At 36.5% G+C, this 72,089-nt stretch overlaps 4 protein-coding genes and 1 long non-coding RNA gene across 8 annotated transcripts; 2 read left to right on the top strand and 3 right to left on the bottom strand.

Moving 5' to 3' along the window:
- The first annotated feature begins 13,992 nt into the window (after positions 1-13,992).
- Positions 13,993-16,745, top strand: LOC140888731 (protein FAR1-RELATED SEQUENCE 5-like). Its single transcript, XM_073296430.1, has 4 exons — positions 13,993-16,222; positions 16,301-16,479; positions 16,576-16,650; positions 16,725-16,745. The coding sequence occupies exons 1-4, from the start codon at positions 13,993-13,995 to the stop codon at positions 16,743-16,745; spliced, it is 2,505 nt and encodes an 834-aa protein (XP_073152531.1).
- An 8,352-nt stretch (positions 16,746-25,097) lies between these two features.
- On the bottom strand, positions 25,098-26,672 carry LOC140889156 (aspartic proteinase PCS1-like). The gene has a single exon (XM_073296864.1). The coding sequence runs from the start codon at positions 26,545-26,547 to the stop codon at positions 25,189-25,191; it is 1,359 nt and encodes a 452-aa protein (XP_073152965.1). The 5' UTR covers positions 26,548-26,672; the 3' UTR covers positions 25,098-25,188.
- A 4,397-nt stretch (positions 26,673-31,069) lies between these two features.
- On the bottom strand, positions 31,070-40,394 carry LOC140886643 (nicastrin). 4 transcript variants are annotated; one of them, XM_073293334.1, is made up of 16 exons: positions 40,139-40,394; positions 39,383-39,502; positions 39,185-39,299; positions 38,368-38,450; positions 38,215-38,291; positions 37,561-37,638; positions 36,989-37,060; positions 36,806-36,879; positions 35,081-35,213; positions 34,897-34,968; positions 34,513-34,632; positions 33,726-33,797; positions 33,435-33,542; positions 32,600-32,684; positions 32,069-32,501; positions 31,070-31,625 (listed from the first exon to the last, which is right to left on the bottom strand). In XM_073293334.1, exons 1-16 carry the CDS (start codon positions 40,206-40,208, stop codon positions 31,361-31,363), a joined length of 1,977 nt encoding a protein of 658 aa, XP_073149435.1. In that variant the 5' UTR covers positions 40,209-40,394; the 3' UTR covers positions 31,070-31,360. The 4 variants fall into 4 exon arrangements, with proteins under 4 accessions (XP_073149435.1, XP_073149433.1, XP_073149436.1 ...); XM_073293332.1 differs by having other exon boundaries at positions 33,399-33,542; positions 40,139-40,393; XM_073293335.1 differs by having other exon boundaries at positions 33,435-33,539; positions 40,139-40,393.
- Positions 40,395-45,589: 5,195 nt separating this feature from the next.
- Positions 45,590-60,664, top strand: LOC140891800 (uncharacterized). The gene is made up of 3 exons (XR_012152610.1): positions 45,590-48,503; positions 59,844-60,201; positions 60,385-60,664. It is a non-coding gene; the product is annotated as an uncharacterized lncRNA (long non-coding RNA).
- A 1,830-nt stretch (positions 60,665-62,494) lies between these two features.
- On the bottom strand, positions 62,495-63,007 carry LOC140888730 (ethylene-responsive transcription factor 1B-like). The gene has a single exon (XM_073296429.1). The coding sequence runs from the start codon at positions 63,005-63,007 to the stop codon at positions 62,495-62,497; it is 513 nt and encodes a 170-aa protein (XP_073152530.1).
- Positions 63,008-72,089: the final 9,082 nt, after the last annotated feature.

Below are 72,089 nucleotides of genomic sequence, written 5' to 3'. Positions count from 1 at the left end.
GCACCATGACCCATTTTCTGAACCCCCTCGCCCAGCCCCTTTTAGCCATCAAAACCGACCCCTTAATCAAACCTAGGGACCCTAAGGAACCCTCTAACCAACAGCCATGCACGCACAAGCAAGAAGAAACGTGAGCATGACAATCAAAACACACAACAAGTCACAAACTCCATGAAAGCCGAAACATTTTTCTGAAAATCTTGAAAGTTTTCGATGCATACACAATACACACACTATAATATCTGATAGGTACGAAAAATAGGGAAGAAATCATGCCTTGCACCGAAGTTTGAAGAGAAAAAGGCGCGTGGAACGATTCCGGGACGACGGGGCGACGACAACTTGCTTTGGACCTTCAAAAAACGTGGCTATGGAGTCTTCCTTGGCTGTTGGATCGACGAAGAAGATGATGGAGATGGGGGTGAGGCGGCTGATGGAGAGTTTGGGCGTAGGGTTGGGTAGTTTTAGGATTAAAAATATTAAATATAATTACACTACATAATTTACTTAATTAATATACCAAAATATATAATTTAAAACTCCACTTAAAAGATTTAAATCTGATACTAAATCATAAATCCCGAAATATATAATTAAGGGAATTTTAAAAATACTAAAAAGTCATTATTTTGGCTTATTTTGAATAAAAACGGACTCCTAAAATTATATAAAATTAAATACTAAAAATATTGAGGTAATAAAACTCAAAATAATATTTTTGGGCTCTTAAAAGGCTCATGAAATAAATTGGGTAAAAAGTTGTCATCTCGTCCGTCCACGGTTCCGTCAACGCGATAAAATAATTCAAATACCAATAATTCATAAAAATCACTAATTATGGGTTAAATGCTTAAAAATCAATTAAATCATGCACAAATAATTCACATAAATATTTAACCCATAAATCTAAAATTTTAAATAAATAAATTCCCTAATTATGCATGCGAATTTACGTATTAAAAATACCGGGTGTTACAGATTCACATCCATGGAAAGCAAGAATAAGGTATGCAAGCTTCAGAGATCAATTTATGGTCTCAAACAGGCATCAAGAAGTTGGACCCAGAAATTTGATGAAACAATAAAGTATTTTGGTTTCATCAAGAACCCGGAGGAACAATGTGTGTACAAGAAAGTAGTTAAGGATGCTGTGACATTCTTAGTACTTCATGTTGATGACATTCTACTCATTGGGAATGATGTAGGGATGTTGCAGTCAACAAAGATATGGTTATCAGGTAGATTCTCGATGAAGAATTTGGGTGAGGCGTCCTATATTCTAGGAATACAGATCTATAGAGATAGATCTAAGAAAATGATAGGACTCACTCAAGCAACCTACATCAACACCATATTGAAAAGGTTTTATATGGATGAGTCCAAGAGAGGATACCTATGTGTCATGGAGTTTCTCTATCCAAGTCTATGTCTCCCAAGACTGACGTAGAGATAGAGAAAATGACACACATACCATATGCATCAGCCATAGGTAGTATCATGTATGAGATGATATCTACCAGACCGGATGTAGCTTTTGCTCTGAGTGTCACGAGCAGATATCAGGCCAATCCCGGTCAAATGCATTGGAAAGCTGTGAAGGATATTCTAAAGTACTTGAGAAGGACTAAGAATATATTCATGGTTTATGGAGGAAGAGAATTGAAATTGGAAGGCTATACCGACTCTAGCTTCCAAAGTGACGTGGATGACTCGAAGTCAACCTCTGGATTTGTATTCATGCTCAATGGCGGTGCTGTCTCTTGGAAGAGTTCCAAGCAGGACACCACAACGCCACTGAGGCAGAATACATTGCAGCATCAGCTGCTGCTAAAGAGGCCGTTTGGATGAGGAATTTTGTCCAAGAGTTGGGCGTAATTCCTGAAGCTGTTGGTCCAGTCCCGATGTACTGTGACAACACTGGTGCCATTGCTCAGGCAAAGGAACCAAGGTCTCATCAAAGATCCAAACACATACTGAAGAAATACCACATTAAACGAGTCAAAGTACAGTACTAGCATATAGAGTCTCAATAATGTTTCAAGTAGTAAGGACTAATGGTGTACAACCAAAACCGCGGACTTATCCACTCAAATAATAATAACCACTTGGAAAGTCCGAATAGGGTAGTTCGATCATTCATCATATGAATATCCATTTACATGCTTTGAACATCTCCATGTTCATTATCAATGAAACGTGGTACTTGGCATCACAAATGCTAGTCTCAATCTCGAGCGATCCTTATCCTTATTAGCGGACGGCTCAATTGACTAGGAACTGTTTAGAATATACAGTGACCATAAGATGTGTTTCATAATAGTGATCTCTCTTTATTCACTATCTCATCTTACTTACACTATAGTATATTCAAGGTCTTTATCAAAACAACAATAGTATATCACAATATTACAATATGAAGAAAGATAAAGAAAATGCTATTAATGAATGTAAATTATATTAAACAAAGATTGTTTATACATAGAGTCATAAAAGCCCTTAGCCACAAGTTGGCTAACCGGGCACCCACTCTTTCAATCTCCCACTTGCCCTAAAGTTAACTAGTCATACTACGTAATCTCATTGCTTCGCGATGTTTGTCAAACAATGGTCCTGGCAAGGGCTTAGTAAGTGGATCAGCGATATTTGTCAAACAATGGTTCTGGCAATGAAGACTGTTCTTTTAGTGTGCAGGCTACCACTTCTGAAATTTTTCTGAAAACAAGGGTAATCAAGTGTGTAAGTCTCAAATGCTTTTTGAAAATCTATGGTGTTGTTGATGATGTTGGCAACATGAGAGGCAACACTACACTTGTCAACATATTATTTGCTTGTGATTGCATTCTTACTTTATGTTACATTCTGTTTAGGCATAAAATAGGTCATGCATATGCATTTTTGTTAATAGGGTTCTGTTTTTTGGGTAAGGTTCTAAATAGACGAATTTTGATGATTTATCATATTTACTAAAAATTGAATTTTTGTGATTGCCTTTTGTTTCAGTGGAGTTAGGCTGATGTGGAGGTAATTCTGGAAGATTTGGGCTGAAATATTTATCTCGGATTATTGCCTTATTTATGGAATTTTATCTCTTAAATCTCGGATTTTAAAATTTTGGCCGTTTAGGAAAGTTACTGTTGTAACTTGAGGGAGATCAGGGATCAGGGCAATTAAGAGTTTGTTAGAGGGAAAATGTTACCGTTTTGTGATAGGATTCTTATATATTTGGTTTTCTTTTTAATCGGGTGTTATCATTTTTCTAATTTTTTCATTAGCCGATTGAGTTTTCTGCAAACCCTACCCTTCTCTCACTTTCAAATTTTATTGCAATGGCAGGCCATGATCCTCAAGACATTCGAAGCGAGATGGGCCATAAAGAACCCGATGTTGCCGCCAGTGTTGCAACACCGGAGAACCCAATTTCCACCCCTTCTCTGACGATCGTTCCAGTACCTATGGAACCCGTTCCTCTTGTTGTTCTCATGCTTGGAGAACCAGGGAACGCGATTGATTTGGAGAATCCTCCTGATTTCTCCATTTTGAAAATAGGGTTAATCTTCCTCCACCGATGGCTCGCCGATCAAAAAGGCAGGCAGGTTACAACCCTGATTTCACCCAGTCTAAAAGGTTTTACAAGGGTCCTCGCATCTCCATGGCTGAAGAAGATCGCAGCTCCGGTGACGATTCTGATGATGCTAACTACGAATTTGTGGCGAGGAAGAAACCCTCTGGTTCTGCTACTGTCTCTGCCTCCGCTCCGATCATTGAATCTGCTTCTGAAAGCGATATTCAAACTCTTCTGATGGTGTTCCTCCTAAGGACACTCCTGCAGCTACTGTTCCCCAAGAAAGTGCTGCTTCTGATGAAGATGCCACTCTGGCACAAATTTTGGAAAGCCTGAAGCAAGGAAAGGCTTCCTCATATGTTCCTCCCTCTGCTCATCTCTCCGATGATGAGCCTGATGCTGAGATGATGGAGGAGTTTGCTGCAAGCAAAGCCCATCAAGCTAATGATCTTTCTTCCTCTTCTTCTTCTGCCGACTCTGATGCTGACTCTTCTGATAAGAGTGCTGATATTGGAGATGAAGAAGACTCTGAAGATATTTCCAGCATGGATGCTGATGAAGAGCCTTTAGAGACAGAGGATGTTTCTGCTACTGATACCAGTGTTGTTGTTGGTGTCGTCAACACCACGGACAACACTGTTGATGAGGACTATGACATGGATGCTGCTCATTCTCTCATATTTTACTCTGGTGATGCTGTTTCCCTTTGGCCTCTTTTCACTCACAGAGGTCTACTGGATGAGAGGAACATTGATGTACTCTCATATGATAGGTACGATTTGATTGATTTTTTGAAGCTTAGACAGTTCTATTCTACTGTGGTAGCCGTGATACCCTATTGTAAGAGGGTGATTCTGGAATTCTATGCCAACCTGACTGCTAGCATTGAAGATCCAGAATCTGCAAAATATGGCTTGGTGTATCTAAGGGGTCGGCTGTTCGAATTCACTCCAGCCGTGATAAACTCTCTCTATTCCACCCCAGACGTTGATGAAGACAATCCTCCAGAAATCAATGAAGTGATTACTGTTCTCACTGGTGGTATGGTCAAACAATTCTCTGACCATTTTTCTACTGCTAAGCTCACCTTTTTTTATTCTGTGCTGCATAAGATAGCTGTGAGGAATTGGACTCCTTCATCCAACTCAACAGTTATCACAAGACCACAGGCTGTCATTTTGTATGCCATTGGGAATGAGAGTCCCTTCAATTTTGAGAAGATGGTATTCAAGACAGTGCTCCAGTTTGCTGATGGAGGACTCGAGTCTACTAAGCTGTCTTTTCCATCTTTGATCTACGGCATTTTTGAATCTCAGGCTTTCATCCGTAATATTACGGAAGATCTCACTGATCAACCTGAGATTTTGAAGTTAGCAGCTGGACTTCTCAAGGGAAATCGAGTTCTGGATTTGCCCTGGACTGCTACTCCTACTCCTTCTGCTGAAGCTGCTGGTGTTGCCCCTGATGTTTCCAACACGGGTGACAACACTGAAGAAACAGTGTCTACTCCTACTACCCTGAAATTCACCACTGCCACTATTCAGCTGCTGATGACTCGTGCTAAAGAGAAAATTGCGCAAACACAGGAAGATATTGCGTTCTACAACATGATCTTGGCTGATTGTCGGAGACAACTTGCCATTTCTGGCCAAACAGGGGGAGATAATAGTGCACAAGCTGAAGCTGGTCCATCTGGGACTAAAGATGATGAGGATGAAGCTACTGATCAAGAGAGATCCGATAGTGATCAAATTTAGATTTTGCTTCTTCTCTCATCTTTGCTTATTTGTTTCATTTTGATTATAATATAATTGTTTTTTGTTCGTTCTAGTTATGTGCTTTAAGTGCTCTTACATGCTTTAACTAAACTAACATCTTCTACCCCACTTATGCTCTAATATATGAATTAAAGAATTTCATGTGTTATTGTCCATGTTATCCACCGTGTTACGACACGAGGGACAACACTTCAGGGGGAGACTTTAAAATTCAGGGGGAGAAGATTTTTAAACTCAGGGGTAGTTTATGATTATTTCATACTTATGCAATATTTTGTCCAAAAAGCAAAAAGGGGAAGATTGAAAGGAATTTTATTCCTTGATATTTTTGGCCCTTAATTAATTAGATATTATAAGATTTTATTTTCTAGACAAGATAAAATATATGGTAGATATCCTATATATATCGATTATGTTAAAGATATATTTGTCAAGTTTAAATCATGTCTTGATAAGGTGATTATTTGATATAATATAATTCGATATTATTAAGATTTGATTTGCAAGATTTGATAGAGTTTATTTCCTACTAAAAGATAGTTGCTTATTCTTGTAGGACCCTCTATCTAAGGAAATCTTTAAGATTTGAAAGCTAATCTATAAAAGGGGATTTCACGCACAAGATGAGAAGAAGGTTCAGACGATAATACACTACGCATACTCTGAAGAATTCTGTTGAAGAATTTGAAGAACTCTGAAGCAAGGTTTGCAACCATCGCAAGGTTTGCAACCATCGTTGTTGCATGTCCCCGTGTTGCCGTTCGTGTTGAAGACATCAGAGACAACACTGTGGGAACAGTGTTGTTGAAGATCTTTTCTGTCTCTTCAATTTAGGCTACGGGAGTTGCATCCAATTTCTTTTATACTCTGTTGTATTTTAGGATGCAAGTTTGATTTCTCAACTTGTTGAGAAATTTAGGATTTAATGACTTTTCGTAAAATTACTAGGATTGCTTTGTAAGACTGATCTTACGTTTACTAGTAATATTTAGCCCTAAGGCACTCGCACGAGTTTTCATACTCGTGCAAAATTATTTACTTGTGTTTTATTTACGATTTAAATTTTCGCTGCACTGTGTTGTCTGTGGTGTTACAATACAAAGGACAACACTGTCTATTTTACATAACTAACCACGTACACCATTTTTCACATTATTTAACCAATTTTATATCTGGCTGTTCGAATGTCTTGTAATGATATGTTTAATATTGGTGACACGATCTCTAAGTCATGGAGAAGAAACATTGGTTATAAAGAAAAAAAAAATATTTTTTAATAATTGTATTACCAACCATGCGGGCGCGTGCTGGCTGCCTCAACTTGCCATTCATCATTATGTATTTTTGGGGACCGAAACAATAATTTCATACATAATTAGGCTAGGGACGGGAATGAAACGGGTCGGGTTTCCATCCCCGTTCCCGAATTCAAATCTGATTCTCTTACCCACCCTAATTTCTATTAATTTTTATCGAGGATTCCTGATACCCATCCGTGGGATCAAGTCCCATACCCATATCCAAAAATATATATATATTTATATATATTATAAATAAATTTTATTATAATATATATATATATGAATTAGTAAATTTTATTATAATATATATATATGAATTAGTAAATTTTATTATATAAAAATATAAAAATTATTATTCAATTTTAAAATATCTAAAATATTTTGTGCCAATTTTTATTATAATATTAACTTTTAAAAATAAAAAAATATTTTAAATACAAAATATTTTTATAAATCAAAATTAATATTTTAAAGACAATAATATGTATCAAAAATTTATTAAGATTATATATTGTTTCTAAATTTATCAAAATAAATAATATAAGTATATATATTATATATATATATATTTAAACTAATATAAATACTTTATATGTGTACGTAATATGAATGAGATTCAAATAATATTTTTATGTTATAAAAAACTACGCTATCATAAACGAATGTATTGTATATAATGTATAAAATATATATAAACGAAATAATAATAATACTTTTAATTTTAATTTTTTAATAATATTTTAGATTTAATAAAATTTGATAATTAAAATATTTGTATTATTATTATTATTATTATCTATTACTATTAATAAAGCAAGAGCATGTTAAAGAAACCAACTTTTGGTATTTTCAAATGAACTTTCAAAAATAACCCCATATAATAAATAACTATACTATTTAAAAATTTCAATTTATTTTCATTCAAATCTCCCATCATTTCATATAGGGATGTAAACGAGTCGAGCCGAACTTTTGAATGTTCAAGCTCGATTCATTTATAAACGAGTCGAGCCCGAGCTTATTAACGAATATATTCATGGCTCACGAGCTTATCCGAGCTTTTATGGAGCCTAAACGAGCTTAATATATTTAAATTATAAATTTAAATATTCATTAAATTAATTAAAAACTAAATTATATATTTGAAAAAATATAATAATATTATTAAAATTTGTAATTTTATTCTAATAAATTAATTTTTATATATTTTTTAATATTTTTCATAAGTAAAGTGTAAATTTATAAATTAAATATCAATACTATTATTTTTTCGTCTAAGAGATGACTTACGAGCTTGTTAACGAGCCTGTTAACGAGCCTGTTCACGAGCTAACGAGCCGAATATTGTAAAGCTCGAGCTTGGTTCGTTTGTCTTAACGAGTCTCATTAAACGAGCTCGAACGAGCTTTTAACGAACCGAGACCCGAACTGTTCGCGAACTGTTCGTCTCATTTACATCCCTAATTTCATACTTCATGTGTGAAATATTTTAATTTCAAAATTCAAAAACTAACTCTCTCATATATTACCTACATCACAAAATTGATTTCTAATTTTTTTTAAAAAAAATACAAATTTTATTATAAATTATTTTTTAACATAATTTGATAAACACACGCATAGCTATGAGTGTGCATCAGGTGCTAGTTATTATTATTATCGGGGCGGGTTCGGGGATGGGGATAGTATCCTCATACTCGCCCAATATGTTTCGGGGATTTTTAAAAATTTCCGAACTCGAGCTCATACCCAAAAATACTCCCCCAAACCCGCTCCGTTTCGGATTTTTCCCGCGGATACCAAAACCGGTGGGGAAAATTGTCATCCCTAAATTAGGCTGTTATCTACATTTTGAAGTTCTGGGGGATCAATTAAGGTTCGGATTTTTTAAATTAATGAAATTTGAAATTTTCGAAATTGAAATTATTTTGATCAGTGCGTGAAAGTTGTTGATATGCCAGTACTTTCATTTTATTTCGTACGTGTGGTTTAGTTATGGAATATATTATTGGGGATACGATGTGAAGTGAAAATTAGAAGGTTAACTAATTTTAAATAAATACTTGTTCATGAATAACCCTCGTTTTTTATTTATTATTTATTCAATAATAAATCGGAGACACAATAAAAAGCAAATATAAAAAATGACACACAGTTGAAATAATAATAATAATACGTCAAAGATGGAAAGACACGTCGAAAGCAATCCCCGTGACAGCTGTTTAATTTTCAAGCTTTTTTTTTCAAGCTCGAAACCTCTTTTTTGGAATGTTTTGATCCCAAATCCTTTCTAAATAAATTTATTTATCACTTGCTTTGTGCCCAATGGCCACTCAGCTACAAGACCACAACTATAAATTATTAAATTCTTATTCAACTTTTGTTTTTGACTTGGGGACTTGGGTGGGGCTTTTGTTACTACTTATCTAAATTCACTCAAATTTTTTGTAAAGAAAAAAGTCCCTTCCTATGATAATATCTATGTTATAATTTATCAATTATTATATAAATATTTTATCTCAAAATATCCATTTCCTGTATTGCCATATATATATTTATATATAAATCAATTATCGAATTGTAATGAAAAATATACTGACACCATAAAGTTCTATTTTATTTGAGTTTATTCTATGTATGCATAAAAAAATTTACTCGTATGTATGTATATGTTAACGATGGGTAATGTGTTTGTTAAGAGTTATTAAGAGTTAAAACCCAACTGCCTCTTAATTAAAAGACTGGCATGTAAGGAAATTTATGGATTCTCTAGTTCACCACCAACTCCACCACAAAAGCATGCATTAATATGAGAATTATATATTTTTAATTGAAAATTTTGGCATATATATTTATATTTGGATCTCATCAAAATTTTAAACCAAGCCTGTACATAATTTAATATGTTTAAGGACAATTACCACCTTTTACGTGGAGTCACGTGCCGTAATTAATAGATTATTATTAAACATCCGTAGTCCGTGGGGCGTTGGGATATGTAAATTACGGTAGAAGTGATATTTATTGTTGTCTTCAAAATTGGAAGCAAGAAGTAAAAGACTAGGAGTAGGTTTTTTTATTTTGTACATGTGAGGTGATACTCTTACTTCAATTCATATTTATGTTTTATCCATTTCACGACTCCAACCAACATTATTCACGAGTGCTTTTATGGGCAAGCATTTATATTGATATCACATTAAGATATCCCGGGTAAATAGGACCCCGGATGACGATACCCTGGGTGGATAGGACCCGGGAAGATGGTATTAGCTTTTCTGGACAGCGAAGCAGGTCCTAACCCGACTATCTTTAGGATGAGTGGTGATGCCCCGGTGAAATATCTCGGGTTATCACCAAACCCGAGTGATTGTCGATAGCCCGGATGCGAGATGGTTTCCAGGTTGGTGGCAAGAGAAGATCAGCGAAACAGGGAAAATGTGTCTTCCTTTTCCTTGCCAGAGGAGTCTTGCCTTGCCAAGAGGTCTCTTCCCTTGCCAAGAGGTCCCTTGCCTTGCCAAGAGGTATCCTTCCTTCCTAGGCAGAGAACCCTCCGGAGCACCCTGGCTCCGAGCACCCCGTCGTCCCAGCACCCTGGCGTCCAGCACCCTGGCCTCCCAGCACCCTGGCATCCAGCAACCTGACGTCCAGCAACTTGGCGTCCAGCACCCTGGCCTTGAGCACCCCGTCATCCAGGCTAGAGGACCCTTCCCGGACCAAATCAGAACACGGGTCCCACAGCATGGGCATCATCAGAGATTTCCAGAAAACTAATAAATAGGTATGGGCTTTATCCAGAAATTGTGGGAAACATCTTGTCATATTTAACTTGTCAGAAACCCATACCGTGCAATTATTGGGATGAACTCCTATAAATACCAGGCTCTGTGCCCTGGCCATGGTAGGTTCTATTACGTTCATATACATCTTCACATTCATACTCAATTTCTCTAAATATAATAAGCCCACTCCATACATCTTAATCTAACTTAAGCATCGGAGTGGCGATGCCGGAGAACCCTACGGCGTCCCACTGACGAGTTTCCTTGTTTCTGGTATGTAGAGGAACTTCAAGACGAGGCGAGGAAGCTTGCTGCTATTTTTATCCCGGGGTCATACCCACCCCCGGATACACATTTTATGATATTCACATCATTGGCGCCGTCTGTGGGAAATTGAGTCTGAGGCGTTGATTGAATTTCTCTCTTTCTCCTCCGTTCGAAAGAAAAGAAGCGCAACTTTGAGATTTCTCGGCTCCATCCATTGATGTTTTGCTGCTTTTCTTAAACATCTTGAATCGATTTCTACTGCCTGCCCCACTCTCGATTTTAACATCCCCAACATGGCCAAATCTTCTGCTGCTCGATAGGTTGAAGACTCGAGAGCTGCTGGTTTCTAGGAAAAGATGTGCGACTATGATTCCATTTCGGTGCAAATTTGGTTTCTTGTTTTATGGAATTTCGAGTTTCGAATTTTTGCTGTTCTGAAGCTCATTGAGCTCGAATTTGGAGTGTTTTGTGACTGGTTTTGGTGTCTCAATATTCCCAGCTGAGTTTCATAGCAGCTACACATCTAGTGTTTGGTTTCTTGCTCCAGGTGTGTATTGCTTGCTCCTAAAAGTTTTCTTGGTTTCCTGCGGAACTTGAGTGGGTTGGAGTTGGTCGTGGTGATGACGGTGTTCAATTCAAGGGGACCCAACACGATCGTATTGCATATTTTGGAGCCCGATGTCAGGGGGCCGGGCGTGAATATCTTGTTAGCTTGGTTGGAAACAATCAGGCCCACTGGGCTTGAGATGGATACAGAGAGAAAGCCGATTTTCCTTGCATTTTCTAAGTCCCGAGAACCCAGCTAATATCCGGGGACAAGATAACCGGGCAAGGAACAGGAAAGAAGAAAGAACTAATACCAAGCCCAATTGAGCCCTTAATTCTCGGATCCATGGTCGGCTTCCGTATTCACCATCGTCGTCTCTTCACCCGCTGGAGCCATTTATCTGTACGACGACTCCATTGTTAGGCATAACTTGTCTATAGAGTGACCGTGTCCCCTCGCAGAGAGCACTGAACCCGTGAGCCGATTCTTATGACAACCTCACAAGCCGAGCCATGACCTAAGAAAAACCCGGGTGCAGAACTGCCATGGGCTCGGCGCCGCACAAACCACCGAAGTTATGAGAATCAGAGACGACGCCGGACGGGTCCATACGGGGGTGGCCTTGTAGGTCGCCCAAATGGAATATCTCCGCCGGGGAGACATCCAACCCGGATGCTTCATGAGGTTCAATACCAAAGGTCCTGGCAGCCACCATATAATTCCGCTCGGGAAGCTTGGAGGTATCGGCATCCTCCTTCTGGGCTACGGTCTGCATCCACGTCGGGGATCACAGTGGTGACTGTGATTTGAGCAGGCGCCACTGGTCTTACCGCGACTCGAGAGCTTGTAATTCAAAACCATAGTGTAGTCCATGAGCAGGGGACTAGAATTGGTGACGCAAGGGGCTACACACCCGAGATGGAGTTCGGCCTTACGGGACTCGATCTGTGTAACGAATCACCCGAACCAGCCTCTTTGCACTCTCCCGCATAACTTGCCCGGGAAGCAGGGGATTTCGGGGCCTTTTCATTCTCGGCGACCCGTAGTACTGGGAAGAACGCTTGGATGTTTCCAAACCACACGGAAGTGTTGGAATTTTTTATGGCATGAGGAAGTCGGGGTTGCTGGACATGGTGAGGTCTGGGAGTGGGATATGACGTGAGAGGATGGTGAGAGAATAAAAATGGGTGGGGAGGAGGCAAGTGGATCTGCAAATATTAAAGTATGACATAAATATGTCGGCATTTTGGATTGGAAGAAGTCGGGTCCCCGGACTTGAGATAGGCGCATGAAGGAAGCCGAACTTTGTCTCGTTCACTAAATCCTAAGAACCCGGCTCTTATTTCCGGGGCGAGATAAGTATCGATTTCATATCATATAAATTTATTCAAATATTACGTGAAAAAAACATGAATCTGAGTTTGCTAATTTAAACACGTTTCATGTGATGGTGGGTACTTGTGTTGGAATGGTGTATTAATTATTCCTACTGGAACTAGTGATTATGTGAGGGGATATGTTGGGGTTGGTTCGATGCTACCACTAAAGGTAGTGCCGTGAACCACTCAATATTTGACACGTGGCAAGTGGGTTTTGTTTTGTTTTTTAATAAAAACTTGACTGTACATGAACCATGGTTAAACATTACGCGTGAAAAGGGAACCAATATTTCACACAATTCAAATTTTGGCCGCTTTTTTTTTCTTCTCTCCCCATAGCCCAGATCTCTCGTCTCCGACACCATCTTACGCCGCCGCTGTTGCCCTGAGTTTGACGCTCCGCCGCTGCCGCCCTGAGTCCGACACTGTCTCCCATCGCTGCCGCCCTGAGTCCGACATTGCACTATATATCTTTGGCCCCCTACACTTTTCACTCGTCACATAGCTTCGCCCCACGGCCACCACACCGACGAACGACCGCCCCCCGCCACGCCGACGCACGTCGGCACGCCGCTGCTCCCACAGTACATGCTGCTGTTCTAGATCAAGGCAAGTCTTTGAAAAAATTAATGTTTTGACTAATATTAATATAGGTTATTGGGTTTTTCTTTTCTATGCCCCTAGAGTTATATACGTTGTAATGCTTAAATTTTCAGGGAACAAGTGAAATCGGTTAGGTGTTGGAATTTGGATTGATGTCCAGTGACATTTATCTTAGAATTGATTAATTGATTCTTATTAAGTCAGCTCATCCTTATCTCCAAGATTTGTTAAACTTTTCTTAGACATGTATAATACATGAGTTTTGTGTTTTATCTAGACTGTGAAATTCTTGGTATCAAACTCGAACGGGATGATGTGTGTTTGGGTCTTGGAGTAAAAGACTAGGATTGTATAATTCTCGAAGCATGGCTTAGATTTGTTAAACTTTGCTTATCTGTGCGAACATGGATATTTGAATTTCTTATGATATCAACAATTTTTTAATTGATGTTTGGTTTTGCTTATGTGTGCGAACATGAGCCTATTGATTACTTATATTGCTGTGAATACTGAAGCAATTAATCTCTTTGTTTCACAATCATGAATCTAATAATTTTTTTATGTACATGTTGAGAACAAAGTTTCAATATATTATGTATATGGACAGGTTCGATTTTTTAATATCTTCGAAGCATTTGGCCTGTAAGAATGTCGTATCTTTTAAATTAACAGTGAAATTATTTGATTACATTTTTTTGTTTAATTTTTGTGGCTATACAAAATGACAATGGTTAAATTATTTGTTTCATTTCAGTTGCAATTCTTGTTTGAAAATGGAAGATGATAACTCACTAGAAGTTCTGGAGGGAGACTACAGTGAAGAAGTCGAAATTGGGGATATTCCAAATATGCAAGGTGAAGTTCCTGATTTTTCCGTGCAAGAGAATGAGGTACAAATTGAAAACTCTATTACCGATGTTTTAGAGAGTAAATTAAAAGTGGGTCGGATTGTGAAGAGTGTGGAAGATGCTTATTTGTTGTATTGTCAATACGCACATGCGAAGGGATTTAGTGTGAGAAAGGGTGATCAACGATGTTTTTCACATACAAATGAACTTCAGTCAAAGGAATTTAATTGTTCATGTGAAGGTTCGAAAGATGAAAAAAGATCTAGTAAAAAGATTGCAGTTTATCAGAAACCGATCACTAGAACTAATTGTAAGGCCAAATTGAAAATTACTAGGGAAAAAGAGGGTGAATGGAGGGTAAGTAGATTTGTGGAGGAGCATAATCATGAGATGTTTGCACATGATCAATCTTACTTGTTAAGATCAGCACGAAATATTTCACATGCAAAAAAGTCTACTCTAGAAGCCATGGTGAATGCTGGAATTCCTGTCTCTAGTGCTGTCTCTTTTATGGAAAATGAAGCATGTGGTCCTGAAAACTTAGGTTTTATTAGGAAGGATGCATATGATCACATGAGTCGGTTGAAAAAACACACCAAAGTTGAGAATGGAGATGCCACTACACTTATTCAATACTTTACGAATAAGACGAACAATGAGAATTATTTTTATTGGAATATGCAATTGGATGATGATGATAGAGTGATGAACTTTTTCTTCAGGGATTATAGATGTGCAGTTGATTATGAATGTTTCGGTGATATCTTGTCGATTGATACAACGTACCGAACAAATAAGTATAATTTGATATGTGCTCCTTTTGTTGGTATCAATCACCATTTGAAGAATGTGATGTTTGGCTTGGCATTTTTGTCAGATGAAACGGAAAGTTCTTTTGAATGGTTGTTTACTACATTTCTTGATTCTATGAATGGGAAACAACCTCAGACTATATTTTCAGATCAATGTCAAGCCATGATGAATGCCATTGAAACAGTTTTTCCTCAATCACATCATCGTTTATGTCAATGGCATATAAATCAAAATGCTCCTTCTCACTTTGGTAGTTTAAATGGCAATTCAGCATTTAAAAACTTGTGGTATAAGTGCATGAATTATTGTGAATCTGAGGATGAATTTGAGGTGACATGGAGAAAAATGATTTGTATATATAATTTGGATAGTCATAAATGGTTGAATGGGATGTATAAACTTAGGAGCAAATGGGCCACTGCTTTTAGTAATGAAAAATTTAGTGCTGGACTTTTGGCTACTTCGAGGAGCGAGGCCACAAATAGAGCGTTGAAAAAAGCAGGTAACAAAACGATTTCTTTGTATGAATTTGTGATGAATTATACAAAGATTCAAAATAAATGGCGAGAGAAAGAGAAGGCCGAGGATACCCGATGTCGTCATGGTAAGCCAGGACAGATTTTGAAAAATCATCCATTGTTGATTCATGCTGCCGATGTGTATACGATTTCCATATATCAGTTATTTGAAATGGAATTGGTTAATTCGTTGAATTGCAAAAATGTTGAGACATCATCTTGTTATGCTAATGATTGGAATTGGATTGAGGTAAAGGTAAAATCTCATGATGAACACTCTAGGGTGAGGTGTGTGTTGTTCAATAAGCTGACTAAAGAAATAAAGTGCACTTGTCATAAGTTTGAGACAATGGGAATTTTGTGTAAGCATGTTTTGATGGTGTTTAACTATATGGATGTAACTGTTTTGCCCAACCGTTATATTTTGAAAAGATGGACGAAGAATGTGAGAAATAGAGAGAAATCTGTTTTTGAAGATAGTGGTTCTGGTATTGGTGGTCACGTATCTGAATTGGTTTTTGTCAACCAAATAATGAGATCAGTTTATGATCTAACTCAACTGAGCAAATCTCATGATGATGCAAGAACAAGATTATTTAGATTGGTTGACACTGCGAAAGATGAAATCACCGACCTCGTCCAGACATTGAATTTAGACGATGAGATACCATGTGAGGATATTCAAAATGATGGTCACGTAAATGAAGAACCGATACGTGACCCACTTACTGCCAAAGCAAAAGGAGTTACAAATGCCAATATCACACGACACTGGGAGAAGAAGAGCAAAAAGGGAAAAGGAAAGGGAAAAGCTGAAATTTCATGTAAGTTTTGAAAATTATTCATATATTTGTAATACGGTTAATCTAACACGACTTTTGTAATTTTATTGGTTTTGTTAGGTTCAAAAGGATCGAAAAGAAAGGGGAAAAATTCACAAGATGCAACCAATACAGAAGAAATGAACAACATTTCGTCACAAAACTCGAATTTGACAATATCACAATATCCTCTCGTTTCATCTCAAATTCAATTTCCATTTGGATACACTCAACATTTGTCTCAATATTCCCATGGAATGGTAATATTCATGATATATATACTGCATAGTTTTATTTTTTGGAGCAAATAATTTCATTTTTTTTTCAGACCTACTACAATTGTATTTTAACTGCAGGTAAACCCAAATTTATATCCAAGTGGTCAGATGAATTTTTTTCCATATCATTTTGGGGGTCCTCATTCGTCACAAGTAAGCAATTTTATCAAATAACATTAAAAATTTTAAAAATATGTTTTGTCCTTAAATTTTTCTACATTTTGTAGGGAAATAATCATGGAAACTGATGGCATGGTGCAAAAAAACATCGATAAATTGCAGGTTTTGACTCATATTATTGCAGGTTTTGACTCATATTTTCCCTGTTTATTAGTTATAGTTGTGTATATTAATTCAAACTATTACATAGACATTACATTACTAAATATTGGTTTGTTGCTGATGGTTTTGTTCTTATGCTTTTATTTTTGTATTATGGCATGGTGCAAAAAATGGAAGATAACAACACACCATCACTTGAAGAGTTGACGTAGAAGAAGCTGATGCTGTTTGGAGATTAAACTACTAGTGGATACGATGCTGTTGTATCTAGCTTTTGTGGATATGCTGCTGCACGATTTTTTTTTTTTTTTGTGTTTTTGTGGTTGATGCTTTTGGTACTGGTTTTTGTGTGTTATTGTAAGTGATGCAAGCTTTCTTGGATATGCCAATGCATTTGCAATTGAATGACGGTCTTTGATACAATTTGTAGTTATGTTATAAACAATTCACGTTAAGGTTTTGTTAAACGTGCTGCCATGACGCCTTTAATCCTTTAATTATAAAAATATGGTCAACTCTGTCTCTATACATTGTGCTGATTCTTACGCAAGGTAGAAAACAAAATGAAAAATGGATGTTAATCTCAATGGGTAAAAACATCACTTGATGCAAATCTATTATAGTAGGCGCAAGAACGTGATGTTTCAGAGTTTCACATAGCAGCAACAGATGTTTCTCTATATATTCATCAAATGCTTTTTCCCTACATTAATGAAGGCGGGCGCGCGCGAGGAAATAGCAACCAATTATGAAGTTATCATCACTAAACATTTTCAAAAGACAAAATTGCCAACATCACTTCATTAACAACCAATTCATTAACATTAAAACTTAGAACATTAACATCGAATTACAGAAAAATACATTCAACATAACTTCATAGTTCATTAAACTTCTTAACAATATGGCATAAAGCCACAAATTACAGAACATCATCAAATAACCCAAATTGCATAATCCCCAAATTACATGAACCTAACAAAAAGAACCCTAAGGACTCTTACATAACTTCATCAACGCCTGCAGCTACATTGGTGGTTAGATCGAACCTTTAGAAGCTTGAATTCCAATATCACGTCTTCATTGCCACTGACATTCAAGTTCTCGGTAGTTGGGCTTGGAATCGAAGCCGATGGCTGCCCACTGCCCGAACTTTCCGTTGTTGGACATGGCATTGAAGCCGATGTCTGCCCACTGCCCGATCTTTCGGTTGTTGGACATGGCATTGAAGCCGATGGCTGCCCACTTCCCATCTCAGATGACACCTCAACACCACGTACACTTTCCGGGACACACCAACGGAAATACCCACATTTCTGAAAAGAACAACAATAATACAGTCGTCCTTTGGATGGTTTCTCAGTTTGGACAACCCTAATATCAGCCTTAACGTTGCACTTACACCACGGAGTTTGAGGATACCTCACATCCATATTCCCTAAATATTACACAAGAGAAGCTCTTCACATTAGTAGCTAAATCTAACAGTACACAACCCCATTAATTCCTAAAAATAAACAACCAAATTGCACAATTATTGCATATACACATACACATACACATTTACTGGATATTTAATTAAATGCTTCATGGTTTTCACTTTCTCCCAAACTTGATTTACTAAATCATAGTACCAAGCAAATTAAGACATAACAATCAATAAAAACGACTTCACATCAATGCTAAATCTAACCAATACACATCCCCATTAACTCTTAAATATAAACAAACAAATTACACAAGTATAGCATGTAAACATATTTACTGAATATTTAATGAAATGCATCATGGTTCCTACTTTTCCTCAAACTTGATTTACAAAATCATTACACCAAGCAAATTGAGACGGAATGATCAATACTTTTATGGCTTATGAAGCTCGTAGCCGGCTGCACCAATTCCCCAGTGTAATTGTACCCACGGCTTCAATAATCTAATTTTAGCATATAGTAAAACTTCGTCCCACAATTGTTCAGTGCTTGCTTACATATCTCAGAAAAGGTAAATAAAATTAACTACACGGCAAATATATGTTCCTGATGATAAAAATTAATGAACCAAATGCATAGACTTTGCACTTTGCCCACCACAAAACTCTATTCCAAGAAAATCTCGAAACAAAAATGATGAAGACACGCAAATTTCTTTTTTTTTTTTTTTTTTTTTAAAAAAAAAAAAACACCCAAATCTCGAAACTCCCAAAAAATTCAAATAAACAAAATAAACATTTTTTTAGCTAACATTTCAGTAATACCTTCAATAAAAAATGGAGCTTTAACGGGGGCGCGGAAGGCAGCACCGGGGTCTGAGAAGAAGGGAGTCGGAGTTCACGATGTTTCAATGAAGGCCTCGGTGTAGTGAATCTTGACCTTCAACTCCATGGGAGCCGGAGTCTGGGGCGAAAATGAAGACTGGAACTCGTAGACGGTGGCCGAGTTCTGAGATCTGGGCGATAGCTCCACCAAGAATGACTCGGAAATGAGATATGAGAAATGGGAAATGATAATTATTTACGGGATTTGTTTACCTTGGTTGGGGGATGGGTTAGGGATGGGTTTGAAAAATAGAATTACATTCACAAAATAAATAACATGGCCCATTTCCACGTGTCAGCCAACTAATGGATCACGGCACTACCTGTACACCCAGCATCGAACGAGCCGATATGTTGGTTAGATTGGGAAATAAGGCTCACGTAATGGGTCAAGTAATATTTTATTCAATATGGTTTTGTTTACATGATTTGAAAAATGCCCACTAACGAAGATAGCTTCTCATATTCAATTTTGCAAATCAATTAAATGTCAGCGGATGTAAAGTACACGAATCCTTGGAGATTCATTGCCATGCGTACAGGGATTTTGATATGTGAAATGAATTTGCATAAGACTTTTAGGAGCTATGGCTAAAATTGAATATTTTGACTTTGGATTTTTCTTGCCATTATACAATGGCATAAGAGCAAATCATGTTGGAATATATTCCATAGACTCGGGATTTTATACGCTTGGAATTGGGATATTTTACTAAAAATTTCTCATTTTGCTGTTATGCATTTAAATTTATAAGTGTTATATCGGATTTCTATTCCTTTGTATTTTGGATTGAATATTTTTACATATCAGGCTTTCAATCTAGCAGTAAGACCTTTGATATATTCACCATTAAATCCAGGTGATCTACCACCCTGGTACTCAAAGGCCCGTGGTAATTCACGAGTCATGTAAGTCCAGGTGATCTGCCATCCTGGCACCAAAAAACCCAGGTGATCCACCACCCTAGTGCTCAAAGGCCCGTGGTAATTCACGAGCCATGTAAGTCCAGGTGATCTGCCACCCTGGCACCAAAAAACCCAGGTGATCCACCATCCTGGTGCTCAAAGGCCCGTGGTAATTCACGAGCCATGTAAGTCCAGGTGATCTACCACCCTGGCACCAAAAAATCTAGGTGATCCACCACCCTGTTACTCAAAGCCCATGGCAGCCCCATGACACTTAAACCCAGACGATCTACCACCCTGGTACTCAAAGCCCATGGCAACTCCATGGCACTTAAACCCAGGCGATCTACCACCCTGGTACTCAAAGCCCATGGCAACTCCATGGCACTTAAACCCAGGTGATCTACCACCCTGGTACTCAAAGTCCATGGCAGCCCCATGGAACCTACTCAAAGCCCATGGTAGCCCCATGACACTTAAACCCAGACGATCTACCACTCTGGTACTCAAAGCCCATGGCAACTCCATGACACTTAAACTCAGGCGATCTACCACCCTGGTACTCAAAGCCCATGGCAACTCCATGGCACTTAAACCTAGGCGATCTACCACCCTGGTACTCAAAGTCCATGGCAGCCCCATGGCACCTACTCAAAGCCCATGGCAGCCCCATGGCACTTAAACTCAGGCGATCTACCACCCTGGTACTCAAAGCCCATGGCAACTCCATGGTACTTAAACTCAGACGATCTACCACCCTGGTACTCAAAGCCCATGGCAACTCCATGGCACTTAAACCCAAGCGATCTACCACCCTGGTACTCAAAGTCCATGGCAGTCTCATGGCACCTACTCAAAGCCCATGGCAACTCCATGGTACTTAAACCCAGGCGATCTACCACCCTGGTACTCAAAGTCCATGATAGCCCCATGGAACCTACTCAAAAGTCCAGGGCAGCACCCTGACATCTATTTGAAAGCCCAGGGCAGTCTACGCACTGGCACCTCTCTTGTAAGTCCCGGAGGTGAGGCCCGGGCATTTACTTGAGAGTTCAGGATGGAGGCTATAGCATGTCACTCGAGTTTAGAGACTAGTTTTTTCGGGACAGCGGAGCAGGTCCTAGCCCGACTACCTTTAGGAAGTGTGGTGATATCACATTAAGATATCCCGGGTAAATAGGACCCGAGATGACGATACCCCGGGTGGATAGGACCCGGGAAGATGGTATTAGCTTTTCGGGACAGCGGAGCAGGTCCTAGCCCGACTATCTTTAGGATGAGTGGTGATGCCCCGGTGAAATATCCCGGGTTATCACCAAACCCAAGTGATTGTCGATAGCCCGGATGCGAGATGGTTTCCAAGTTGGTGGCAAGAGAAGATCAGCGAAACAGGGAAAATGTGTCTTCCTTTCCCTTGCCAGAGGAGTCTTGCCTTGCCAAGAGGTCTCTTCCCTTGCCAAGAGGTCCCTTCCCTTGCCAAGAGGTGTCCTTCGAACCCTCCGGAGCACCCTGTCCCCGAGCACCCCGTCGTCCCAGCACCCTGGCATCCCAGCACCCTGGCTCCCAGCACCCTGGCATCCAGCACCCTGGCGTCCAGCACCCTGGCATCCAGCATCCTGGCGTCCAGCACCCTGGCCTTGAGCACCCCGTCATCCAGGCTAGAGGACCCTTTCCGGACCAAATCAAAACACGGGTCCCACAGCATGGGCATCATCAGGGATTGCCAGAAAACTAATAAATAGGTATGTGCTTTATCCAGAAATTGTGGGAAACGTCTTGTCATATTTAATCTTGTCAGAAACCCATACCGTGCAATTATTGGGATGAACTCCTATAAATACCAGGCTCTGTGCCCTGGCCATGGTAGGTTCTATTACGTTCATATACATCTTCACATTCACACTCAATTTCTCTAAATTTAATTAGCCCACTCCATACATCTTAATCTAACTTAAGCATCGGAGTGGCGATGCCGGAGAACCCTCCGGCGTCCCACTGACGAGTTTCCTTGTTTCTGGTATGTAAAGGAACTTCAAGACGAGGCTAAGAAGCTTGCTGCTATTTTTATCCCGGGGTCATACCCACCCCCGGATACACATTTTATGATATTCACATCATATATAATTATATTATATTTTTTTAAAACATAAAAAAAATATTGTAAAATCATCTCAGGGATTAATTATTTTTTAGATTTATCTTTGTTTCGATCCAAGCCACAAAAAAATATTATTTATATGTAAAATATTATTTTTACTCTATATACACATCTCAAATGAGATTTTAAAAATATGATAAAGGATAATAGTTATAGAAACTTTGTATATCTTAAAAAACCTATATATCAAAAGTGTAAACATTTGTAAAAGTTTAGAATATTAGATGGAATATAAACGTGAAATGAATGAATGTCTTATCATTCATATAAAATAGCCGTCAAATTTATTAACTAACTAATGAAATTATGTGGTGATATGGTGTCATCTATCAAGTTTGTGGTTTGATGGAGAAAAATTAATACAAACAAGCTAAGAAGGGCACATGCATTAAGGTGGGATGTTACCAATGAGTATAGTATATGTTAATGGACTCATTATAAAAGCGAACACCATACTTTTCCCTATATAAGAGTTGCTATTTTGCAATACAAGTTCCAAATGACTCCATTAATGGGGAAAAAGTGTTGGAAATATCGAATGAATTATGATTGTTGGAAGAAATGGGCTTGAAAGGGTTTGAAATGATTGACCCAAATGGTTTGAAACACTTGTCCCAAGTATTGAAAAATTCAAAAATTTGGTGAAATAAATTGGAGGGAAATGGAGAATTGGTTGTCCCACATTGGAACAACTCCAATTTGTTGTTCACCTTAAATAACCCATGTTTGGTTTATGGAATTGGGCCCTTAGGGCACCAGATGTTTTGTAAAGGGGCAAGACGCTAATCGATGCAACATACACGCGCACGGGCGAGGCGAGGTCTTATGATAAATTATTCTTTTTAGATAAAATTTATTTAAAATAATATTTTATTATTTTATTGAGTGCGCCCGGGCGGTAAATAATTACCGCTCGAGCGCATCACCTCGTTTGCGGGACAGAAGTTGGGCGCCCGAGCGGTAATAAATGACCGAGCGGTAAAATATTACCGCCCGCGCACGACACCTATTAGGTGCGAGACATATTGGCGCTCGAGCGGTAGAAAATTACCGCCCGAGCGCACCTTCTGTGTTCTGAAAAGTCACGACTCTTTCTAGGCTTTTTCTGTCATGGGTTGCATCCTTACGCCTTCAAACGTGTTATTTCGTGTATAAGACTATATATACGTTGGTTATAACACAGAAAAGTTACACAGAAACATCTGATAACGTATATATCAGATTTCTGATTTCTGAAAAATCTCTCCCTCACTTTTTCAAAGAAAATTTGAAACTTATTTTCGTTCACTGAAGTTCGTGATATTTGTAGTGCTGCTATATCACGATCGTTAGTCGTTGTATCTTAGAGACGATTGCCGCCAACGTTGAGCACTGTTAACGGGCAATTTCGTCTTGCGGATAGAGAGATTCTCTCGCCTCGACTAGTTGTTGTTGCCGTTGCTGCTGTTGTTGTACACGTTTTCAGAATTCGAAGTACACCTTAATAACAAAAAGAAAAGGAAAAAAAAAAGAAAGAAAGAAAAAGTAGAGAGCAGAGAAGAAGAAACAATATCAATGATTGTGTATTTCAGAAAAAATTTCGAGATTCAATCAAACCTGGCCAATATATTAATATACATGATTCATTTGGAATATATATATTATTATCTTATTTTTGTGATAACTAATCTGTTAGATCGGGAAAAAAAATTGGTCATGGCATGTATGGTTAAATTTTGATTGGTACGTTGAATGAGTTTTTATGATATTATTGTTTTTTTTAAGGTTTTATAATATTATTGTTAAATCAAAGTAAAATATTTTATTTCGACTACGTCGATTTGGTTTTCTAAAAAATGATTGATTGATTCGATTTCGAGTTATTGGAGTTGGTTCAAATTAACTCAAATATCCCTCTAATCATCAACCATCCTTTATCTTTTCTCACAAAGACATTAGGTCAAATTAATTATATATTCCCTCAGTCCCGATTACACTCTCTTGTTTTGTTTTTCACACATATTAAAAAAAATTTATTAAAAAAGCAAATTTTATATAAACATCATATTTTATCCCTATTTAATATATTAAAAAAAATGATTGCACAAATTTCAAAGTATAGTTAATAGGGGGCATATTAGTAAAAAAGTGTATAAAAATCTTATTAAATATGATATATGACTATATATTTGAGATAAACAAAAAATGAAATATACACATTATAATTGGGACGTATTATTCATATCTAAACTCCCAAAGTTAATGGTGGTGGATGGCTCACCTTGAATAATTGAAATTAAAATGCCATTCATTTATTATGTGTTCTGTGTTCATGTATATAATTGTTAAACAACATGAAAATATACCACAATTTTTTTTTACACTTTAAAAAAAGATCGATCTACTAAAAAACATAACATTCTCTATTACAATACCACTTATATCATATCATAACTAGTTTTTTCACTGCATCATGTTTATAAATTTATCGCATCAATAAAATTCATACGCCTGAAAATCAATTAATATTAATAGGACAAATGAATATCACAAGAAATGTGGCACGAGATTCCTCCATATTGGTCGACCCACCACGTCAAGTCGTCAACGTTTGGTAAAGAATCATAAATTTTATTTTCGGGTGGACCCTTTTCTTTTCTTTTCTTTTTTTTTTCTTGTAATTATTTTAATTTTCTTTTTTTATAAGATGCATGTGGTTAATTAGAGGTTAATGCTATCTTAATCAAGTACCCGACATATCAAGACAAGCCACAGAAGCAGTTGGCAGCTTCTAATTAAAATTGTTTACCCGTGTTAATTTCTTAATATATTTTAATAAATCGGACAATATGTCAAACAAATTAAATTTTTTTTTGAGCAACAATCTCTAGATATATATACACATGAGTGTGTGAAAAATCCAATTCAACGACATTATATTTTCTCGAAATTAAAAATTATGTTAAAGCACATCTAATATTAATATTGTGTACATCGATCTTTAATATTTACCATCGAACAAAAAATGTGTGAACAAAAAAGAGAGAAATTATCAAACTACAGATCGGGTGCAATCAGCTACACCAAACCCAACTCGTTTCCTGATGAGATCGAACTCCACCCAATGATTTTGCTGATGAAAATTGCCAATGATGTTACTGGCAACTCCCAGTGATTCCGACCGACCGATCCCCACGCAGTGGACCCCATCACCCACGTCATCCAAAATTCGCTCCTTATTGGTCAAAATCTCCAGCCCATTATCAAATTCAAAACTCACGTCGCCTATCAGCCGTCCGATCTCCATCGGATTGCCATCGAAGCACATGTCCAAAGAACCACCGTACACGTATCCCCTCTTCAATTTTGGACCCGCCAGCCTCACAACATGTTCCCTCACTTTGGAATACGCAGCTTCCACCAAAAAAGTGTACTGGGTTCCGGAATCTATCATCGTCTGGCCCGAACCTCCGGCGTCTGGCCGGAAAACGGCACTGGATATGTTCAGCCTCGTCCCGCCGATTTTAATACCCGTCATCGGGATAGTGTATGCCAAGGGGTCGAAATTCGGCATTTCATGACTTCTTGGAAAGGCCAAGAGATTGATGTATCGAAACTTGGGAGAATTCGGGTTTCTGCCGAGATAGAAAGTGCCCGTCGGATTTATCTTGGGGTTCCCTTGTCGGGAGGGGACACAGTAAGAGAATTTGGGGACCTTGGCTTGAGCGGCGAAAGACAATCTGCCAAGATTCATTCCTAAGATTCCGTCGGCCTCAGCCGAGTCGGTGGTGCAGCCCAGGATCAGAGGAGGGGTGGCTCGGGAACGAGAAAAGGTGAACTTTTCCCTGACGAGGTTTCCCTCCGCCAAGGTCCCGTCAGCGTAGAAGTAAGAGTAGTGGCACAGACGGTTCTGGTCGCACGAAGTGGGGAGGGTGAAGTCGGGAATCCGGGGCTTGCATAGAGGGTGAGTGCATGGGAGGACGGAGAAAGTAGAAGAGAGGGAAGGGTCGAAAGAAGACGACGGAGGCCGCGGCGGCGGAGACGGCGTTTTGGGGGTAATTTTCTTGTGACACTGAATCCAAGAAAGCTGGCTTCCGGTGTCGATCACCACCTGCTGAGCCTGGGGTGGGGTCCCCACCGGGAGAGAAACGACCAGAGCCATCGAATACTTGAACGACGACGAGTAATCGTAATTAAACGGTGACGGTGAAGCCAAGTCCTTCTTCTGTGGGCCGGTTTGGGAAGACGAATACATCAGAGAAGATAAATATTTAGCTTTGACAGCAGAGTTTCTGGACATGGGAGCTGAAGTTAAAGGAAAAGACAGAGAAATCATCCTCTTCTGCATAGTGAGATGGAAGAAACTGCAAAAGATGAAGAGAAGAAGGAAGATGAAGTTGTGGGAAGCCATTTTTGCTAGCTAGGTAGCTAGTATTGAAGAAAGTGAAAGAGAAATTTGAATTTTGAAGAAGAGATTGAAGTTAATTTGTGAAGACTTGTAGTATGTGGTAGTAGTAGCTAATACAAGGGAAAGTGGAAGACTTGGTTTGATATTTATACTGGGGATTCCCAATACACGTTAAGTAGTCATTGGATAGTGCATCCAATGTATGCCAGTGTTAAGTGTCCACGTACATTTTTTTGATTTTTTCTGTTTCCTTTTTTGAAAAATTATAAGATATTTTATGTAAAAAGAATCCGTAATGAAATATGTTTCTTACACTCTGTTTGGAATCATTAAATTATATTGGATTCGGTGGAATTTGAAATTGAAAATATCATTTTAGTGTTTGGTAAAATGAGATTTCAAAATGGGATTGATATTTGATGAGATTTTATTTAACTAACTGAAATCCTTATAAAATTGGTCGAATTTCACAGGATTTGGATTTATAAAAATAAAATAAAAAATTTAATAATAAATATATATAAGTTGGTTATAAATTTTAAGTTTTTTTCAAATTTTTTTTTTACAAAATATCATTTATATAAAATTTATACCATCAAATTTCAAAATATATTTTAACTTTTTTTCAAACATCAAAATGGAATTCCAATTCCATATATTTAAAATCTAATTCCAAATCCAATTCTAATTCCAATTCCAAATCATAGTTTTTAGATATTCAAACACACTGTTAGTGTTTTTTTAAAGCAAATATTCATAAAATTTATGGTACTATATTATTTGAAATATTATAATTATAAAAAAAAGGGTTGACCCGAAGGCAACCCCATCCCACATGAGTTAAAAGTTCCATTAGCTCATGCGAGGGTTAAATTGAGGAAAGTCGAGCGGCAGGGACTTGAGGGAGGGAGCAACATCGCCAACCCCCAAAGCATGCCCCACAATATTTCAGCAGAGAATACTCTCCACACGAGGATCGAACTCGCAACGATAGAGAATTTTTTATTCTCATTTCACCTCAGGCCTTACCAATCTCGCCTATGCCACTGTGGGCTATTTGAAATATTATAATACATAGCTGGATGGTGGTGATATTTATCAGAAAAGATTAATACTACTAGGGACGAGGATTTGAAATGTGCCTAACTAAGTGAGAGGACTTGAAAAAAAATCTTTAAATTCAAAATCAAAATAATAAATGAAAGGGAAGAACGCGGTTTTACAGCTCGAGTAGTTGCATCTAATGATGGATGCAGTTCAGTTTTATAAATTACCTTCTACCGCACTGTATATACAGTCAATGCTCTACTAAATAGCCTACTCCCAATTGATCATTTAATTTATATACTACCAACATCATATCCTTATCTCTTCTTTTCAAAAAAATTAAAAAAAAAAAATCAATTATATTATTATACTTGTAAAAAAAAATAATGCATGGATTTTTCATTTATTGAAAAAATTCAGTCTTGAAAAGGAAATAAAATAAAACGACAACTAATCCATCATCCCCACATATATAGGGCGGCCCCATGCATCTTCCGACTGGGGTTCTTCTTTGACAGCTAGTGCTTGATTTTTAGCATGTTTAGAGGCAAACACAGCCACTTTTCTTTTTTCCTTTTCCTTTTCATGTTATGTTTTTTGCACCAAAATTTGATTACAAATCACAACCATATACACTATGTAAATATATGTATTCGTTTTATTAGGTCTTGGTGTATAAAATATTCATCGAGAGTAATTAAACTGGAATTAATATTATACGTTCCCCTTACGTTTATATATTTGATGACTGTGTAAAAGTTAGTTAAGTTTTCATTACAACTATTAAATGACAATGAGTAAGATCTATATGCATGATATATATGACTTTGGACAATTCATTAATTTAATAATATCGCTCTTCTTATCTTCTTGGATTCATGAATGGTTAATTCCCAACTAAGATAATTCGATCTATTTTTACGTCTTATAATTAATTTTTCTTACTGATTAATGATACAGCTAGCATACAAAATTATGCCACACCACTTTCTGAATCAATTCCTAATTTGGCCTTAGCTTTTTTGGATTTATAAATGAATTAATAAAACAATTGATATTAATTAAACCTAGCTATTCGTAATCCCATTAATTTATGTACACTAATAATTAGATGGATGCATGACATAACAAATTAAGTATTGAATGAAAATCACCAATTGCTCTCTTTCGGTAGCAGCTTCAAGAAGGAACATACACTTGTCTAAAATATATGTAGATCGACCAATATATATCAATCTCTTTACCGATTCTGTTCATATCAACTTTTACTTTTATTTGGTGGCCGAAATGTATTCATGGGACCGACCCAATTCAGCCTTTCGAGGAAGCCCACAATGATCCGCGTGATAATATAACTAAATTTTCTGAGTAATTTTCCACATTTGATATAAAATATTTATATTCTTGTGCATGCAACATCTCACTATCTACATTACGATCCACGGGACAGAATCGGTGCATTATGTTAATTTTTTTTAATATATATAAATATATTTACTATATATTAAGCAAGAGCATATTAGTTGGTCCTCAAATTGGAAAAAAAAAAAAAAAAACCCTTCATAAAAGTGTCAAATTACAAAAAAAATATATGATATTAAAATCAAATAATTTAAAAATAAATGTTAAATATACGCACAACACATAATATTTATGTATTACGTTGTACATACAATACATGTGCATTACCGCTAGTATATATTTATGTGTGATCTGTTGGTTGGACTGTCGTGCGGCACATTAGTTTCCATCACCCTCTATCTTATGTTATTTCCCAATGAAAATTAAAAAAGAGTTTATATATTTATATATATATATACATAAAAATTATATGTTATGATATGGATCATGAGCAGGATATGTATAATATATACTATCAAGTCGAGTGCATGCATAAATAATAAATTAAATTCAATCGGGAGTTTTTTTTAAAACATGTTATAGCTAGTGGTACAATATATATATATATATATATATATATATATATATATATATAAAGACGCCGCTAATGGTATTTGATTTTTAGAATCAATCACTAAACTATGTAAATAACGTGATGGCGCACAATTTAATCTAATGTGACGCCTATTATTCTCTAATTGATTTTTTTATAATCATTTCAATAGATTTGTCATTTTATCTCATATATCTTATTGTCAAAAGCCTGCTTAAGGATTTTCGACGACAAAATTTATTAAGGACGTGAAAAAGATCAATGTTTATATAGAGAATTAAGTATTCGAAATTTATCATGAAATGAAAATTAAACCCGTAGTATATCATATTAATCATTAGCTTATAATTAAATTAATCTGCCGACTGAATTTTGTCGTAATGCTGTTAAATCCAATCGCATGCATCAACTATATATAAATAATGGAATGTGACTTTTCATTATCAATAATTATGACAACTATATACTCGATTCAAATTCCTAATATTATTTTGTGTATATCCTTTAATATATATATGCGCCCCATACCTTTAATTTGATGCTGAATTATGCAACGATTCTCCGTCGGTCTTGTATATATTTGCAAAATGAATTAAATATGTAGCGTCATGTGATCGGTAACTATCAAGCCACTCTGATTTAATTTTATTTGCCAACCTATGAAATTAATTTGTGGTCTAAGCTAAGTCATTCAAATTCAAATCATAGTTTATATATATATATATATATATATATATATATATATAATATTGTGATTAGTAAAAAAATCCATGCATTTTTTAGGAAGATGATGACATAGTATGGACTTCCACACAGAAGGCCATTCCATTTCATTTTCCCAAGCACCCCACTGGAATTAATGTATCATCAAATTATTTTATTTTATTTTATTTTGAATAATATCAATTAATCTATTTTGTCTTTTTAAGGTTGGCTGACAAATTACAATATATGCGAGTCATTCATTAATTGTTGATGTACTAAATATTTTAATAATCTCCTATTTTTAGTGAGTTCGTTATATCTTTCCCGAGTCATCCTTTCTCAATCAGTCCAGGGTGGATCTCTTCACTTCCACAAAAATTCACTAGTCAGAGAGGATAAAACAAACTTCTAGATGAAGCTCCATCTTTTCTAACTTCCAATTTAAATAAAACCTATTTCCTTTTTTTCACAGGTTGGAGATGTATTCATATAATTAATAATTAATTTTTATTTTGTTTTGTTTTTTTTTTAAAACCAGATGTCAGTTTAATGACCGTGGGATTTGTGGGAATATCAGCCAAAGCCAACTTTAATTTGCATTCTCTCCAACTATTATTTAATTTAGCGAATGAGAAATTTGATGGGCCACATTAATCATATAGATATATGATTAATGATTGTGGGTTTTTTTTTTATATAATAAAAACTAATAAAATTAAAGCCTCTATTCCTATTGAATAATATGAGCCGCTGCATATATTTGTTCATAAATTTACTTGCACAAGCAACTATAATTTGTTAGAATGTCTGCAATTTTAAAAGTCGCTTGGAATAAATTATATATAATGATGGCTCATGACATGTATATAATGATTTCGACGACTGTAAGAGTTGCTTCTAACGGAGCTGAATATATTCTATTTTATGTTCTAAAATAACCAATTGTTATTGAAGTACAAGGATGCAAAAAATTAGAATGATACATCCAACAGTCGCCACACATCTGCAAAAGTCCAGTTTCTTTGCACTCTTCAATTTCTCTTTTCCTTCGACAAATATAACAGCACTAGAGGTCGAATTCGCCAAAAAATGATGCAAAAAAGTAGCGTTTCAGTCCTGCTTCGACGCCTTTCGAATTAGAGTTCTGACTATCATTGTCAAAATGTAAGCCAAGAGAGTGATAACGATGCCCAATGCCAAGATTAGATAGTCGTAAGTAGCATCTTGGACCGAGTACACTCTGATACCTATCGTCTCCCAATTGCTTTCAGTCCAAACGGGATCCTCCATGCTCGTGTTATCTGAAGAGTTATAGGGTAGCAATGTCCAGCCACCCGATTCGTATTTCAATCGAGTTGAATAGGCAGGGACATACCTGAGATGAACACCAAGCTTTAGTACGCAGAGTCCTAAAATATGCTTTAAAGCAAGGTTAGGCGTCTCGCTCATATCATTGCTCACTAGTTCAAACTATCACATAGAAACGGTCTCATATAACAACTACTTGAGCTGATCCATGCAGAGACATAAAAAGCAAAATATATATTGTTTTAACATGAACAATCTAAATTTCTCGGTCCGAAAAAGCAAATTGTCCAACTATCGCCACCATCCTCAAGCTTATTTTAAACCTGAAAACTTTCAATTAATATAATTGGATCTTTATCTACAGAATTTTGAACAGCAAATGACTAGACATGGAAAATATGTGCACACACACATATATCAACACGTCATAAATCAAATGTACTGCCGTAGCGACGTGCCAACCTCTATCATAGAAGTGGTATCAAGTAGAGTCAAAGAACCTTAAACTACCTGGTAGTTGATATCACACAGACACCTTTTCCGTCAGTCTCGGTTTTTATGCACAATTCACCAGCATCATTGCAATCTTTCGGGCAAGCAGAACTCATATTTTTAGATGGAATCGCAGTTTTATCCGCCAAAAAGTTCCACACAAACCTTGAAACATCCCCCACATAAACAGGATTAGGCGCAGAAGAAGGTTCTCCCAAAATGACACCTACGTAGTGGCTTGGGCAAGTTGATGAGGGAGAAATATAGTGCTTCACAAGATCGCATGATAAACCAGGTTCACATTTCAACAGACAACTGAGAAGTTCTTCAACCATAGAGGCATTGATGTTGATAGAATTAATAACTGAATCATTATTGCCACCAGAAGCTATGTATAACGTTCGAGCGACGAGTGCAGCAGCAGCCACAATCGCTGAAGAGTTGACATTAGCTGCATTAAAGCAACATAAGAATTTTTCACAAATCCAATGCTCATTATACAATGCTACACAAGGTGGGAAAAAGATAGAAAATTTTGGATGCACTAACATATGTCGTCGAGATGACTGTGATAGAACTTGTTGGAAAAAGCAGAGTCAAAATCTTCCAAAACAAGGCCAGAAGTCTGATGGTTCTGCCAATCAAAATGTATATTTGAAAATATAGAAGGTACAGCAAAAACTTTGTAATCTGAACAAATTTTCATTCATAATTCTGCAGATGCAGATATAAACCACAACACAAAAAAGCCTTCAATTGAAGTATGCCAAGGAGGTTCCTTGGTGACGAACTACCGTAACATAAGAAATCCTGACCTACCAGCAGAAAGTAGAAACTCACCAATAAAATTAACTTATACTGGAATAATGTCTATCTAAGAAGTTAATGCATATATACATGTTGAGTATCAGAGATAACTTCGAACAAAAAAATGAAGCACAGACGACCTATCTAAAATTTGATTTCCGTAATTTAACACGAGACGACTCTAATGCTCATAATCTTGTAGACGTCAACATCATAGTATTTTGTGAAGATAAATCATTATTGGCAACTTTGTGTGTGAAACAAAACGTTTGTTCTCAATACCAATTTTTTTTTGGAAAGGTTCTCAATACCATCTTCATGTATTCATTTATCGTGAACTGAGGGCAGCTGCATGGCCAGCTGCATAGCATAGCTTAAACCACAGAAGAGTCTGGGAATAACAACCCAATACCGACTCTTTTTCCCTAGGACTTCTTTCAGGAAACAATCTTAAAATAATGGCCATAATAACAAAATCAACATAAAATGGGAAGGCTAAATGCATATACGCAGGAAACTTTTATTGCATTCATCCCCTGACCTTCCTCAGAAAGGTCATTAATGAGGATGGAGGTACCCCGGGATTTGATGAGCTTGCTCTTTTGACCACTATGCCATCACTTTTCAAGGAATCTTGAGCACGCTGTAATGCATCCAGAGTTCCATGCACGGAGGATGTATCCTGCTAAGTAAATGATGTAAAATTGAGGACATATAGCTCAATAAATATAAGTCAAATGATAGCATTACTAGAAGAAAAACAGACATTAAGAAAAGATGTGCAGCAAGTCAGCCAAATAAGCTAAATTTAGGACACTAGAATCAAATTGTGAGAACATTAAAAGCCTAAAACAATCTCCAAACTTACCCCAGAAGTATGAGCAAACAATGTTTTCACGCCCTGAGAAAAACTCTTCCCAACAGATCCGATTTCCATTATCTGCTCAAATATCACAGCGCTCGATAGAGTTATAATATATAATATTGATAAAGCACCCTACAAGCTAATCCACCTTAAACTGGAATATATCCAAAGAATCATGTATTCGATCTTGGCAATGTAACATGGGATTGAATGCAATGGAAAACTTGTTCAATGTTTCTTTGTTATGATGAATATTAAACTCTTATTTATTTTCATCATGTTAAACCTTGCATAGTTTCTATCGTAGAGAGTTTCAAGGGAACAAATAATAAATGTCATGCAAAAGACAAATGGTGGAGCATAATAGAAACTATGCGAAGACGAAAAACAATGGTAAATAACCAAAAGAAAAACAACCACCATTCGTTAGAAACTTGTATTAGATCTTCCCTCCCCCCCCCCCCCCCAAGAAAATGGGATGTAATAATAGTGAGAGCCCCAAAACAGAATCCAACAAAAATATCTACAAAAAAATATCAGCAAATAAATTGATGCAAAATACCTCTCTGAAAGTAAATTAACAGAACTTAAAATAAAAAATTCATACAAAGTGCTGCAAAAGTGGATCAAGAAAGAGAAACAACTACAAGATAACAAAACCAAATTATGTCCGTGCATCACTTTCTGCTTCGCACAATTGAGTACAGGATTATCAATGTTGCAAATTAATTTGAGTTTGACACTGCACATATCACGTAATAGATTGTATAAAAGGCCGGAAGGAAAATACCGTTTCAACCATCGCCATGTCAAGGCCATTAATGGCATCTGCGTGCTGATCATATTCCAGAAGAAATCTTCTGCTACCAAGGTAGCCCCAGGCTTCACCAGTGAGAACCACAAACACAAGCTGAGGCAGGTAAACTTTTGAAAATAAATCTTTTGACAAGATTTAAAAAGTGAACACAAATATCTCATTTTAACCATAAAATTAACAATAGAAACAAGTGAAGCTTTACAGTTAATGTCCAGAGATATTCTAATTGCCACGACTGGAAACAATTACAACATGAGCACTAAACTGTTACCCAAACTCTAAACCAAAGAAAGATCTGAAAGTAAAAAAAGCAGAGACTCTGAGATAGAAGCACCAAGTACTCGATCAGAGACCAACCTGTTTATCAAGTTCATCCAATTTCTGAATGCATGAAAGAGCATCAACTGCTGCCAACAATGTAATTAACCCCTAGACATTCAAAATACATAAAGAAAATATATCGTATAGTATAAATTTGTTAATATGAGATTACCTTGAGCCAAAGGTTGAAAAACATGATCACAATAGAAAGATAACTCACAGATATAGGGGAGTCCGCACCAAGGCTTCTGTCACGGAAAAAAGATGAAGAGTCCATTGATGTCACTGTCAGTACAAGTGGTTTTGTCTTTGGAGAAGATGAGATACTAATAGGTGGAAGTGCTGACCAGACACTGCCCTTCAAATTGACGATATTATAGATCAAAAACAAATGTCAGAGCTCCACAACATTCTGATACCAGTTGAGACAACCAAACCATTTAAGATCAATTTACGACAGTTCAATGTTGAAAAATAAAGAGGAATTGCCAAGGATTATCATAACTTCATAAGTAGGAAAGAACAGAGAATCATCTATTTAAATGATAGGGATTAGGGATGGATTGAAAACCTCAATTAAACTGCATGCCTTGAAAGGACCAAGTGCATTACTAACATGGAATAAATATCACTGCCAATTGCGCAGAGCTAGGTTTAAACTTTAAAAGGTTCACTTTTGGTCACAGACAATTGCTAAGGTTCAACTTCTTACTTCCAGCATTATCCAGTATCTATTGAGAAAATTTTGACGAAGCAAAACTTACATCATAAGGAAGCATATAAAAAAGTGCAGCACTCCTTCCGCCCACTATTATAGGTCAGGCACATTTCAATACGCACGATGTTTTTAACCCTATAAGACACTATGTCGATCCATTATCAAACCTATGGATCAAACCCTGTAAGACCTAAAAGAATATGATACAACTGTTGCATATTTGCTACAGGTTCCAAACAATGACCCCATGACAATTTAAAAATATAGCTTCTTAGTGCAGTTTTGCTCATATAATTCTTGATATATTCTTTCTTGACGAGCATTCATCAAGTCAACCTTTTGCAGTGAAATAAGTGAGGAGTATCATAACATATATCAATGTTGCAATTGGTAATTCTCCATGCCCCTGCTCAAAGAGAAAATCCTTACTAACCAAATTTGAGTATCCTGAGATGTGGCAAGTCACAAAACCCAACAACTGATTATGCACGAATGTCTGACATCTATGATCTATCTTCAAAATGGAGTAAGGAGATCATGTTTGCAGTCATTCGAGTGGAGATTTCTCCCATTATAAGGTCAATTGTTGTTTGTTTAACCAACTTTAATCAGTTTCATATAGTTTCAGAACAACCCCCGATCACTCTCTTCATCACTCTCAAAAAAATATACAACCAGAAAACAATTTTTTGATATTAAAATCTCGCATCTGAATTAAAAAATTAAACACATCTTCAAATAACAATGCATCATATCAATTTAAAAATTTCTGAACAAATAAATATAGACTTTTAAAAACATTTTCAACTACTTACGAGCCATTTTTAGTTAAAATCCATTGAAACTTGAAAGCCCAACCCATCAAAAAGTAGAAATTTAGTCATAAAAATCAAAGATGATGGGGGAAAAACAAGTCCAATCAATTAATCTACCATGACAAAATAGAACAGCAAGAAACTGTGATCATCTAGGTCCTGCAAGTACAGGCTGATCCTTCCAAAACTACAACTTTTCTAGATATGCTACAATATTTCATGAGACATTAAAAAAAAGAAAGAAAAATTAAGCAAATGGGTATATGACCAGAAATAAAGTAGCTATTTCCTAGGATCTTGCAGGACTTAGTAGCAGTCTCAATAAAACAGTAAAAAGTACAATTATACATCTTCCTGCCACATGATTAATACACTTCGTAAACAAATTGAAATATAATTCAGGAATACCAACCTGTACCCACCCAAAGGAAGACAAGCTCCGTCCCTCAAACAAGCATCCGAATCAAGGCTACCAGATTTAGTTGTCTACTCAAAAGAAAAATAGCATTGGCACATTATCAGTTAGCATATCCTCAACTACTATGGTTTCGAAGAAAATATAGCACACAACAATTCGGTCTCCAGAATTACTTACATCCATTATCAGATCAAACTCAACAACATCTTCAGTATAAGATGTCTTTCTCTTGTCATTAGTCAAGACAGCCTGCAGAATGGGAAATTTTTTATGATGCATTAGGCACAGAACAATGCAAAATACTGTTTGAATTGTTGACTTATGGGTCAATTATTCAACAGTGTACACTTCGATTTAGTTAAGATTTATGGACACTTAAACGAAGAGATACATAAGGGAGGAGTGCTAATACTAATTATTCTCGTTTTCATCTAATTTACAACATCTTCTTCCATCCATGGATTTTGATGGAATAAAGGTTCTAGTCCTACTGGATACCGGCTGTATCATATTAACGACTATGGTAGTGTTGTCAGAGGGTCTAACTCAGTCAACAGAACTTATCAACTTCTCATCGACAAACAGAAAAAGGAGGAAATATCTTTAGTGTCTGTACTAACAACTAACCTTTAGAATACACAACTAGCTCTTGCTATTAGTAGCATCTAGTAATCTTCTGGAACTAATAACTCAAGTAATTACCTAAAAACTCAAAGTGTCACGTGTAAACTGGCTGTAGAACATACTACCTCTTGCACGATCGGTGTGCTAGTTTCAGAGAGTAAAAACACGGGGAAGTTAAAAGCTTTCCACATAATTCCAGATCCCTGCAGGTGTTGACAACAAAATCAATTTCACAAAAATCGAAATATGCTGGATTTCCAAAGAGAGTATGATGAAGGAATAATTATGTATAAAAGATGCAGCAAGAACTTGATACATGCATGCAGTGCCAGAAATGTGTTTAGTCTCCATTAGATGTCTTTAAGCCCAAAGGTACATCGTTAAAACCTTGATAGCATTGTATACATGATAGTCAGTGGAATCATGGAAATGGAAGATATCGAAAAAAAAACAGATTCATAAGAAAAAAACTCAATCGCATAGTTGACTAAAACAACCATCAATTTCCTTGGAATACTATTTATGTCTTTTGATTAATTAATGAGGCAGCCCAAAGCGTTTCAAGAAACTGCAACTAGCAAAAGTTCTATCAACTCCATTATAAACACAACCATCCATCAGTTTCTGTAAAAGACACAACCTGTTAGTACAGGGACCAAGTCATTTGTTATTAATATGGCCCACCATCTTAAGTTCTTAACACCCTCAAAAACTGAGGCAGTATATGAATCAAAAGAAACCATGCAGCTTTAAAATGCTAATCATTTTTCACCACATACAGTTGGATTCCACTCAAAGTTGTTGCTTTTATATGGAGCAAATTCAGCTTGTGGAAACTTTACATCTGGGGAATTTCCTGCGATGACCACCAACTGTTAGCTGATGAATTCTTCTCTCAAAATTCAACAAACAAAATTAACTATATAACTTACCCTTTAAACCATTTTGGACCTGAGTGCTTGCTTCAACTAAAACCCCAGCCACATTCCTCGAAAAATTTGGATCTTTTGATACTCTAAAATACAGACAACAAACAGTGCAAAACAATAAAAGAGAATATTCCTCGTTTGATTGGGGTTACCAGCATAAGCCCCAGTAGTTAAGAGAAATTAATCAGAAATACAAGTTCAAAAGATAAATGTTTTAAGGAAAACAATAATGTGAATATGCCATATTGAGTAAGCATAGAGAACAATAAATGTGACGGAAACTAAAAGCAGACATTATAAGGACCCACAGATATTATAACGCCTAATTTCTCTTTTGTCATTTTAAAAAATTAAACACATCCAAGTGCTCAGTCATTTACCATAGTAATTACTATAATTCAAATTTCGTTCTATACTCTTTCTTCAATGTTTGCTGCTACTAGTGTCAGGGCAAATAGTTTCGTACCAATTTTGGTGAATATTAATCATGGTTCTGAGAGGGATGAACTGGTGTCAACTTCATGAAATGCATTTATTTTTTGGGCACCATGAGGAAACTGGTGCAGCAGGAGTAGGAAAAGAAGAAAAGTAAGAAGCAAACAACGAGTTAAATACATTGAGAGACCCAACCAAGTCTGCCAACAAATGGACAAATGTTGCTGATGATAACAGAAAAGGAATTTAAATGTATTGATGGGACAAAGGATCAGAAAAACCTTTAAAAAAATATCAGAATAGTAAAACGAGCAAGGAAGAAAACTCAATGAAGAATGAAATTGTTGATTTTTGGCAGATATATTAGAAACCAAAAACTGCATGCCTTGAAAGTAGGCTTTCAAATTCATCAGCAGAAACCAATATTGCTGTTGATCTGACCAACATATTTGCATTCTTGAATTGTACAATTGGAGCAACAACTTTCCCTCGACCAGGATCTAAAATCCAAATTGATAATTAGCTGATTAGGCACTAAAAGATAAGCGGCTGACTAATTGAACATTATAATTAAAGTACCGACTTGAACAGCCAATTGCCCCAGAAATGTTGAGCAGTCGTACACATGGATATCCGTCAATTTGTGTGTACATTGACTTTTCAAGATCAGGAACTGACTCAAAAGAATTTGTCTTCCCTGAAGCTGTTCAAAGCCAATAAAGCTCAAACCCAGACCAAACTAATATTAAATTAAAACATAATGCCAACACAATAAAACCAAAAAGGGGATTTCAAATAACAGAGCATTTACATTATCAGAAAACAACTCAAATGAATTTGACTTATCTGAAGCTGTCCAAAACTAATGTAGCACAAACAATACTTCAATTTTTTTTTTAATGTTGTAAGCATGACCAAAAAAGAAAAACGAAAACGGGAAAAGCCATAAAAAATTCAAAGATCACTGACCCACTTGAGCGAGATTGGCTATGCCAAAACTGTCCAAAATCAATATAGCTCAGATGTAGAAGCTGCTCTAAGCATTATTCTTTTAACTAAATTATAATGGATTTCACAAATGGAATAGAATTAAAATTTTCTTGTTTGAAAACAAATAAATCTTCCACACATAGCTCCTGATAACAATGACAATAATAATAATAGACAATCAAATCTATAATTTCCCCATCGAAGCTCAAGCTTTCAATCTGCCGCACATTTCCCATCAAAACATACAATGAGCCGACAGATGACCAAACCCCTTAATGAAAATCAAAATTTGACAACAGCCCTCTCATTTAGGAATTAAACTCGAGTCAAAAAAAAAAAAAAAAGGAACCTGATACAGAGGGGTGGAAACGAGCGACGACGGAGAGTAAGAGGAGGAACAACGGGAGCTTCGACTCCATGGCGAGTGTTCAGTCAACGGGAAGGAAATTCTATGGAAGATTGAACTTGAAATCCCTAGGCCATGGAATCCAACTCAAGACTCCCAAGTCTCAATTTTGTGTGCTACTTTTCGCTTTTCAGCAAATACTTAGCTTCAACAAAACTATTTCGTGCACATACAAGTTTAATTGTCTTCAGTTAACTGGCCAATCGTAATCTGCCATTTAAAGAGTCTCAAAGTTTGTAACAAAGATGTAATAAATAAAAACATATATATAATATAATTATTTTAAGAATTCTAAGTGTGTTTGGATGCCTAAAAAATGAAATTTGAAATTGGATTTGAAATTGAAATTGGATTTGGATTTTAAAATCCATGGAATTGAAATTCCATTTTGTGTTTGACAAAAAATTGGAATTTGATAGTATAAATTTGAATAAATGATATTTTATAAAAAAAATTATAAAAAAAAGTTAAAATTTATAAGTAAAGTATATGAATTTATTATTAAAAATAATTTTATTGCTTTATAAACTCAAATCCCATGAAATCCCGTGAAATCCGACCAATTTTGTCAATATTTCACTTAACTAATTGAAATCATATGAAATCCCACCAAATACCAATCCCGTTTTAAAATCCCAAGTTTCCAAACACTAAAACGGTATTTCCAAATAATCACGGTTTTACATATTCAAATCGAATTGTTATATGTGATCGGTTAATATTTTTCAAAATAATCACGGTTTTACATATAAAATTGTTTTACGATTTTGAACGGTTTGCAGTTTTTTTTAATGCAAAATATTAAAAAAATATATTCAAATTGATTAAAAAAATAACAACATAGTGTATTTCATATATAAAATATGGCTTAAATAATATAAAAATAAAATTTAAATAAAACAATAATCGAGATTCTAAACTAAGTCAATTATTTAATACAACAAAACAGTCAGCAACAAAAAATGACATTTATGCTATATTGCATTTTTTTAACTTTCAAATTTTTAAAAAAACATCTGTACTATAAGAAATAAATACTTAAGACTAATTTGAAGAATATTTAAGAAGATGCTGAGTTTTTTTGGTAAGATAAGTGATTTTGAAGAGACTTGAATGTGTTGTTTACAATTATTAAAATTTTTTAAATGATATAGTGACGACTTCTTTAAATGAATGTGTTGTTTACAATTATTAAAATTCTATGTCAAATGCTATGATAAGCGGTTTAGACAGGCCGTTTTGGTGTGATTTTTGAAAAAAAAATTAATTGAACTATATGTGAGGTATGGTTTACGATTAATAATAATTAATCGTGGTTTTAAAAAAAAATTAGAAAAAACGATGTGATGCAATTCTGTTCGGGTGGTTTTAAAAAAAATTGATCACCCTTACTTAATGATGCCAATTTTGTAATTTATTTTTAATATATAAATTTAACTGTCTGAATTTAATATAATCATTGGCTTACGTAGGTAATTTGGTCCTTTACATAAATAGACATTAAAAAAAAAACCTCCAAACTTCAGCCTTTTGGATTCCGATTGGGCTGTTTCTATTTCAGATGTAAGCCCAAATACATCCAATTTGTTTTCTCAAATTTCCTTCCTTTCGGTCCAACCCGTTTCTCTCCACGACTTCAAAATTCAAATGATGTTGAAGTGAAAGTTGTAGCGGACAAGTTGGTTTGATAGATAGGGAAATGCAAAGTATTATATGATTTTTGTAGATGAGATAAATTGAAAATCGTTTCAGTTTAAGCCCAAATTATTTTTCGAATAAAAGGCATATTTTTAGTAATGTAAGTGTTTAAAATATGGATTCTTAGTTTTTGGGGGTTATAAGTGAGTTCAATTTTTCACAATTAATATCCCTTAATTAAAAGTTTGGTTGATAGAATGTGTTTGGTAAAAAGAAAAAAGAAAAAAAAGAAAAAAAGGGGGAACCAAACACGAATTTAAGCTAAAATCATCTCTATATCCCACTTTATCCATCGTATAAACAATGTATTAAATTAGCATCGTGACCAAATTAAACTTTTGGTCTACGGAACAATTGGTTAAAAAGAAACGACACTTAGTAAAAATGTTTGTTTCTACGCCATCTCTTGGGTTTGATATTTTTTTTTCTTTCATTTGAAGTCTCGTTTTAGTTACGTAACTTACGTTATCACATTTCTTCTGAATAAACCTGGTAATTTCTTCTATTTTTTATGGTTTTATTTATGAGCTGTGGACAAAGTTTTTGGGTACGGTAACAAAAATATGTTGTGATAAACTATAATTTTTCATATTTTATGGACGCACAAAGCACGTCGTAAATTGATGATAAAATTTGCCTATATCAGAGTTAATGTAAGTAATCAAAATAAATTTTAAATTTGATTATATTCACAAAGATCTCTCACCTTTTATTCATTATAATTTCAATATTACATCAGCCCACAGCTCAACTAATTTATTTTGCGATGGCACATATTTTATGGAAATATAAATTTTTTTTTGTTCGATTAATTTGTTTGATTTTGGTTTTAATTCGTCAATTAAAATTTGAAAGTTTGGTTTTCGTATACTAAATTTTAGTTTTCATCTATATTGCTCTAATAACTGACGTGACATCTATAAGTCATCAAATTTTTTATGTCATGCTAGCATTTTCTGATGACACGTCAGCAATTGGATCAAAAAGCCGAAAATTAAAAATTAGTTTACCAAAATCAAACTTTAAAAACTTAATAAACCAAAACCAAAATCGAACAAATTAATGTACTAAAAAAAAAATTTCCCTATTTTAATGGGGCACCAAATTATTGACTAATAAGAACACAAACTTAACTCTCATCCACGCCAGACCTGGTGACTTTGCCTAAAATGCTTTTGAGCTGCCACATTACAAGCTCTTGGAGTATCTTCTTCCATACAATCCTCAATCATAATTCGATCATTTCCTCCGAAAATTATAACCAAAATAGCTTCCAAAACACAACCTAAAAGGGGAATCGAAGAAATTCGAAATGCTTTTTCCTTATTATTCATGTCTTGATCGAGTAGAGATGTATTGCCCAAACGGGAAAAAAAAAGACTTATTTTTGGGGGATGAATATGATCATAGATATATATTTATTAGAATACGACTATGTGGGAGTAATTTCCGATTAGGGAAGTTGGATGTGGACTAATATTATTGAGTAGATTTGTGATAATAATTGTGAAGCATTAGACTAGAAAATGTAGATGAATAAATAGAGACTTTGGCGTCTGAACTTTTCTTGGTTGACAAGCTTTGGAAATTAATGCTCATCCACCTGTGCTCCATTCGAGAGACTTATAAGTCTCCAAAATGAACCCCACTAATCAATAATACAAGTAGAGATTTGTTGTTAGTGGTGTATACAATCAACGCCACCACCATCATCGATTACGGATTATAAAACAATAATTTATTATATAGTATTAATTTATTTAATGTTCTAATAATTAAATTAAAGTTGTGAATCATCATGTTATATATATATATACTAGTATTCCGCTGCACGCAACGCGTGCTCGTACATTTCGTTTTTTTAAAAGAGATAATAAATAATAAATTGTAAAATTAAAAAATAATAAAACAATAAATAAATTAAAAAATTAAAAAATAATAATAATATAACGTTTTTATAAACAAATATTCACGAAAAATATATATCTTATAAAGTGAGTGTCATATTTGTAAATAAAATAATATCAAAGTGCATAAAGTGAGCTTTTAATGGCTAAAAAAGAGGAAACCGTATAAAATGACTATTTTGCCTGATAATTTTGGTTTTATTGAAAATTAAGTTAGGAGATAATAATAATTTCAAATCAAGTTTCATCAATTAATTGAAATTTTATTAATTAAAGAGTCTCTACTTTAATAAAATAGTAATATATATATATATATATATATATATATATATAGATTTAACATCGATATATTATACTTCATTAATCATTTCATTATTTGAATCAAACGGAACTTAAAATCATGATACATGAAAGAGCTCCCTGTCATATATATATATAATACATGACATAAATATATAATTGTTGTTATTCTACAAGAGATGAGATTTTCATACACTATTTGCTAGACATTTTAGCTATTTTTGTATGCGGCTCGAATAATCCCCTGGACCTGAATTAATTCATGAAGAGATATAAATTAAAAACAGTTCTTTTTTGGTCGAGAAGAAACTGGAATCAAGCTTGATCTTGTGCTTTTGATAATTTTTCTTTGTTTCAATTTCTATAAGGATGTATGACAAGTTGATGTGTTTTTTCAACTTAAGTAAACAAATCTTACGAGTATCTTGAATTTTTCAACGTCCATGACCTACGAATTAAGATTTTTTTAAAAAAATATTTTATCTTATAAAAACATCCTAATAAAACAAATAATAACATTAATCTTTTACTATTTATTAAGGGTGGGCATATTAAAATATTTAATTGGTGTCTTGATCTGTTTTTAAAAATATCTAAACTACCATCACGTCACTTTCCATCACCTCACTTCTCCACATTTTCACGTTATTTCCCACCCAAATCTAAAAAAACATTCATTCTTCTTTTTTTTACATCACACACATTGTGTGTGCTTATTTGCTAGTATTAAATAATGTGTGGCAAGACACAGCGATACCGCAGAATAATAACACATGTAGTGTTAATAATTAAAAATTGAAAATAACTTCTTATTAATTAACGTTTTCTATTTTAGGTTTTAAATTTAACCCACTAAGTTTTTAAAATTTGATTTTTACGCATTAATTTTGATTTTAGTGTGCAACTTTCAAACCTATTTTGTTGCAATACTTACATGCATGATCAGAAATATTTTCCATTAATCTCTTGTAATTCTCGTTTTAACATTTATATGTGATACCCCGGTGAAATATCCCGGGTTATCACCAAACCCGAGTGCTTGTCAAGAGCCCGGATGCGGAATGGTTTCTAGATTGATGGGCAAAAGAAGACAGGGAAGAAGTAGAGCCCAAGCGAAATAGGAAGAAGTCTTTCCTTGCCTTGCCAAGGGCTGTCTTCCCTTTCCTTGCCAGGTGTTCCTTTTCCTTGACAGGAGGTGTCCTCCCTTTCCTTGTCAGGTGTTCCCTTCCCTTGACAGGAGGTGTCCTCCCTTTCCTTGCCAAGAGGTCCTTTCCCTTGACAAGAGGTATCCTCCATTTTCTTATCAGGTGTTCCCTTCCCTTGACAGGAGGTGTCCTTCCTTCCCTTGCCAAGAGGTCCTTTTCCTTGACAAGAGGTGTCCTCCCTTCCCTTGCCAAGAGGTCCTTTCCCTTGACAAGAGGTGTCCTCCCTTCCCTCCACTCCCTTGCCTGCCAAAGAACCCTGGCATCCCAGCACCCTGGCATCCAGCACCCTGGCTCCCAACACCCTGGCCTCCCGAGCACCCTGTCACCCCTAGCACCCTGGCCTTAAGCACCCCGTCATCCAGGCTAGAGGACCCTTCCCAGACCAAGTCATAGCACGGGTCCCACAGCATGGGCATCATGAGGGATTGCCAGAAAACTAATAAATAGGTATGAGCTTTATCCATAAATTGCGGGAAGCGTCTTGTCACATTTAATATCTGTCAGAAACCCATACCTCACAATTATTGGAGTTCCTCCAGAATTCCTATAAATATCAGGTTCCTTATAATTAGCCTGGCTAAGGTATGTTCTATTACGTTCATATACATCTTCAATTCACACTCAATTTCTCTAAATATCATAAGCCCACTCCATACATTTTAATCTAACTTAAGCATCGGAGTGGCGATGCCGAAAACTCCTCCGGCGCCCCACTGACGAGTTTTCCTTGTTTCTTGGTGTGTAGGCTTCGCCTTCTGAGAAGCGAGAAACCTTGCTGTTATTTTACCCGGGTCTTATACCCACCCCCGAAGAACCATTTTATGATATTCGCATCATTGGCGCCGTCTGTGGGAAATTGAGTCTTAGGCGTAGATATGAAAATCGCTCAAAAAGCACCCTGGAGAAAGAGTTTATTGCTTCTGTCGTTGGGAAGAGATATGTGACTTGGAGATTTCTTGGGCTTCTTCAAACCTTCGATCTCTGCTGCCTTCCTTTAGCATTCTGAATCGATTTCTAGGCTTCTCCCTCTCCATTTTATTTGTTTCTTCGCACCAAAATCCCTTGCTGCTCATTTGGGCTTGCTGCGTGATTTGCAGGAGTATTCTCGAAGGGCATAGCTGTTGTGAATCGAGCTTGGAATGATTGGGCTTTGTTTTTTCTCGACTTAACTCGTGTTTTGGTGTCGTTTGATGATGGATGGGGATGAGCTAGTTGCTGGAGCTCGGATTGGTGTAGATCCAACACCTGCGCAAGCTGAGGTTCTTGCATTCGGGTCTTTCGAATTACTACTATTTCCAGTTGTTTTTGGGCTCTATATCGGCTTGATTGTGGAATGGGTTGAGGTGTGAGGGAATTAATTTGCATCATTTTTCCCTGCTTCTTGGCTGCGATTTTTGTGCACTTCGAGCTGCTGCTTTTGTGCTTAGGTGATCGGTGGTTGTTCAAGGAGCGAGCGCTCCAAATATTTTCTTGCTGCAGATTTCGTGAGCTGCTTGGAGTTGGGCTCGATGGATTCTTTGGCTGGGCTCTTGGTTGGAAGCTTCTCTTTCCTTCACGAGGGTGTCGTTTCTTCGGCGGACAGCGGTGATCTACCTTGGCGGCTGGGTTTTGGGTGCCTTTGTATTTTTCTTTCTTGAATCGACTCGGTTATAGGTGCACATTTGTTGCTGGACGGATCTCACACTTTCGGCCTTTCAAGTGCCCGGCTAATTGCTTCTCTCACTACCACTCAAAGTCGTATGAGACCCCGGTATGTTTTGACACCTCGGATGGTGCGGATGAAATAACTTCCCGTGTTCTAGTCCAAATCAGCACAGAGCCAAGTAAGTGATCTGCGCGGCTGCGGCGATCTCTTTTTTACGTGAGTTTTGGACTCGAACAGAGAGGTGGACTTTATTTGTTCTTGCATTATTTGTGACGTGCTTCAAGGTGTTTTGGGGTTCTAATTAGCGGCTGGTTTACTGCAAAAACACGAGCTTGCCCGAGGATCTCATTTTTGATATCTTTTAATATCGAGGCAGTGTAGATGGAAAAATTCGAGTAAAAGGATGTGCTCAAGCCTGAGCTATGGATCGAGAATGGGAGACTTTATTGTTATTGAGCTACCATGGTCACAAATGGAATTCGATCCCCTGCAACAAGTCATCCAATTCAACCTTTGTGCACACCTCCGCGCGAGCCTCTCCCGGGAAGTGAGGTCTCTCTGGGCTTTCCCATTTTCTGCGGGCCAAAAGCCCGGGAGGGAAGTTTTAAGGAGCTCGAGTCCGTGATGAGTCACCCAAGATCTACCAATAGAATAATCAACAGCCCGGGCCAATCCACCCCTACCCGGGTCAAGGGATCCCCCTTCTCGAGCTCAGTTTTCGTCGTGCCCTGGTCATGTTTTCCTCGAATCTTGTGAAAATACTTCACCAGGAGCGATATTCTTGCACCCATTCTCGTGGACAGGTACGTGGGATAGAACCAGTCACCCGGGTCGGAGCTCCCTTCGGCAATTATTGGAGGAGCTACTCTCTGTCGCTTGCATCAACAAGTTTCAACAGATTCGAGTGGATGGAATCAGGAAAATACTATCAGGAATCAAGCAAGCTTCACTCCATGGATTCTCGAGGGTCATATTTAGGTCCCGGATTTCTACACTTTCCTTCAATACGAGTATCCAAATGATTGTGGGAAAGAGGTGCTTCACTCGAGAGGACGAGCAAGGGAGTTTCTTGGAGATAGAGAGACCGGGTCTTAAAGCATTCTCGACATTGGCCAGTCAAAGGCCCGGGAGAGGCACTCGAAGTTTTTCGGATTACACAGGGGTGTTGGAATATCTAAAGAACCGTTGCCGGGCATGATGGGGTTTGGGAGTGGGGTATGACGTGTGAGGATGATGAAGGAGTACAATTGGATGGTGAGAACATAAAGTGGGATGCCTAAATGAAAAAGATAAGTCTAGACACACCCTTAATATTTGGGCCCGAGTTCTCGTACAAGAATTATCACACTTTTCCCTGAATAATTTATTATTCATTTCCTACCAACTTGTCCCTGGCACATGAGGATTTCTCGCAAAAATGCCTTGACTGGAGTCTTGGCATTTTGTTTTGAAATAGTCGGGCGGTCAGCCCCCGGGGCTTGAGATGGACACTTGGAGGAGGCCGAACTTTCTCTCATTTTCCGAATCCTAAGAACCCAGCTCATATCTCCGAGGCAAGATAAGTATTTTTATTTTCATATCATTTGAGTTTATTCAAGTATTATATGGAATGAATAAAGCCACAGATGGTTGTGGAAAGGGGAAAGAGATGAGAAACGCATCACCTTAAGTTGCAGAAGGTGATGGGCGATCTGTAATGCTTAAAAATATTATATTCGGTGGGCTTAAGTATTAATTAAGATGTCAGGTTGGTTGGTGGCTGTCAACTGGTATTTCCACGTACATATCATTTCTTATTTATGGTTTTTATGAAATTAATGAGGCTTGTGATTTTTATGGGTTAAAACTCACTACGTGGCATTATCACCATTTGAATTTTTCAAAGTCTTAATTTCATTTAATTGACTCACTTGGGCATGCTTGGAAATTATTGGTGACATATTTCCAAAAATCAAATGGAGTGCATTGGACAGAGAAGGATTTTGAGTTTTGAAAAATTCTTTAGCCGGGCGTAATATTCACATAACGGGTGTCTGATATGCGATCTAGCAGTAAGACCCTGACATCTTTATTGCAAAACTCAGGTGATCTACCACCCTGGTACTCGATGTCCGTGGTAATTCACGAGCACTAAAGCCCAGATGATCTACCACCCTGGCACCTAAAAGCCCATGGAAGCCCCATGGCACTTAAACCCAGGTGATCTACCACCCTGGTACTCGATGCCCGTGGTAATTCACGAGCACTAAAGCCCAGGTGATCTACCACCCTGGCACCTAAAAGCCCATGGCAGCCCCATGGCATTTAAACCCAGGTGATCTACCACCCTGGTGCTCGATGCCCTGTTGGAACACGCGTTCTCTGATCACACGGATGTGATACCCGGAGCAGCGGAAGTTTAAAAAAAATTTTATTTTTCGATATGGAACGATTCCATATCGTGGGTATCAAATCCTAACGATTAAAATTGTTGCAAGTAAAATAATAAACACAGTTAAATATTTTACCTATTCAAGCAAAGGCTTGATTATGGACTCCAACAGAATTTAATCTGCTCTTCTTGTAAATCCCGGGAACCAATGACTATCACGATCAACCTCCGGAATTAAGTTCACGAATAGAAAACTAAAACCCTCTGATTGATTGCACTAGAAATCAATCAGATGTTTATCGAAGAGAATAAACAGATTTGATCTGTTAATTCATAATGTAATTTTTCACAAAAATTACAGACTGAATTATCTCAAAAAGAAGCAGAGGATTTTCGAAAATTCCTCTTGAAAATATATGTGTGTAATTCAAAAATTGCAAGACTGAAAGCTTATGATTTTCGAACACTACACATGTATTTATAGATAATTTCTAGACTAGATTAAGTTATAATTGTATTAGGACTCTAACTCCTTAGGGCCCACAATCCATAACTTAAGCCCAACAAGCCAAGCCTGTTATTATAGAAATTAATATAAAATTCATCGTGACTCCGATTGATAAACTGATTTTACCAATGTGCACAGAAACCATTTCTGCATCTTTTAAAGTCAAGATAATTTTTCTGAATCCGAATTCAGTGATTTTCAAAAATGCTCATCCCTATGTCATTTTAGGAAATTCCACTCCCTTTTAGTTAAAAAGTCCAACTTCTCTTTCATTAAATTTAACTCTTTAAATTTAACTATCTCAACGGGGTTTAGTAATCCATTACTTGTGTGACCCTCAATGGTTCAGGGATACAGCTAGCCGTGGGCTCACAACTCCTTGTGACTCGGAACAACAATTTCCGACTTACCCATCGAATCATGATAAGAGCGCTTAGCAACATCGCCCCATGATTCCCTAGGTATCACTGAGAGTGCCTGCAAGAACCAGTAGATTTTGGTTAGCGTACAGTACGGTCCCTTCATCCATATATCCCGATCGAATCAACAACCATTGGTGAATCGAGAGTCGTTTGAGATTTGATAACTATGCATTACATCTTGGAGATCAAATAGTGACATCGCATGTGTTACTAGGAAAACCGAGTAACCTAAAACACATCATGTACTCTGGCCAGAGATTCGTCACACTAATATCTCCTCAGATCGCATAGGATATCCACACTCGCAAGTATATGGTGAATCATTGACAACAAAGCATCGACTCCTATATGTGTCATAATTGTACCCAATCCCGACACCTGATGACCCCAATAGAGTCGATAAACGAGTCAAAGTACAGTACTAGCATATAGAGTCTCAATGATGTTTCAAGTAGTAAGGACTAATGGTGTACAACCAAAACCGCGGACTTATCCACTCAAATAATAATAACCACTTGGAAAGTTCGAATAGGATAATTCGATCATTCATCATATGAATATCCATTTGCATGCTTTGAACATCTCCATGTCTATTACCAATGAAACATGGTACTTGGCATCACAAATGCTAGTCTCAATCTCGAGCGATCCTTATCCTTATTAGTGGACGGCTCAATTGACTAGGAACTGTTTAGAATATACAATGACTATAAGATGTGTTTCATAATAGTGATATCTCTTTATTCACTATCTCATCTTACTTACACTATAGTATATTCAAGGTCTTTATCAAAACAACAATAGTATATCACAATATAACAATATGAAGAAAGACAAAAAAAAATGCCATTATTGAATGTAAATTATATTAAACAAAGATTGTTTATACATAGAGTCATAAAAGCCCTTAGCCACAAGTTGGCTAACCGGGCACCCACTCTTTCAATCTCCCACTTGCCCAAAAGCCAACTAGTCATACTACGTAATCTCATTGCTTCGCGATGTTTGTCAAACAATGGTCCTGGCAAGGGCTTAGTAAGTGGATCAGCGATATTGTCTGTAGAGGCCACTCTCTCGACAGTGATGTCTCCTCTTTCCACAATCTCCCGGATGATGTGGTATTTCATCAGTACGTGTTTGGATCTTTGATGAGACCTTGGTTCCTTTGCCTGAGCAATGGCACCAGTGTTGATCACGACAATATGTACGACATAAAAGAGATGTGGATTCCAGTAAATTTCGATCACCCATCAACGTTAGAGACATTGGCCATGGATTGAGATCAAAAAGAGATGATCTTGAATGATCTTCAACGGTTCGTCAAGAGGAGAGAATATTACAGGAAAGTGGGCAAGGCCTGGAAAAGAGGGTATTTGCTGTATGGTCCTCCAGGGACCGGAAAATCGAGCTTGATCGCAGCAATTGAGAATTGTTTGAACTACAATGTGTATGATCTGGTGTTGACTGATTTAACCAGGAATTTGGAGTTGAGAAAATTGTTGCTTGGTACTGAAAATATATCTATATTAGTGGTGGAGGATTGATTGCACCATTCACTTGAAAGATAGGTCCACTACTAAAAAGTTTACGCTTCAGTTTATTAGTACTTTGAAAAGTATATTGATGTAATAGATGTAGCTGGAAGTTGTAAGATATTTTCTAGTTTTTGTTTTTTAGTTTTACTGCAATTAATTTAGTTGGGGCTCAAATTTCAAGAATTCAAAAAGACAGTTTGAGAGCGGTGGTTGTGGTCCTAGGATGAGCTGTGAGAATTCAGACATGACATAGGTTTGAACACGCAACAAAGGGTTCTTCGAAGCCTTCCAAAAAATCAATCTAAGCTTCCTGAAAAAAATAAATAAATCGATGGACTAGAAAAGGGCCAGCAGGGTACATTCGCATGGTTTCGTTTATAATGCAGCAATAATCTATACACATTATAGCTCAAATGATCGATAAAAATCAGATAATTCCCTCAAAAAGTTGAAAATAATTCAATAAAGCTATATAACACGCCAAGCATCACAGCTAAAAAATCTTCAGAACACTAAAACCATACAGAATTGCGAATTAAACCCATAAGATCAAGAATTTAAACAATAAAAAAAACTATTAAAAGAACAACATTTTCAATTATGCTCAAGACCATTCAATTAACAAAAAAATTAACCAGAAGAGGAGAAAAAAAAGCAGCAAAAAAGCTGCTGTTCATGGTGGTCGATTTGCAATTCCTAACTCATAATATCGTGAAAAATAACTTTATTCGCAAGAAAGATCTTAATTAATGTTTTTACAGGCTCAACCTCAACTATTTCCTTGAATATTTGGGCACAAAGCTTCAGGGTGAGTTCTATTTGTGTATTGCTGTGGATTTCCTAATACAGCTTGTCTTGTGCTTGCAGAATAAGCTTATTGATTTTTGTGATCGGCTGTAAAGTTCTAAAAGAGAAAGAGTCTTAGCATGATCCAAAACTAAAAGAGAACTCATTATTAACAAATCTACTCATTTACGAGCTCCCAAAATCGATAACAAACTGATAGTGAAAGGAAAGACCATTGTTTACTTTAGAAGATCTGCAACAAATCCTCTATACTAAAAGAATATTTTACCATCCTTTAAACTTTTAACTCCGAATTCCACGGTTAGAACCACAATATTTGTTCTTAAAGTAGCAAAGTAACACCAACACCAAGATCAATCAGATTATCAGCACTTCATAAACTTCCACTGCTTGAAGAAGCGTCCATAATTTCAACTTAAAAATGCAAGAAAAATATTATCCATACGTAACAACAAGATTCTGTTTTCACTCTTGAACCAGAAATAAACACAAGATAAATAAACCAGAGAAAGTCACCTCTAACTTCTCTGCTATTAGCAAGGGAAAAATAGGCCCTGCAAGCAAAATCATGAAATGAACTCTTCAGCCTTGCAAGCTGCAACAGAAAATGGCATCAAGAAATTAATAGAATCCAAGAAAAAAAATAATGTTTCCAATACAAAAGCACAAGCCATAAATGGAGTCGAGCCCCGAGCAGTGAAAGGGAATGAGTTCTGATCTGAAATTTTTAATTACTATTTTGTACAAAAACAAATTCATAAAAATCATGCACGTATGTCTAGGACACACATATTAAAAGGAACTATTTCTCGTAACTTAAGGATTTGGAGATTAATTTTTTTAACTTAAAAAACGGCATAATCGGTGCCTAACATAACTCAAATTCTACTGGTAGGTTACTAGAACAGTACCAAGGCTTCAATTTAAGGAATGGATTCAATCATTCTTAGAGTTTACTCGAAAGGATTTTGGCCAAAGGTTACTTGCAAATTTGTTGATTCATTTGGATGGATTAACACATTTCACAACTAATATTGCTAGCCAATCACAGATTCTCAAAGAATTTATTCTCTGATATTTTAAATGCAAGTCCTATGATATAAATGAATTCCAGCTTATTTACTTCAGCATAGTTGAAGATAATAAAGTTCTCTTCATACCTTAAAAATGACCAGTCCCAAGCAATTTGAGATTCGATTCGAAGATCCAAACCCTCAGAAATGGTGTCATCCGTTGAAAGAAGACGGGTTCGCAGCGTTTATGAGCCAAGACCGGTTAAGTTTCACTTGAGTTTCCTCTTCCTCACGAGACCTCAAAAATTTAATGCCAAAGATCCTTAAAAAGATTTCATAAAGACCAGAAAAGTAACAATGAAAAGAAATTAAAAACACAAACTTCTCGCGCAACTACGGTCGAACAGGGGCACGAATTTGAAGATTCAGGTCGGCATTCCTTGCTACATTGGCGTCAACATGATGGTTAGGACAACCCAAGCGTACTTTTACCCAAACATTTATCAACAAATGTCGCAAGCGCAGACAGGAGAGGGGAATTCAAGGGCCGGCGGTGAATGCAAGGGAGGTGGTGGGAGGCGATGGGTGGGTTGTATTTGAGCTCGAGTAAGGGGCGGAGATGTGTTGAGGAAATGGAAGGAGCGGGGCGGAGAAGAGGGCCTTGAGAGCTGTGAGGGGAAGGGAGGGAGCGGGCGGCTAGGGTTGGGTTTTGGAGCGGGGCGTAAGTGTGAGTGTGAGAGTGAGAGTAAAAATAAAGGTGTATTTTTTAATATTAAAACCAAATATAACAACCACAACGGAAGAGAAAAGTGTGGAACAACTATTGTCGTATCACAGTAAATATATTTTTATAGACAATGGTTATTAAAAACCGTTGTTGTAGGTTAAAAAAACACGTTTATAGACAACGGTTTTTAAAAACCGTTGTCTTAGGATTAAAAAAAACCAGCTCATAGACAACGGTTATTAAAAATCGTTGTCTTTCACCTATTAAAGACAACAGTTTTTAGTAAACCGTTGTATATGAGCGCGTTTTTTGGACATATGACAACGGTTTTAAATAAAACTGTTGTTAAAAACTAAAAGACAACAATTTTTGCTGAAAACCGTTGTCTTTATTGTGTTGTGTATTACCATATTTGTTGTAGAGTAAGTCTAATAAATTTACAATAAATTTCGATAACAAGTTGGGGATACATATTTAATGGTGGGAACGGGCCATAAACCAGGCCCACTTTTTATTACAAATGACAATTCAAATTGGGCTATAAACCAAGCCCATTAATAAAACCCAATAATAATAAAACCAAATGTAAATAACCTAACATACACCTACCAAATTGGTCATGGCAATCGATCATCCTTTTATCCAATAATTAATTCAATAATTAAATAATTGGATAACATGCAATGACATCATAATTAAAAAGATAAAATAAAATTTTATCTTATCCTTTCATAAGATCATATCTTATCATCAATTGTACCAAAATAATTAATTTTTATAAAATCTAATTTAACGGATAAAATTTATAAATTTTCCAAAAATTCAAATTTATCCAAAAATCAATTTTAAAAATTTTGGACTCAAACAATTTGATCCGACGCCTCGCGGACCAATCAAAAACAATTTTCGATCGGACCAAAAACTAAAATTTCAAAAATTTAAAATTTTGGAAAAATAAAAAATTTAATTTTTTGGGCTGCCCGGGACGTTCCCGGGCAGCCCCGCCCCCACGTGGGGCAGGGCAGCCCCCACGTGGGGTGTAGGGCAGCCCCTTGGCTGCCTTGGGCAGCAACGATTGCTGCCCTTTTGGGTAGCGATCTCGCTGCCCCATTGCCCTGTTCAAATTTAATTTTCGTTTAAAATTTTGTTTTGTTTTCCAAAAACCAAGGCTTAAAAATTTTGTACAATCGATTAATTTTAATCGTTTGATCAAAGTTTACAACCTGGCTCTGATACCACTGTTGGAACACGCGTTCTCTGATCATACGGATGTGATACCCGGAGCAGCGAAAGTTTAAAAAAAAATTTATTTTTCGATATGGAACGATTCCATATCGTGGGTATCAAATCCTAACGATTAAAATTGTTGCAAGTAAAATAATAAACACAGTTAAATATTTTACCTATTCAAGCAAAGGCTTGATTATGAACTCCAACAGAATTTAATCTGCTCTTCTTGTAAATCCCGGGAACCAATGACTATCACGATCAACCTCCAAAATTAAGTTCACGAATAAAAAACTAAAACCCTCTGATTGATTACACTAGAAATCAATCAGATGTTTATTGAAGAGAATAAACAGATTTGATCTGTCAATTCAGAATGTAATTTTTCACAAAAATTACAGACTGAATTATCTCAAAAAGGAGCAGAGGATTTTCGAAAATTCCTCTTGAAAATATATGTGTGTAATTCAAAAATTGCAAGACTGAAAGCTTATGATTTTCGAACACTACACATGTATTTATAGATAATTTCTAGACTAGATTAAGTTATAATTGTATTAGGACTCTAACTCCTTAGGGCCCACAATCCATAACTTAAGCCCAACAATCCAAGCCTGTTATTATAGAAATTAATATAAAATTCATCGTGACTCCGATTGATAAACTGATTTTACCAATGTGCACAAAAACCATTTCTGCATCTTTTAAAGTCAAGATAATTTTTCTGAATCCGAATTCAGTGATTTTCAAAAATGCTCATCCCTATGTCATTTTAGGAAATTCCACTCCCTTTTAGTTAAGAAGTCCAACTTCTCTTTCATTAAATTTAACTCTTTAAATTTAACTATCTCAACGGGGTTTAGTAATCCATTACTTGCGTGACCCTCAATGGTTCAGAGATACAGCTAGCCGTGGGCTCACAACTTCTTGTGACGCGGAACAATAATTTTTGACTTACCCATCAAATCATGGTAAGAGCGCCTACCAACATCGCCCCATGATTCCCTAGGCATCACTGATAATGCCTGCAAGAACCAGTAGATTTTGGTTAGCGTACAGTACGGTCTCTTCATCCATATATCCCGATCGAATCAACAACCATTGGTGCATCGAGAGTCGTTCGAGATTCGATAACTATGCATTACATCTTGGAGATCAAATAGTGACATCGCATGTGTTACTAGGAAAACCGAGTAACCTAAAACACATCATGTACTCTGGCCAGAGATTCGTCACACTAATATCTCCTCAGATCGCATAGGATATCCACACTCGCAAGTATGTGGTGAATCCTTGACAACAAAGCATCGACTCATATATGTGTCGTAACTGTACCCAATCCCGACACCTGATGACCCCAATAGAGTCGGTAAACGAGTCAAAGTACAGTACTAGCATATAGAGTCTCAATGATGTTTCAAATAGTAAGGACTAATGGTGTACAACCAAAACCGCGGACTTATCCACTCAAATAATAATAACCACTTGGAAAGTCCGAATAGGGTAGTTCGATCATTCATCATATGAATATCCATTTGCATGCTTTGAACATCTCCATGTCCATTACCAATGAAACATGGTACTTGACATCACAAATGCTAGTCTCAATCTCGAGCGATCCTTATCCTTATTAGTGGACGGCTCAATTGACTATGAACTGTTTAGAATATACAGTGACTATAAGATGTGTTTCATAATAGTGATCTCTCTTTATTCACTATCTCATCTTACTTATATTATAGTATATTCAAGGTCTTTATCAAAACAAAAATAGTATATCACAATATAACAATATGAAAAAAGACAAAAAAAAATGCCATTATTGAATGTAAATTATATTAAACAAAGATTGTTTATACATAGAGTCATAAAAGCCCTTAGCCATAAGTTGGCTAACCGGGCACCCACTCTTTCATGCCCGTGGTAATTCACGAGCACTAAAGCCCAGGTGATCTACCACTCTGGCACCTAAAAGCCCATGGCAGCCTCATGACACTTAAACCCAGGTGATCTACCACCCTGGTACTCGATGCCCGTGGTAATTCACGAGCACTAAATCCCAGGTGATCTACCACCCTGGCACCTAAAAACCCATGGCAGCCCCATGATACTTAAATCCATGTGATCTACCACCCTGGCACCTAAAAGCCCATGACAGCCCCATGACACTTAAACTCAGGTGATCTACCACCCTGGTACTCGATGCCCGTGGTAATTCACGAGCACTAAAGCCCAGATGATCTACCACCCTGGCACCTAAAAGCCCATGGCAGCCCCATGGCACTTAAACCCAGGTGATCTACCACCCTGGTACTCGATGTCCGTGGTAATTCACGAGCACTAAATCCCAGGTGATCTACCACCCTGGCACCTAAAAGCCCATGGCAGCCCCATGGCACTTAAACCCAGGTGATCTACCACCCTGGTACTCGATGCCCGTGGTAATTCACGAGCACTAAAGCCCAGGTGATCTACCACCCTGGCACCTAAAATCCCATGACACATATAAACCCAGGTGATCTACCACCCTGGTACTCGATGCCCGTGGTAATTCACGAGCACTAAAGCCCAGGTGATTTATCACCCTGGAACCTAAAAGCCCATGGCAACCCCATGGCACCCACTCATTTAAAGTCCATGGCAGCCCCATGGCACCTACTCAAAGTCCAGGGCAGCCCCCTGGCATCTATTTGAAATCCCAGGGCAGTCTACGCTCTCGCACCCCTCTTGTAAGTCCCGGAGGTTTGAGGCCCGGGCATTTACTTGAGAGTTCAGGAGGGAGGCTATAGCATGTCACTCGAGTTTGGAGACTAGTTTTTTCGGAACAGCGGAGCAGGTCCTAGCCCGACTATCTTTGGGATGAGTGGTGATACCCCGGTGAAATATCCCGGGTTATCACCAAACCCGAGTGGTTGTCAAGAGCCAGGATGCGGAATGGTTTCTAGATTGATGGGCAAAAGAAGACCGGGAAAAAGTAGAGCCCAAGCGAAATAGGAAGAAGTCTTTCTTTGCCTTGCCAAGGGCTGTCTTCCCTTTCCTTGCCAGGTGTTCCCTTCCCTTGACAGGAGGTGTCCTCCCTTTCCTTGCCAGGTATTCCTTTCCCTTGACAGGAGGTGTCCTCCCTTCCCTTGCCAAGAGGTCCTTTCCCTTGACAAAAGGTATCCTCCCTTCCCTTGCCAGGTGTTCCCTTACCTTGACAGGAGGTGTCTTCCCTTCCCTTGCCAAGAGGTCCTTTCCCTTGACAAGAGGTGTCCTCCCTTCCCTCCACTCCCTTGCCTGCCAGAGAACTCTGGCCTCCCGGCACCCTGGCGTCCATCACCCTGGCATCCAGCACCCTGGCCTCCCGAGGACCCTGGCCTTAAGCACCCCATCATCCAGGCTAGAGGACCCTTCCCAGACCAAGTCATAGCACGGGTCCCACAGCATGGGCATCATGAGGGATTGCCAGAAAACTAATAAATAGGTATGGGCTTTATCCAGAAATTGCGGAAAGCATCTTGTCACATTTAATATCTGTCAGAAACCCATACCTCACAATTATTGGAGTTCCTCCAGAATTCCTATAAATATCAGGTTCCTTAGCGTGGCTAAGGTATGTTTTATTACGTTCATATACATCTTCAATTCACACTCAATTTCTCTAAATATCATAAGCCCACTCCATACATCTTAATCTAACTTAAGTTTCGGAGTGGCGACGCCGAAAACTCCTCCGGCGCCCCACTGACGAGTTTTCCTTGTTTCTTGGTGCGTAGGCTTCGCCTTTTGAGGAACGAGAAACCTTGCTGTTATTTTACCCGGGTCTTATACCCACCCCTGGAGAACCATTTTATGATATTCGCATCAATATGTGTTTTTAGGTTGTTTTAGGGATTAAGGTGTAGGGCATTGTTTTTAAGATAAACATCGGAGATTCAAAACACCATTATGAATCAAAATGAAACTTTAGCCTCTTGTATCCATGAACGCCAAATCCTTCTTAATGAGATCAAAACTTTAAGAGAAAATGAAGACCGACTCATAAAAAAAAATAGAGAAATTTTGCCTCGAATAATTGAGGTGTCGTGCATGGCTCTACTTGAGGAATTATGGAAAAAATCACATGTAAGACAATTTTTTGTTGAATTATGTAGTTACTTAAGAACAAATGTTTTTTTTTAAATTTTCAATCAATTAAGAATGGCACTGATCATTAACAATTGAGAGAAAGTAAAGATGCACAGCCTTAAGTCTAGGGATTTAACAAGTCAAGCTCAACAATGATGAGTATTTTTTTTGGCCAGATTTCTGCTGAATTTGAGGAGCTGTAGAAACAACTGACCTACGCAGAGCTGAAAATTCTTGAACGAGAAATCTAAGAAAAAAACTGCTTAAATATATTTTGGTATTGATCTAACACGCAGTTTTTTTATGGAAGGATTTAAAAGGAAACATTCGGGTACCACGGTTGGCAGAAGCGGACAGCAAAATTACATTCCCAACATCAAATGCCTTGCAAGTTAAGAACAATGCTTTCGCAAACATATTTAGCGCCTAAATTAGAACCATTTCGCAAACAGTTTATTTTAACAATAATTTTGTCTTGAAGAATCAATGCGTCGTGCATGGCTCTTTAGAAGGAATTATGCAAAAAAATCACAGGTAAGATAATTTTTTGTTGAATTAATTACTTACTTAAAAACAGATTTTTTTTTTTAATTTTCAATCTTAAGAATTGTAGTGATTGTTAACAATTGAGAGAAAGTAAACATGGACACTCTTATGTCTAGGGATTTAACAAGTCAAACTCAATACTGATGAGTTTTTTTTTTTTTTTTTTGCTAGATTTCTGCTGAATTTGAGGAGCTACAGAAACAACTGGCCTATCTAAGAAAAAATTTATTTAAAAAAAAATTGGTATTGAATTAAATTATTAATTTATTTTCTGTTGAGATTAGTTTAAAACATATATAGTTTTGTTATGCAAGGATTTGAAAAGAATCATCTGGGTCTTTTGCCGGGCGAGACCACGGTTGGCAGAGGAAGCGGACGGCAAAATTACATTCCCAACATCAAATACCTTGCTAGTTAAGAACAATGTTTCACGTACATTTTTCTCTTAAGAATATAATAAATTCCTCCAAAACCAATTTATTGCATGCAAACATATTTAATTAGCGCCTAAATTCGAACCATTTACGGATAAAAACGAGCCGATCTCTATTACTTAAAAACTTTAACAGTTTATTTTAACACTAAGTCCACAACCTGATAAGAGAAACTTACAAACTCATTTAATCAAGCTTGCCCAAATCCTCTCCCTTTCCGTCGAAATACTGATTTGTCTAATGTCATGTCAATAGTTAGATCAAAATAAACAAAATTTAAAAGTCACCAGACCAAAACCCAAAATTGAGTTTTTGTTACTATAAGCATCTCTCTTCAAGTCACGTTATATTCTTGAATCTTGAGCAATACCACAATCACAAAAACTCTTGTTAGACACTTTCATGAAATAATTTTTTTGAGACGAATCTTCTATTCGACACAACCCTTGAAAATATTATTTTTTTATGTCAAAAGTATTAGGTTCCGTTTGGACATGTACTTTAAAAACGCTTTTAATGTTTTATAAGTGAAAAAAACTTAAAGTATGTGTTTGGATAAAAATTTGGTAAAATGTTTTTGAAAATTATTTTTTAAAGAGTGTTCTTCAAGTATAGTTTTTGAAGAACACTTGAAATGTGTTTTTAAATGTTTTTAGCAAAGAACTATGGAAGACAAAAATGAAAAACATGACTTTTGAAAAAACTTGTTCAAACACATTTATTTTTAAAACAACTTTAAAAACATTTTATAAATTTTTTTAAAAAAAACACTTTTATAAAAATGTTTTATTAGTACATGTCCAAACAGAGCCTTAGTTTTTATTCTATAGGTGTATCATGTCACGGGTGTCACAAGACCTAGCTACCCTTCTCCAATTCGAAAACATCTTTGTTATGAATTCTTCTTCTACTAATTTGAAACTAAACAATTCTTCAAGATTTATTAACAATATTGAGGGCTAGCAACTTACACAACTCAGATATCCGACCATGAAATTTTTGACAATATTGCCTTAGCTAGCAAACACAAATTCCTTTGTTAACAAAAGATATGAAACTAAAACTTGAGAGTAATCATGATAATGTAGATTCAAGAAACTAAAATGCGCACACACAAGAAATAAGAAAAGAAGAAGGGAATTTTACATTTTTGTACGTTGTCCTAAAACCAAAGAAAATTATCAGTTACTACTATTGAAAAGAGTAGCAAAATCATGAGAATGAGTGTCACGATCTATAATTTTAAATTTCAAGCTACCTACAGGAGGGGAGAACAGAATCAGCTTTACAAAAACAAGCAAAGGAATCACTTCTCTCTCAAATGGACCACATTATATAGATATTGATGATATCTATGATAAATTATATATCACATCCGTTAAATAAAAATCTTGAATAATATCTTTTAAAATTTTCCTGAAAGGATTGCCCAATTGCCTAAAATATCTAGCCATGAAATAGACAATTAGTGCATAATTCGTTCCACCAGCTAGGGTTCAGCCAAGAAAGAGTTGAGAAATCAGAAAACAAATTAAGAAAGAAATTAATCCAAATCCCACAAAGAAAAAATAGCTAGGTCACATGCATATATATATAAGTTCGATAATAATGAGTTCCTAAACTATATATATATCCTGTGTGGTATTTGCAGAACACAATATATTATATCTTTCATCAAAACCACAAATAATTTCAGCATCACATTTCCTTTTCAAATACTGTCCTTAATTTCAACCGCACGAGCCACATTACTTAATTTTCTTTTTAATTTTTTTTTTTTCAATAAAAAAACAACAACAACAAAAAATTAAAGAAACACTATCAATCTCGTGTGTGTATTTCACTTACTAGCTAGCAGTAGTACTTGAAGTCTCACTCTCGGATAAAAGCTCATCCAACAAGTCAGATCCCAAGTCTTGAAGAACCACCATTTCCTCTTTACTGACTTGTTTCTTTTTACCTGTAGTACTACTACTCCTTTGTAATACTTTGTGTGATTCCTTCAAGGTTTTAGCTGGTGAAGATCCCGCTTCGCAGCTGTAATTCATCTTCTCAAGTGATTCCATTACTTGTTGTAAAGGGAAGTTGAGAGGAGCCGTGGATCCGCGCATGGCATACGCGGCTTGATCGTAAGCCAATGCGGCTTCCTCCGCAGTATTGAAAGTCCCCAGCCAAACCCTAGCTCCATTCCTCGTGGAGTCCCGAATCTCTGCTGCGTACTTCCCCCACGGCCTTTTTCGAACACCGATGTATCGTCGTTTTTCTTCTGCTAATTTGGAGGAGGATTCTGATGGGGAACTTGACGATTCGATGTTATTATAGATATCATGTTCTTGTCTGAAGGGTACTGAAGGATCCATTTTTTGGCCAAAAAAGAGAGAGACATAGGTGTGGAATGGTGTGGGGGAAGAGTGATGAAAAAAAGGGTTTGGAATTTGTAGGATAATAAAGAATCCAAGATTCTATAAGACAAGACAACTATTATTGGTTGGCTCTTTGCAAAAATTGGGTTTATTTTTATTTTTTTTATAAAGGTACAAATTAATATTCCATTATAATATCTTATGGTGGGACAACAACAACAATTCACATATTTATTTGGTGTATATATATATGATAAAATGAAAATATAATTCTCTATCTAAAAAAATCCAAAAAAAAATTAAAAATTCAAGCACCATAAATGTCATCATTCGCAAATATATAATTATCCTATTTATTTATTTTTGAACATAATTATCCTATTTATTTGAAAGAGTGGACTTGCCTAGCTAGTGGTTTAATATTTTCTGTTGAATTAAATTCTAGAAGTTTATAAAATTTCGTATGCTTTTTTTTTTTTTTTTTTTTTTAAATGACACTTACATTGAAAGAATGGGTACGTACTCTATTTTCAGTTGAAATTTCATCTGATTTTCTTCGAATATTCTATTTAATTTGTCATTTAATATTCCTTTTCATAGATTTGAAGGGAACTCAAACGAATACATGACGTAGACATTGACAAGTGTAATTATAATTACAAATAAAAAAAAACTGCAACTAACAATTGACACCATATATGAAGATAATATTTCAGGTCACCTGATCTGTTTTCGGGAAGTCGTCCCATATATAATATAATATAATATAATATAATATAATATAATATAATATAATATAATATAATATAATATAATATACACACAAAATATATATATATTTTTTTGAAATATCACAAAATATTATTTTTGATCAGACAACAAATCTGCTGAATTCATAAGGTCTCGATCTGTCGAGTATTTGAACATTGATTTAACACCCAACGCTAAAATAAATACATGAGTTCGAAGGTTGCCTAAAATCTTTCAATTGGAATTTCCTTCCCACTTAATTTTGTTTCTTAGAGAGTTAAAATTCTAGAGTTTTGTAATATATATGAATAAATATAATGTCAAATTTAGAGAATGACGTATTGTATTGTAACATTTTAAAAGGAAACAAAATAATTTGACTTCTTTCAGGAGAAGGGAGGCAAATTAATTAATTAATTAATAGCAAGAGCCTAACATTTATTTATTAGTTTTTTGTTTAATGGAAAATGATGGGCCAAACTCTAACTTCCCTGCAGGATAATGTTAAATTTGACGCTCAACATTTTTTTTAATTTTATGTTAAATAAATAAATTAAAGCATATCGATTATATTTTATTTCTAGTTTTAATGTTGGTTAATGCGAGACTAGGGAAGATTAATACACACAACTCCATTATGGAAAGTCAAAGTTGTTTAACCGTATGTGAAATATTCAAAGGTGTTTAAATTTACATGTTTTTATTTTTAAAAGCAGAAACTCATATAGCTAGCTTCAGGTATGTAAATTTCATGATCTAATTGCGTCTGATAATATGTATCACATTTTATGCTTCTAAATATAGAAAATGTCATTTTTTTTTTTACGTAGAAACGTCCCGCAGCCACTATATTTCGGTGCGCTCTGGGTAAACCCCGGACTAACGCAATAGTCTGCAAACTACACTAGTCAGGTAAATCACACTAGACAAGCCATGTGTGGCAGGCTAATCCAAGAAGATGTTGGCAAGGAGAATCGAACTTCTGACCTACGGCCAAGAGTTTACCTACTCCACTAACTTGAACACCCAATTAGGGGCAGAAAATGTCATATTTGTAACAATAAGTGGTGTGGGGTACTTAAATTTTCAAAAATCAAAACTTAGAACTTTGCAGATACCCGATAATACTGAAAAAACTTGATCATAACAACTCAAAATTAATTGTTTGGTCAGATTCCTTTTTTAAAATAAAAAAAATAAAAAACTACCCGATGGATTGGGTACATGAAACCCGAAAAAATAATTCACCCCTAATGCTAACAACACAATATGATACAAGACTTGAATGAAATTGTATTTTATATATTATCATATGCATTTGTGTGAATCTGCGTCTCAATACTCGAAAGATTGTCTGAGATGTGTATTAAAAATAGAAAAGGTTAATATTGTCAAATGAGCCAGCTCTCTAGTTTTGAATGAGTTTTATATTATATTATATAATTTTTATTTATTTGTCAATAATAATAATAATAATTAATAATGAATTCAACGTCACCCCTGTGGAAGATTAAAGTCATGAGCTTGACCCTGTCTTGTCTTCTTCCGTCGGCGGACGCCACCCTACCTTCTTTTAGGAATGGGACCCACTTTAGTACATCTTTTAATATAATTTATTTATTATTATATTAAACCCGAAAATTAAATCAGAAGAGGGAGTGCTATTTCGTAGACCTAGGCACATTAAGTGTATCCCTCTTTGTACTTTTTAATTATACTCTTGAATTTTGAAAACACAGTGCAAGGGATTTCAAGCCTTAACGTGACTTATAACTCGATTAATCCAAGATAAACAATGAAAGTAAATTAATCAGAATATCGAAGTTGTATCTGGATGAAAAAAAATATGAAGCTAGCTAGCTATTAAATTTCAATCCATGGTTTAAATTTATTTGATTGCTTGGATGAATTTTTATTGAATGGATTTCAAGTTCACAGGTCTAGTTCATGTAGTTTCAACTATAATTATAGGCTGCGTTTACTTAGTATGATGAGATTACACGTCGATAAATCATATTATAATTATTAAAATGATTTTGATGGATTTAAAATAATGATGGATAAACAATAACATGTTTACTTTGAGTTATTAATTTTGGGATTTGAATACTGACTGAATGATGAAAGACAGTTTTATCCTCCACTTATGATATACAATCTTATGTTTGATTTTGTATTCATATAATTTGGATTGAGTTATTTTTGAACTAAATTATTATTGATTCACGCCGAGGCATTTTCATTTATCGGAATTACTAGGTATAAAAATATGTATTTTTTCAAAAATAATAAAATTGATAAATTGAGTTATAAAAAAGAGAGAGACCGAAAGAAATTGGGAGGGAAACAAAATAATTGAAGGAGGGTAGATTAGGATTTATATGTATTTTTTTCACAAATATGAGTTAGGATGTGTTATTCCTTGTGTAATTAAGATTTAAGGATGTCTAATACCATGAATTAGAGTTGAATGACGGGTCTTGAGTTTTGAATTATTTGATTTCTTTTGCAAGTAAACAATGGATGAAGTTGGATTAATAAGTTTATCCTATTGTTATTAAGCCAAGTAAGCACACTCATAGATACCGTTTGATGCATGAAATGAAAGTGGGATGAGACACAAATTTATTCATCCGATGTTTTTCTCATTTTTTTTGTTAACACAATGATATCTCATGGCCCGGTATGAGATTAGATGTAGGTTTGATGACAAATACCTCTCAACCCATGATATTAGTGGAGGATGAATGTCATATAAATGAAATTGTGTGAAATTGACAATGATAATTAAGAGAATAAATACAATAATCCTACAAAATCAAAAACATGCAAAACAACATATTATTCATAACTATGTCTTGCTTATCATATCTCATCATGTTTTTATTCATCTATCGTACATCTCATCCATAATACCAAACGATATCATAATATATTTGAAATACATCAAAGATAAGTGTCATTTGAAATTCATCATTCAATATGATCTTAGCAAATCCAAGGGCAACATGGTTTTTCATTCATTTGTTGAATCAAAACCATTTCATGTATTGCGACGACACTTCCAATCTGAACAGATTAATTAGTAATTTTATTTAAGATTAAAACTGTTAAACATATATAATATATATATATATTAGTGACAAAATTAAATTATACATAAAGTTAATTGACTAGAGTCTATTCTCAAAAAATAAATAAAAAAATGACTAGTCTTTCCGATGTTTCGATTTTTTTATTAAAAAAAACCAGAATTGTATGATTAAGGTACTAAAATGTTATTATATTGTCACACAAGTTTTTTTTAGGGCTGTACAAAAGAAGTACAAAAACATTTGGCTTATAAAGCTACGGTGACTCATAAAATTTTTATATATTTGAAGGTATACTATAGTTAGAACTTTTTCAGTATTTGTGGATAGGTTATACGATAGTGGTTTAAATTAAATTGATAGATTTCGTTTAAAACCCGATCAGATTAAGGTTGCTCTTAAAAACAACAATCGCGTTTTATGGAAAAAATATTGTTCTTGTTTTAAAATTTTTGATTTTTTATTACATCTTATTATTATATTATTATATTATTATAGTATAAACCCTTTAATAACCAATTTTTAATTAATTATTAAGTTTAAAATAAAATTATGATTATATCATAACTTAATTCTCAATAAACCAAAATTATTAAAAAATTTAGTTATTTTATATGATCACCTCTTTTTTAATTATTAAATTTTATCTTATTTAACACTCGATATATTTGTTTGTATTTTAAATTTTTAGATTAGTTCTTAAAACTTTTGAATATATAATTCATCGTATGAGTTCTAAAAAAACATGTATATTAATTAATATAAAAAAAATTTACATATATACACGAATCGCGTGCAAATGACGCTAGTAGATATAGATGTAGGAGACTACCATTACGCTGCCCTCGGTTTTAATCAATCGAAAACGGAATCATGAGCCATTAGAAAAAAAGAAAAAGGTTGACCTTAATTTCTCGAGAAAGAAATTATAAGTTTGTTTGGCGTTACCTTTGTGATTTTGATAGTTGAGGCAGCGTCTTGCATCTTATAGTACGCATCCCTCTAGCCTCCTTTGCACTTCAATTCAAATAAAAAAGCTCACAATGCAATTATCTAGTTCTAATATCTCACATGCGTTATGGTTAATTTAAAAATTCGATGTCACGTGGGTGTTGGACAAAAACATATATCGAATATCAAAAAAATGTTTTTATCCATGAAGAGTATAAATGTTGACAAAGAAAAAAAAGAGAGAGAGAGAGAGAAGAAGAAGAAGAAGAAGAAAAAGAGGAGGAGGTACTAGAAAGATATTGAAGAATTGGGATTTTTGAGTTGAGATACCAAAAGAATGGTGTTAAAAGATGAAGAGCTATCGAGAAATAATGGAGAACTTTAACTGACATGCCAATAGGTAGCTTGACAGTTGATACCTTGAATGGATGAATATTGTATGGTGGTGTGTGTTTATGCATTAATTAACATAAAACTTTTTGAGATGTGATATCGAGGAAGAATTTAGTTTCTCACAAACCCCTTTGTCTTCTTCCGTCGGCGGATGCTATTGCTATTAGTAATGGCCAAAAAAGTTGATATTGTACGTTTAAAGGTCCGAATTAATTCATTTTGTACATCTATATATGGCACAGTTGAGTTATGTACAAGTACCGATCGATCGACAACTTTGGCTTAACCACAAGACGCACATTAAATATTTTCAAAAGATATATTGGAAACAAAAAAGATTAATCAACAGTATCATGCACATAATATTAATAGAACTGAAGAAAATATATTTACTATTTATAATACTCGAACTCATTAGACTAATTGAATTTGGTCCAAAATGTGGGTGAACAACAAGATCATTATTTGTTTTGTCATGTTCTTGAAAATAAAATAAAAAACATAATAAAATTTTAACATTAAAAAAAACTAACTCTCAAATACCACAACACATTTCCTTCCTCCCACGTCTTCCGGCTTCCCCCACGAGACTCCAACATTTATCTTCCTTTTTTTTATTTTCTCATAAACGTCTTATGCAACTCCAACATTTATCTTCTTTTTTATTATTTTTCGGAAACTTATGAAGACCATTAATTATCTTATATCTTACTAACATATTATAAAATTCGAATATTACGATACACACGCAACGTGTATTCACTGTGACTAGTATATATAGTGATGATGGTTTATCAAAACGAGGCCCGGGTTGTCAGGGTAGTTAAGTGGGCCTGACGTGATGGCCGGGCTAATAGGTGTAAAATGTGATTTTATCCCTTTGGGATCAGGATGATCTGCACGTTAGTGGGGCGCTGGAAGGTTTTTCGATGGGGCCACTCCGATGCTTAAGTCAGACTTAGAAATAGAGTGGGCTTTTAGGAAAAATGAATATAGTGCTTTGAAATTTTAGATGAACATACCTCTACAAATGCCTGTGGCCAGATCGTGGGTGCAGGAGTTATCCACGTTTACCTGTGACGCACGATGGAGCCGGAAGGCTCGGGATTATGGCAATCGTGGGAATCATGCCCTTGAGACATGGGCTTTGTCTAAGTCATGCAGCTCTGGTCTCCCAAGATCCTGAAGCTCCTAGCCTGCTTTAATACAGCCCTGACACCCCTGACCTTTCATGGCCCTGCCACCCCTGGCTTACCAGGGTATCACTACTCCTCCCAAAAATAGTCGGGCTAGAGCCTTACTCGCTGTCCTGACTAACAGCCCTGCTACCCTTGCTTTAATACAGCCCTGACACCCCTGGCCTTTCATGGCCCTGCCACCCCTGGCTTACCAGGGTATCACTACTCCTCCAAAAAATAGTCGGGCTAGAGCCTTACTCGCTGTCCTGACTAACAACCCTACTACCCTTGCTTTAATACAGCCCTGACACCCCTGGCCTTTCGTGGCCCTGCCACCCCTGCCTTACCGGGGCATCACCACTCCTAATGCTTCTCTCTTAATGAATGGGAGAAAAATATTTTAAAATTTTCCGAAAATGTGATAGGGCTGACGTCAACCCTAGAATTTGAAAAGACGGGCAGGGGTCAGTGGCCGTTACCTGTCCTTTCACTTGCCCGCATCATCATTACCTTGCCCGGTTCAACTTCCCAAGCTCACCCCCACCATTCGATTGTTTTGAAATTCACGGCCTAGATTCACCGTGAGTCTCTATATATAAGCCATCTCCTTTTCCACAGCTCACTTTCTTCCTCTTCGCACATTTACCTCCTCCAATTTTTCCGGCTGCTACCCCTCGACGATTTCTCCAACCTCCGTTCGTGTGTACTCACCTTCTTGTAAGTTTTCATCCACTCCCTACTACATTCCCCCTGTTTTTCTTCGCGACCATGTCTGAATCGACATCGTCAACCTCTGGTGCCAACGCCCATGGCTCCGGTAGCGTAGAATCGGCGGCTCTACGCCATGATTCCCCACCCCCTGTCACTTTTGTTGCCCACGTGGTGACAGTGGTTCCTTCCTCTTCCCGACCTAAGAAAGCCCTTGCTAGGACTTCCAAGGACAAAGGGAAAACCAAAATTATTGAACCTATGCTCCTTTCTTCTTCTGTGAAGCCAAATCCTGACATTCCTTGGTTTTCCAGTATGACTAGCACTCTTCGTCCAGAGTCGATAGAGGAAATCCGAGCCATGGGTAATATTCCCCCATCTTATTCTATCATTATCCCTGGCCCATTGGGTAAAGCGGACCAGCCCCCCGAGGGTTTCTATACCTTCTTTAGGGAGCAACTCAAAAATGGGCTCCGTTTCCCGGTCCCTCCTTTTTACTATAATGTTGCTGCTTTTTACAAGGTTCCCCTGAACCAATTTCATCCAAACGCTTTCCGCATGATGGCTGCCACCTATGTCCTTTTCAAAATGCATAACTTGGCCATCACCCCTCTTGTTTTCCATTACTATTTTGCTTGCCGTTTTACCGAGATGGCATTCTCTTTGAACGCTCGGCAAAAAGCCCGCTTTCTGGACGACACCCCTTCCTCCTGGAAGGGATGGAAAGAGAGATTCTTCTACATTCAGTTACCTTCAGCCCGAACCAACCCCACTCAATTCCTGACAGCTCTTCCTCTCCAACCCGAGCTCCCTAGGAATTATAAAGTTGAGGGGCCATACCTCCGCTCTCAAGAGTTGGTAGAAAACAAAAAATTTCCTTCGGCCCCTCTTCTGGAAGAAAAAAGCTTGAATGATTATGGGCTGGGTGCCCGGGTAGTTGATCCGGTAGACCGGATTATTGATGAGTATGATGACCCGGCCCCGGCCTCTGGTATGTTTTACTGCTATTATGTACTTGCTTTTCTTCCATACTGTTTCTAATATACCAATTCTTTTTGTGCAGCAGAACCAGCCACCAAGAAAAAGAAAAAATCTCGACTAATGAAGCAGGCCTTTGCCGAAAAACGGGAAGCTGAGAAGGCAGCTGCTCAGAGAAAAGAAGAAGCCAGGGCTGTGGTGGCGGCCAGGAAATCAAGGGTCCTCCAACTTGCTGAAGAACGTCGGGCTCACGGGATTCAGGCCCAAGAGCATCCAGCCTCCTTAAATGGTCCCGGGCCTGTCGTTCCCCCTGCTGCGGCCATGCCGTCCACGATTCCTTCTTTGGAAACCAGGCTAGGTGACGAGCCTACCTCCCCTATTGCCGAACCCTCCTCCCATCTGATCCATAAAAGAAAAGCTGTGGGGGAGCCAGAGACTGTCATTCTAAGCGATCCTGAAGAGGGGGCTCCCCTTTCGCCCTCCTTTCAGCCTTTGGCGCCCTTTTACCAAGCTGCACAGGGCTCTAGTCCCTTGGGCTCCAAAGAAAACATATTCGAAGCCGGGGCTTCTGGTCGAGGAGTACGGATGGTGAAGGATCTTCTAACCTCTGCGGAGCAGCTTCATCTCTATCATCAGGGCCCGAATGTCAAATACTTCGAGGGCACCAACCGGATTATATCTGTAAGTCTGTTAGACGTAGATTGAATGATGTTTCACCTTACCTTTCTAATACCCATGCTTTCAGGGGCTGCACATGCTGGTGGACAGCTATGAAGATGCGACCCATTTTGGTAAGATCGAGACAGACCGGGCACATGTGGAGGCGGAGAGGTCCCGGGCTACTGCTGAGCTAAATAAAAACCTGGAACAGGATTTGGTGGCGACGAAGCAGACCCATGACCAAGTAGCGTCCAGCCTCCGCTCCGCCTTGGAGATGACTGAGCAGACTCTTCAATCTGCTCAACTAGATCGTGCTCGTCTTGAAGCAGATCTGGGGCAAGCTCGAGATGCCCTAACCACTACCACGGC

This window comes from Henckelia pumila, chromosome 3, assembly GCF_033568475.1.
Source record: "Henckelia pumila isolate YLH828 chromosome 3, ASM3356847v2, whole genome shotgun sequence".
In the NCBI taxonomy this organism is placed as follows: domain Eukaryota; kingdom Viridiplantae; phylum Streptophyta; class Magnoliopsida; order Lamiales; family Gesneriaceae; genus Henckelia; species Henckelia pumila.
This window is presented reverse-complemented; position numbering and strand designations above follow the sequence as displayed.

Excerpts from the sequence above, each read along its gene's own strand:
- LOC140888731 (XM_073296430.1), top strand. The coding sequence starts at position 13,993 with ATGGAAGATGATAACTCACTAGAAGTTCTGGAGGGAGACTACAGTGAA. Across the intron at positions 16,223-16,300 it reads GGGAAAAGCTGAAATTTCAT|GTTCAAAAGGATCGAAAAGA; the intron begins GTAAGTTTTGAA and ends TGGTTTTGTTAG. Across the intron at positions 16,480-16,575 it reads CTCAATATTCCCATGGAATG|GTAAACCCAAATTTATATCC; the intron begins GTAATATTCATG and ends TTTTAACTGCAG.
- LOC140889156 (XM_073296864.1), bottom strand. The coding sequence starts at position 26,547 with ATGGCTTCCCACAACTTCATCTTCCTTCTTCTCTTCATCTTTTGCAGT.
- LOC140886643 (XM_073293332.1), bottom strand. The coding sequence starts at position 40,208 with ATGGAGTCGAAGCTCCCGTTGTTCCTCCTCTTACTCTCCGTCGTCGCT. Across the intron at positions 34,633-34,896 it reads TGGATGAACTTGATAAACAG|CTTGTGTTTGTGGTTCTCAC; the intron begins GTTGGTCTCTGA and ends TACCTGCCTCAG. Across the intron at positions 31,626-32,068 it reads TGTGTGATATCAACTACCAG|GTATGTCCCTGCCTATTCAA; the intron begins GTAGTTTAAGGT and ends TGTTCATCTCAG.
- LOC140888730 (XM_073296429.1), bottom strand. The coding sequence starts at position 63,007 with ATGGATCCTTCAGTACCCTTCAGACAAGAACATGATATCTATAATAAC.